This window comes from Salmo trutta, chromosome 27 (genome assembly GCF_901001165.1).
Source record: "Salmo trutta chromosome 27, fSalTru1.1, whole genome shotgun sequence".
NCBI lineage: Eukaryota > Metazoa > Chordata > Actinopteri > Salmoniformes > Salmonidae > Salmo > Salmo trutta.
In genome coordinates this window covers 8705498-8775604 of record NC_042983.1, presented here as the reverse complement: position 1 = coordinate 8775604, position 70107 = coordinate 8705498, and the positions used below count along the sequence as shown (strand labels likewise).

Below are 70107 nucleotides of genomic sequence, written 5' to 3'. Positions count from 1 at the left end.
AGCGCTTACGATTTCCTCATCTGATAAACCTCTACCACAACCTTCTGTCTCTAAGTGGTAGTATTCATTCCCAATACCTTGGGTGTCTGAGATTTGATTGGGCTGCACCACTGACAGTCCATCATATGAACTCATGGCTACATCAGGATGAAGATCAGTAGCAGGTTCTTTATCCTCAGAGGTGTGTACACTTTGCATATTAAGTTGGCAGTCTGAGGGTCTTCTCTGAGCAGTTGACATTCCCTCATTTAAACTCTCCACATGCAATAGATTTTGTACCTGAGCTTCAGTTACATTCTCTGTTTGTACCATTTTGTTTAATTTCACCTTGTTGTCACTAGCAATAGAATGTATAAATGTGTCACAGTCCACTTTAAGACTAAATCAAATCAAATTATATTTGTCACATGCTTTGTAGACAACAGGTCAAATACAGTGAGATGCTTACTTACGGGCCCTTCCCAACAATGCAAAGAGAAAGAAAATAGAGAAATAACAGAAAAGTAAAACAATGGCTGTAATTTGCAATAGCTGTACTTGAACTCAACATTATTCTGAGTTGCATAGAAAAGTAGCAGATTCTACATCCTTTTGGCTATCTAGAGATACGCCAACACAATCAGTGATACCAATTTGTACAGATATCACATGCTAGCATTGCTCGTTTACTGTTATTTGGTGATTTACAGAAACAAATTCCTCACCATATTTACATTTCACTGCATTTCGCTTCCCCACTGGTGTAAAGTACTTAAGATTAAATTCCTTTAAAGTACTATTGACTTTTTTTGGTGGGGGGGTATCTGTACTTTACTTTACTATTTATATTTTTGACTACTTTTACTTTTACTTCACTACATTCCTAAAGAAAATAATGTGCTTAGCAGGACAGGAAAATGGTGCAGTTCATGCACTTATCAAGAGAACATCCCTGGTCATCCCTACTGCCTCTGATTTGGTGGACTCACTGAAAACACATGCTTAGTCTGTACACTATGTCTGTGTTGGAATGTGCCCCTGGCGATCCATAAATTAAAAATTAAAAAACAATGTTGCCGTCTGGTTTGCCTAATATAAGGAATTTTCAATGATTTTTATTTTAGCAATTACATTTACTTTGATGATTAAGTACATTTTAAACCAAATACTTTTAGACTTTTACTCAAGTAGCATTTTACTGGGTGACTTTCACTTTTACTTGAGTCATTTTCTGTTAAGGTATCTTTACTTTTACTCAAGTATAACAATTGGTTACTTTTTTCCACCACTGCAATTAGTGTACTATCTTTGACTGTGTGGCACTGACTTAAGTTTGTGCTGTCATCCTCATCTCCTATCTCATTACATATGGGTGACGGGCTCAAAGGTTTGGTCAAAACAAGACTTTGAATGTTACCACTATTCTTGTCGCACATATTCCTAAGATTTTTGACACTACCTTTAGTGACAATGGGCTTTCCAATTGGCCATTACAAAGTTTTGCCAACTTCCTTTCATTGTGCTGCATAACAGAATGTATTGCCATTGAAATAGCATGATAATCTAAAAAAATGATTTTATATAACTTTCTGATCCTCCCCAACATCTCTGTCACCCCCATACAATTTAAGTTTCAGATTTGGTGCTTCAACAGCATTATTTTCATTTATCATCTGTGTCAAATTTTTGCAGATCTATGTACACTGCTCAAAAAAATAAAGGGAACACTTAAACAACACAAGGTAACTCCAAGTCAATCACACTCCTGTGAAATCAAACTGTCCACTTAGGAAGCAACACTGATTGACAATACATTTCACATGCTGTTGTGCAAATGGAATAGACAACAGGTGGAAATTATAGGCAATTAGTAAGACACCCCCAATAAAGGAGTTGTTCTGCAGGTGGGGACCACAGACCACTTCTCAGTTCCTATGCTTCCTGGCTGATGTTTTCGCTCTAGTGGTAGCATGAGACGGAGTCTATAACCCACACAAGTGGCTCAGGTAGTGCAGCTCATCCAGGATGGCACATCAATGCGAGCTGTGGCAAGAAGGTTTGCTGTGTCTGTCAGCGTAGTGTCCAGAGCATGCAGGCGCTACCAGGAGACAGGCCAGTACATCAGGAGACGTGGAGGAGGCCGTAGGAGGGCAACAACCCAGCAGCAGGACCGCTACCTCCGCCTTTGTGCAAGGAGGAGCAGGAGAAGCACTGCCAGAGCCCTGCAAAATGACCTCCAGCAGGCCACAGTGTCTGCTCAAACGGTCAGAAACAGACTCCATGAGGGTGGTATGAGGGCCCGACGTCCACAGGTGGGGGTTGTGCTTACAGCCCAACACTGTGCAGGACGTTTGGCATTTGCCAGAGAACACCAAGATTGGCAAATTCGCCACTGGCGCCCTGTGCTCTTCACAGATGAAAGCAGGTTCACACTGAGCACGTGACAGACGTGACAGAGTCTGGAGACGCCGTGGAGAACGTTCTGCTGCCTGCAACATCCTCCAGCATGACCGGTTTGGCGGTGGGTCAGTCATGGTGTGGGGTGGCATTTCTTTGGGGGGCCGCACAGCCCTCCATGTGCTCGCCAGAGGTAGCCTGACTGCCATTAGGTACCGAGATGAGATCCTCAGACCCCTTGTGAGACCATATGCTGGTGCGGTTGGCCCTGGGTTCCTCCTAATGCAAGACAATGCTAGACCTCATGTGGCTGGAGTGTGTCAGCAGTTCCTGCAAGAGGAAGGCATTGATGCTATGGACTGGCCCGCCCGTTCCCCAGACCTGAATCCAATTGAGCACATCTGGGACATCATGTCTCGCTCCATCCACCAACGCCACGTTGCACCACAGACTGTCCAGGAGTTGGCGGATGCTTTAGTCCAGGTCTAGGAGGAGATCCCTCAGGAGACCATCCGCCACCTCATCAGGAGCATGCCCAGGCGTTGTAGGGAGGTCATACAGGCACGTGGAGGCCACACACACTACTGATCCTCATTTTGACTTGTTTTAAGGACATTACATCAAAGTTGGATCAGCCTGTAGTGTGGTTTTCCACTTTAATTGTGAGTGTGACTCCAAATCCAGACCTCCATGGGTTGATAAATTGGATTTCCATTGATTCTTTTTGGGTGATTTTGTTGTCAGCACATTCAACTATGTAAAGAAAAAAGTATTTAATAAGATTATTTCTTTCATTCAGATCTAGGATGTGTTGTTTAAGTGTTCCCTTTATTTTTTTGAGCAGTATATTTATCAGTAGGTCACCACAGACAACAGCGTCACTGTCAGTACAGTCAACTCCTACTATAGGTCCACTCCTTACCAGTCCCTCCACCAACACCAGACATCTGCGACCAACTCCCTTATATAGGCTATAATGAAATAACAACATATATAGAGGTCTACAGTGTATTGCATTGGGACCAATGGAGTGTGTGGAGTAGAAGGTGTTGCTGAGCATATAGACCTCAGTCCACCATAAAATAACACCATACTATATAGAGATTCTACAGACCCTACTGAGTAATCCCCGCCACACTTTTACATTGGCACAAATTATATGTTTTTCTCTATAAGCCAATATGTAAATGCATATACATTGATTTGCATTGTGGCCAATGTAATTTGCGGAGTAAATGGCTAGCAACACTCTGTTTTACTCAGAGCCCCATAAATGACACCAGATTCTACAGACCCTACTGCAGGGATCATCAACTAGATTCAGCCACTGGCCGATTGTTTTCTTGAGTGGATGGTCGGGGGCCGGAACATAATTACAAATCATTTGTATGCTATTAAATTGACCGCAAGAAGCCTAAATATATAGAATGTTTGACTAAAACATAATAATTTCAAACCTTGCTTACACACTGCCCTATCCCATCTGGACAAGAGGAATACCTATCTAAGAATGCTGTTCATTGTCTACAGCTCAGCATTCAACACCATAGTACCCTCCAAGCTTATCATTAAGCTTGAGGCCCTGGGTCTCAACCCCACTCTGTGCAATTGGGTCCTGGACTTTCTGGCGGGCCGCCCCCACGTGGCGAAGGAAGGAAACAACATCTCCACTTCACTGATTCTCAACACTGGGGCCCCACAAGGGTGAGTGCTCAGCCCTCTCCTGTACTCCCTGTTCACCCATGATTGCGTGGCCATGCATGCCTCCAACTCGATCATCAAGTTTGCAGACGACACAACAGTAGTAGGCTTGATCACCAACAACGACGAGACAGCCTGTATGGAGGAGGTGAGGGCACTCGGAGTGTGGTGTCAGGAAAACAACCTCTCACTCAAGGTCAACAAAACAAAGGAGATGATCGTGGACTTCAGGAAACAGCAGAGGGAGCACCTCCCTATCCACATCGACAGGACAGCAGTGGAGAAGGTGCAAAGTTTAAAGTTTCTCGGCATAACCATCACGGACAAACTGAAATGGTCCACCCACACAGACAGTGTGATGAAGAAGGCGCAACAGCGCCTCTTCAACCTCAGGAGGCTGAAGAAATGTGGCTTGTCACCTAAAACCCTCACCAACTTTTACATATGCACAATTGAGAGCATCCTATTGGGCTGTATCACCGCCTGGTATGGCAACTGCACCGCCCATAACTGCAGGGCTCTCCAGAGGGTGGTGCGGTCTGCACAACGCATCACCGGGGGCAAACTACCTGCCCTCCAGGACACCTACAGCACCCGATGTCACAGGATGGCCAAAAAGATCATCAAGGACAACATCAAGGACAACAACCACCCGAGCCACTGCCTCTACCACCGCTACCATCCAGAAGGCGAGGTCAGTACAGGTGCATCAAAGCTGGGACCGAGAGACTGAAAAATAGCTTCTATCTCAAGGCCATCAGACTGTTAAACAGCCATTACTAACACACAGAGGCTGCTGCCTACATACAGACTTGAAATATTTGGCCATTCTAACAAATGGATCACTAGTCACTTTATTAATACCACTTTAATAATGATGTTTACATATCTTGCATTACTCATCCCATATGTATATACTGTATTTTATACCATCTATTGCATCTTGCCTACGCAGCTCAGTCATTAGTCATCCGTATATTTATATGTACATATTCTTATTCCATCCCTTTACTTAGATTTGTGTGTATTAGGTAGTTGTTGTGGAATTGTTATATTACTTGTTGATATTGCTGCACTGTCAGAACTAGAAGCACAAGCATTTCACTACACTCGCAATAACATCTGTATGTGACCAATAAAATTAGATTTTATCACCTATCTCTCTATTATATTGGGAATACTTGGGAACAGATTTGTTAAATTAAAATCACTTAGAGCGGATTTCCTGGTGTTTTTTTTACAGTATTTTATGTCCAACAATCAAAATATATATTTTTTATTTTTTTCTTTGCTCAGAAGACTTGGGGGCCAAATAAAACCAAAAAGCGGCCAGTTGAAGAACCCTGCCCTACTGAGTACTCCCCGCCCGCTTTTACATCTGCACAAATAATAGTTTTTTTTACTCTTGTTATTTGCATTGGGGGCATTTATTGACTTTGAAACATGTTTTAAACCCCACAATAAATGCAAATGTCACTTAAATATGAACAAATATGAATCATTGTTGATGTTTAGACAATTATTTTTCATGCATCATGAATAAATACAGGTTCATGACACTTTTCTACTATTACGAAATTCCGTGACCCGGAAGCACTTTTAGTGTTGTTGACGGGATGCTGTTCTCCACCATGAACAAGTCTAATCGCTTTCGGTTGAGCAGTTTTAAAATATTTGATTTAATGTTTAATCAGCGAAACATTCATAAATTAACATGTCGGTTTGCTGTTGTCCTTCTTTTAACCTGCCATTGTCTGGCAGACGATGGATACGAGATGGATGACTTTTTAAAAAGGGAGTACTCGCTTACCAAACCATACCAAGGTAGGCTATCCAAACGCTTTGCTGGCGTTGGTTTCACAATCAGTAACTATTATTTTTCTTTCCAGACAATGTTCACAAACATTTACATTTGTAGTGTACAACAACACTATTGAGGTATTCAGCAAATAAGTATAGAATTATTATCTGTACGATATGGGTATTGGCAGGATAGTGTTATCTCAAGTAGCGAACAGTACAGGGTTTGCAAATGTCGGTCTTGGGAATCCCAAGGGGTGCACGTTTTGTTTATTGCCATGCTAATTCAAATCATCAGCTCATCATTAAGCTTTTATTATTTGAATCAGCTATGTAGTGTTAGGGCAAAAACCACAAGTGACACCACGTCATGCAATTGCATTTGATTACACATTGATTCCCAAAACGGAAGCTGGTAGATTATTGACAGTAAAATAATAGGGTGTAGTTACGTAAATGTGGTTGACATTTTTGGAGCGTTGTGTAATCCAAAGTGGACCACCACATTAAACAACCATTTAGTACTGACATTATTGGTAGATAAGTACTTTACAAATTAGTCCCTAGTCTAAAAGGTCTTGACAAAAATCCATATTTGTTCTCAAAGGTGAGCAAAAGTACTTTTCACATTGTTGTGATCCAGTGGTGAGAACACTGGACGACGATGTCCCTTTTTAAACTGCCTATATCAAGCTATACATATTGATTGATTGTGTTTTGTGTAGGGTTGGGCTCCTCCAGTTCCTCTTATTGGGACCTGATGGGCAATGCCATGATCACCACTGAGCATGTGCGACTGACCCCCGACTTGCAGAGCAGACAAGGAGCAGTGTGGAGCCGCGTTGTGAGTTCAGCTCTTTCCATCCCGAAGTAAACACCAGCACACTACTGCTTATCCTTGAACAACCTGAAACCCCTACATCTCTGCACTTAAGAAAATACATTGTAGTCTATCTATAGGCCTAGCAGACATGCCACAACGTATGGCAAACGCATCACCTCATTTGTAGTGACAATACCATCAAGTAGGCCTATGCTTCCTGACTACATGTACAACTCTATAGCATTTCAATATACTACGACAGGTAACATGCCATGCCACAAGCGTCTTTCCCTCATTCCCTGTACTGTCTGTGTCTGTATGCGCTCGTACTGCAGCCCTGTTTCCTGCGGGACTGGGAGCTGCAGGTGCACTTTAAGATCCACGGCCACGGGAAGAAGAACCTGAATGGGGATGGAATGGCTCTGTGGTATACCAAAGAACGCATGCAGATCGGTACTGAGCTTGCACTGTCTAACACACAAACCAGGGTCACCCTATCCCCTATATAGTGCGCAACTTTTGTCCAGCGCCCATAGGGTACCATTTGGGACACACACCAAGGTTAAAAGATGGTCTCAAGTGTTGTGGTAATATTACAATAATCTCAGCATGGTCTTCCTAAAGTGTTGACTGCCAGGGTTTATCACCTGCAGGTCCTGTGTTTGGAAACATGAACCTCTTCACTGGCCTTGGAGTGTTTGTGGACACCTACCCCAATGAAAATAAGAACCATGAGGTATTACACTAACCCCCCCATACGCTCACTCATACACACATACTCAGGTGGACACCCCCAAAACGTATTAGTGATGGGGGTTTGTCTATTCCCAAACACTTATCATGTATAATTGGTTTGGGTGTGCAATGTTGTGTGTTTATGCTGCGTCCTGTGTTTCCTTGCATCCCTCTTGGGCACACAGAAGAAGTACAATCCATCGACTCAGGTAGCTACAGTAACCCATCAGCCAATCCCAGTCATCCTCTGGCTGAATTGAACAGTGCATGCTTATTTATTTCTATCCTCAACACTCCACCTATCTCATCATTGTTGACTAACCCACATCATGCATATCGCATGTCTCATCCCTTTTGTGTCATGCAATATGTGATGTATGAATGTACAGACTAGTGTCAGAGGTTGTTCCTGTTTACCTAAGACATTTGGATCTTGCAATGCTTAATGCATTTAGTCACTGATTGTCTCTCAAATGGCAACATATTTTCTAAATAGGGGTCATTTCAAAAAGGGGTCATTTCAAAAAGCCGTGACACCCACCATCTCCGATTGTTCAGAAATAATTTCTGTAGTTAGAAGTAGATAAGATTAGCATTCCTGCAACAATTTTTGGTTAAATATAATTAGATCTCTGTGAAATTAAGATAATTGATTGCACCCAATTTTCTTTTTTGTGGGAGGGGGGGTTTCATATAATAAATATAGTACCTAACATCTGATTTGGACCACACTTTTTTCTAACAATGAGTTAGACGAGGAATCCAAAGAAATGGTTAAAAGCCACCCACCCCCCCCCCCTCCCACGACAATCTCACCCCAACAATAAGTATACAGTATCAGTTATTTTTGTGTGATAAGTAGTATGGAGCAGCAACTCTGAGTATTGTTTCTTCATACTATGTAAAGTATTCCCAGTGAATTTTTCTCCCGTTCAAGGAAATTAATCATCGAATACATCCTGAAATGAACAGGTTCTGGCCACTAGATGGTGCTGTTTCTTCTTAATAATATTACAATCCCTCAATGTTAAAGGGATAGTTTACCCAAATTACAGTCATCCTCTGGCTTCAGCTTTTCATTTATTAATTTGTAAACATTTCTAAAAACATAATTCCACTTGATAATGAAAAGTGACACAATCTACATTTTATCAATTTTTAATTCAGGCTGTAACACAACAAAATGTGGAAAAACTCAAGGGGTGTGAATACTTTCTGAAGGTACAACTTCGATGATTCATTTCTCTGAACGGGAAAAAAGCCCATCACCAAATTCACTGGGAATACTTCACATAAGATGAAGAAAACAATCCAAGCCGCAGCTCCGTATTACTTGTCAGACATAGAGAACTGATACTATATACACGTTGTTTGGGTCGGAGTGTGTGGGGGGGGGGGTTCCATGAATGGATTTTGACAATTTCTTTGGATTCCTCGTCTAACTCATTTTTAGAAAAAAGTTTGGTCCAAATCAGATGTTGGGTACTATATTTATTGAATATTATATGAATCCTATGAATTGAAATGGCCACTTTGGGTGCAGTCAATTATCTTAATTTCTCAGAGACCAACTTAATCAAGAAAATGTTGCAGGAATGTTCAGGAACAATCAGAGATGGTGCTTGTCAATCCTCTTGCTTGTGCTTTTTGAGGTGGAATGACTCATAGTGAACTTCTTTTGACCAAAGTAGTGCACTATATAGTAAACAGGGTGCCATTTCAGATGCAACCAGTGTGTTTTAAAGGGATAGTTAGCATTGGCTCGCAAAACAACCCCTTCATACATAAAAATGGTATCCATGAGTTCACCTGACTCTGGGTAAGTAATCTCGCAGTATCCAGTCACTCGCATTATCCCTCTGGTCACTGATTGACATTATCAGCTGGCTAATCACCTTGCCTCTGCAGAGGGTCTTTCCATATGTGTCTGGGATGGTGGGGAACGGGACTCTGGCTTATGAGCACGATCGTGATGGCCAGTCCACAGAGCTTGGCGGGTGCACAGCCCTGGTGCGCAACATCCCCCATGACACCTTCCTCCTCATCAGATACACCAAAAACCGACTGACGGTGAGAGAAACGCACAAAGCACCATGTTCACTAACATTACATATTTATTGACCTATGTTTGACCTCCTGACCTACAGATACAGATAGACGTTGACGGTAAACAGGAGTGGCGGGACTGTCTGGACCTTCCAGGGGTACGTCTGCCTCAGGGCTACTTCTTTGGAGCCTCGTCTGTTACTGGAGACCTGTCAGGTACTGGGCCTCTCTATGAACATCTCAGAACAACACTGTTTTTGTGGTTCACCATTTGCATTCTTTTCACTGGTTTTTGAAATCCGTTCATAGCCATCAATCTGTCATTTCTGAATGGAGAATGGTGGAGAGCCTGTGGTCTAGCGGTAACGCTAGAGACCTGGGTTTGATCCCCACGTCCACCCTTCCTACTGTGCTTCCACTTTCCTGTCTCCTTCTCTGTTTCGAGCTGTCTGAATAAAGTGTGAAATGTTGGACTGTATTGATTTAGGTGCGGCAGACAGCCTAGCGGTTAAGGGCGTTGGGCCAGTAACCGAAAGGTTGCTGGTTCTAATCCCTGAGCCAACTAGGTGAAAAATCTGTCGACGTGCCCTTTAGCAAGGCAATTAACTCTAATTGCTCCTGTAAGTCACTCTGGCTAAGAGTGTCTGCTAAATGACTAAAATGTCAAATGTATTTCTTCCTTCCTCTCGTTTCCTAGACAACCATGATCTCATCTCTATGAAGCTGTACCAGCTGACTGTGGAGCGTACTCAGGAGGAAGAGGAGGAGGAAGAGCTCATCCCCAGTGTTGATAACTTTGAGCACTTGAACAAAGGTAAGATAATACAGGCCAACATTTGATTGTTTTTGTTTCAGAAAAGGTGTGATAATTGGTTTTGTCTGTCCAGTTTCAATTGAACTGTAGCATGAGGTCATTTTCTTTCTTCATGGTTGTTTGTCTCTCATTACAGTGGAGGTGCAAGAAGAGGGGATGAGTGGAGTCCAGCTCTTCTTCACCATAGTCTTCTCTGTCATTGGTATCTTTGTACTGGGGGTGGTGGCGGTGGTCATGTATGGGCGCTGGAAGGAGAACAGCCGCAAACGCTTCTACTGAGAGAGAGCTGGGAAGTCTAAGGCTCCGTCCCAAATGGCATCCTATTCTCTTTATACTGCACTACTTTTGACAAGGGCCTATAGGGGTCTAGTCAAAATTTGTGCTCTCTGTAGGGAATAGGGTGCCATTTGGGACGTAGTCTGAGGGATACTCTATGTGAAGGAGCACGAATGAGGATATAGATTTTTTGACATAAAACAAACATGCTGTCTGCCATACATACCTTTACTACATAACAATCCCCTTACCTCAATAATACTGCGACAAATGAACCGTTCTCGGACCATCTCGGCCAAAATAAATTAAATGTGCCCCTTTTTTTCTTTTTCTTTTACATATTTTTTTATACTGTGAGCCTAATTATTATTTTTTGCCTTTTGTTTCACCTTAGTGTTGAACGTTAACCCCGAAGCTAGCTAATGTAGGGAAGGAGACAGTGACCTGTGATTTGCTGACACTGTCATCAGCAGACAAAGATATCAAAAACGATCATCTCACCTGTGGCATATATATATCTCAAAAATATAAATGCAACTATTTTACTGAGGTACAGTTCATATAAGAAATCAGTCAATTTAAATATAATCATTAGGCCCAAATCTATGGATTTCACATGACTGCGCAGGACCAGCCAATCAGAATGTGTTTTTTTCCCCATAAAAGGGCTTTATTACAGACAGAAATACTCCTCAGTTTCATCAACTGTCCGGGTGGCTGGTCTCAAACGATCCTGCAGGTGAAGAAGGTGGGGGTCCTGGGCTGGTGTGATTACACGTGGTCTGGGGTTGTGAGTCGGGTTGGACATACTGCCAAATTCTCTAATATGATGTTGGAGGTGGCTTATGGTAGAGAATTGAACATTAAATTCTTTGGTAACAGCTCTGGTGGACATTCCTGCGGTCAGCATGCCTAATTCACGCTCCCTCAACTTGAGACATCTGTGCCATTGTGATGTGTGACAAAACTGCACATTTTAGAGTGGCCTTTTATTGTCCTCAGCACAAGGTGCTATGTAATGACGTGCCACAACTGTCAGGTGGATGGATTATCTTGGAAAAGGAGAAATGCTCACTAACAGGGATGTAAACACGTTTGTGCACAAAAGTTAAGAGAAGCTTTTTGTGCATGTGGAACATTTCTGGGATCCTTTTTCTGCTCATGAAACAACACTTTACATGTTGCGTTTTTATATTTTCGTTCAGTATATTTTTTTCTAATTAATAATGTCAACCTATATTTACCTTTATGATTGATCAAATGTCTGTTGTTCACCTGTGAAAGTTTGTTGGTTGTTTTCTATGTTGACTATGTTGACAATGTTTTTAAACCATATTATTGTTATGAAAAACTGTACATTGTCCATCCACGATGTCATTGAGCCTCGTGGCTAAACTGTAATTCAAAAATAAGATAAAGTAGCCTAATGGTTGGTTTGTAATCAGTTACATTACCAATCCTCTCCAGGCACTTATTTTTCTGGTGCCTTACCTGGGTCGTATTCATTAATGCAAACCGTAGTAAAACTGTTTTGCAATGGAAACCGCTCAGAGGTAATCGGTATACGGTTAACGTTGCAAAATGTTTTGCTACGATGTGCACAAATGAATGTCAGTCTCTAAAAGGTTAAAAGTCGTACGTGAGAGTCCAGGGCCGGCCCTGGGCATAAGCGACATAGGTGGTTGCCGGCTGCAAGGTGGTCCTCCGACCCAAAAAATCATTAAAATGGTGTATTTCTATTTTAAGGTCTCAACTTACTGTTGAACGCAATATCGAAATTTGGTTGCGCATCAGTAGTTTTACTCGTGTCATTCACTTAATTAGCCCATGTCAGCAAAAAAATGTATTGGTAAATTAATCTGTCAAGCTATCTATGTCCAAATTACTGACCGGGTTCAAAGGGCACGTGCCCAGGGGCCTCATTTAACAACCATGCGTACATTTCTTACTAAATTCTGGAATTTGTGGAAATCTAGGATTTGCAAGCGTAACAAATTGTTGGGGTTTATCACACTGTCGCAGGCAACATACTGTGCACGTTGTTTTGATAAATCAGAGCCATACTATGTTTGTTTGCGCGCTACAACCCCGCCTGGAAAACGTCCTCCTGGAACAAGAGTTTCTAAAAGAAAGCACAATGGCAAATTTGATCACATTTCTGTAGAGGTGTGGGCAGAATGTTTTAATATTTTTCAAAAAGAAAATGCATGCCACCTATAGCAAGTGCCAAACACTGGATATACTGTCCTTTTGCATAAAATAAGCATATTAGACATATTGGACTTCATGGTGATATGTGATCTCCTTACTAACTGCATCTGTTTTATCATTAGGGCTGCTTTTTAATGTTTTTATTAGCCTACCATTGTTATAATTCCCGTGCATCAAATACCTCCATTTTCCCAAAAATAGCAATAGTTGCTCACAATACAGTTGATCAACCACTAGTTGATGTGTGTGGTTTGTGTGAATGTAGGCACATTTTCCCATCATGTTCAAAATGGATAAATACCAACCTTTGCGGGAAAACTGAAGTATGCAGGTTTGGAGGCTTTTTTGTTGTCGTTGTGTGCACACACCTTGATAAATCAAGCCCCAGGCTCCCTGACCTCCAGGGAGCCCCCATTTGATTTTGCTAGTCACTCAGATATCATATTTACATGTCATGGAAAAATGTGTGGAATTTCAGGAAATTACTTTTAAAATGTCTCTCCGCCTCATGGCAAAATGTATAGAATTGCAAAAAACGTGTTTTAAATCCCCATGGCAAATCTCCCCTAGGGCCCCCAAAAGGGTAGGGCCGGCCCTGTGTGAAACTCCAGCGCTGTATTTCTGTCAGTTCATGTTGAAGCTCGAATAGATAGGGCCCGATGTGGTGTTTTAACCCAAAACGTTTACTTTAATGTTGACATCTATAGTTAATTATGTTGGGGACTGTGTGGTATGAGAGTAATATATTGTGTCATAAAACATCTTGAAGCGACACAAACTTGACTATTTCAATCTTTATGTTGGTGTAATGAAAATATGAATGCTGTTTGGCTTCTGTCAAAATGTTAAATTCTTGGAAATCTACTGTTGTGAAATATTATTTTTGGTCTAAATGAGGAGAATGTGCACTGTAGTGCTCTTGTGTCAAATCTTTTTGAATAAAAATGTCAATGACATTCTTTCTCATTTGGAAACGTCCTCCTTTGCCAAATGTCTATTTTACCCCTCTTAGTGTTCTTAGAGGGGTGTGACTAGGTAAAGAAGGAGGCATACTCAGGTTATGTATGGATAAAATATATATATTTTTTACGTTAGTAATTAATACTGTAAACTAAGTAATTACCTCTTTAGCCAAGGACGGGAGGTGACGATGACTGGTGTTTCTGTTAACAGTAGATCAAATCAAATTTTATTTGTCACATACACATGGTTAGTAGATGTTAATGCGAGTGTAGCGAAATGCTTGTGCTTCTAGTTCCGACAATGCAGTAATATCCAACGAGGAATCTAACCTAACAATTTCACAACAATTACCTTATACACACAAGTGTAAAGGAATGAATAAGAATATGTACATCAGAAAAATATATGAATGAGTGATGGCCGAACGGCATAGGCAAGATGCAGTGGATGGTATAGAGTACAGTATATACATATGAGATGAGTAATGTAGGATATGTAAACATATAAAAGTGGCATTGTTTAAAGTGGCTAGTGATACATTACATCAAGATGGCAAGATGCAGTAGATGGTATAGAGTACAGTATATACATATGAGATGAGTAATGTGGGGTATGTAAATATTATATAAAGTGGCATTGTTTATAGTGGCTAGTGATGATACATTTATTACATCAATTTTTCCATTATTAAAGTGGCTGGAGTTGAGTCAGTATGTTGGCAGCAGCCACTCAATGTTAGTGATGGCTGTTTAACAGTCTGATGGCCTTGAGATAGAAGCTGTTTTTCAGTCTCTCGGTCCCAGCTTTGATGCACATGTACTGACCTCGCCTTATGGATGATAGCGGGGTGAACAGACAGTGGCTCGGGTGGTTGTTGTCCTTGTTGATCTTTTTGGCCTTCCTGTGACATCAGGTGGTGTAGGTGTCCTGGAGGGCAGGTAGTTTGCCCCTGGTGATGCGTTGTGCAGACCTCACTACCCTCTGGAGAGCCTTGCGGTTCTGGGCGGAGCATTTGCCATACCAGGCGGTGATACAGCCCGACAGGATGCTCTCAATTGTGCATCTGTAAAAGTTTGTGAGTGTTTTTGGTGACAAGCCGAATTTCTTCAGCTTCCTGAGGTTGAAGAGGCGCTGCTGCGCCTTCTTCGCCATGCTGTCTGTGTGGTTGGACCATTTCAGTTTGTCCGTGATGTGTACGCCGAGGAACTTAAAACTTTCTACCCTCTCCACTACTGTCCCATCAATGTGGATAGGGGGGCGCTCCCTTTGCTGTTTCCTGAAGTCCACGATCATCTCCTTTGTTTTGTTGACGTTGAGTGTGAGGTTATTTTCCTGACACTACACTCCGAGGGCCCTCACCTCCTCCCTATAGGCCGTCTCGTCGTTGTTGGTAATCAAGCCTAGCACTGTAGTGTTGTCTGCAAACTTGATGATTGAGTTGGAGGTGTGCATAGCCACGCAGTCGTGGGTGAACAGGGAGTACAGGAGAGGGCTGAGAACGCACCCTTATGGGGCCCCAGTATTGAGGATCAGCGGGGTGGAGATGTTGTTACCTACCCTCACCACCTGGGGGCGGCCCGTCAGGAAGTCCAGGACCCAGTTGCACAGGGCGGGGTCGAGACCCAGGGTCTCGAGCTTAATGACGAGTTTGGAGGATACTAAGGTGTTAAATGCTGAGCTGTGGGCGATGAACAGCATTCTCACATAGGTATTCCTCTTGTCCAGATGGGTTAGGGCAGTGTGCAGTGTGATTGCGATTGCGTCGTCTGTGGACCTATTGGGGCGGTAAGCAAATTGGGGTGGATCTAGGATGTCAGGTAGGGTGGAGGTGATATGATCCTTGACTAGTCTCTCAAAGCACTTCATGATGACGGAAGTGAGTGCTACGGGGCGGTAGTCATTTAGCTCAGTTACCTTAGCTTTCTTGGGAACAGGAACAATTGTGGCCCTCTTGAAGCATGTGGGGACAGCAGACTGGGATAAGGATTGATTGAATATGTCCGTAAACACACCAGCCAGCTGGTCTGCGCATGCTCTGAGGAGGCGGCTGGGGATGCCGTCTGGGCCTGCAACCTTGCGAGGGTTGACACGTTTAAATGTTTTGCTCACGTCGGCTGCAGTGAAGGAGAGCCAGTAGGTTTTGGTAGCGGGCCGTGTCAGTGGCACTGTATTGTCCTCAAAGCGAGCAAAGAAGTTGTTTAGTCTGTCTGGGAGCAAGACATCCTGGTCCACGACGGGGCTGGTTTTCCTTTTATAGTCCGTGATTGACTGTAGACCCTGCCACATACCTCTCGTGTCTGAGCCGTTGAATTGCGACTCTACTTTGTCTCTACACTGACACTTAGCCTGTTTGATTGCCGTGCGGAGATCATCTGGCGTCCAATAGATGATCAGGTGAAAGGGACTCCTTCCAGTCCACTCAAACTCTGTAAATGTATAGAAAAGGCAGGTTCTTGCCATCTACAGTATTTGCATACAGTCTATTCATTTTTCATTGTTCTGGCATTTACTTGTTGTAACTTTAAACATTTTGACGCTGTGTATAGTGGGGCGGGCTCTACTGTCAGGTAGTACACTTCGGTGTCAGTCTGCTAACCGCAGTGTTCCCTTTTGATAATTTTTTTCACTCTTATGCCACCAGGCTCCAGCCCTTACCTGGCAACACCCAGAAGGTTCAGTGTAACACCAATGGTACACAGGTGTTATATCTGCTGTTTTAACTGAGGGATTATTGTGGATTACCTTTGATCACGTTGTTTGTAAGGTACTGTGTCCTCTTCGGTGATTTAAAAAAATCTATATATATTAACTGTAGAATTTACTGAGATGTTTAAAAGTTATGTTATTTAAAATTAGCACAATTATTTAGATTTGAAGTAGATGAAAAATATATTATTGTACAAAGTATATCTAGACTTTAAAATGAAGCTCTGTAATGGTAAATCCATCAATGAATTGGAAGTCTCAATGGCAATTTAAATGTTAAATGAAATAGAAAATGTGCTTGGAACAATACTTTGCATAGGAGTGGGGCTATAACATGTTTGAATAGGTCAGGCACCGTGCTCAGTGTAGTCATACCAAACAGTGCTGTCTTGTCAACACTTCAACCATCAGACATGAGGAGTAGCCATGGTCACTTGAATCAACTGCTTTCCTACTCTAAAGCAGGATTAGACATTTTGTATCCTGTTTCATTTATTTGCGCCGAAGAAAATAAGTCATAAACAACAATAATATAGATAAAACATTTTTTTTAAAGGTATGCAGGTGTGGTTGGAAGCCCAAGGGATTATATAAAAAACCACACTACAAAAAACCAGTATACAATACATAAGAACAAAAATTAAAAAAGCTTTAAAACAGATACCAAAACCCACTAATCATAAATGTACAAATTAACCGATCAGCAATCACAAAAAAAAGTATATGCTTTGTTTAAATGTGTATGTGAGAGTTGGGCTATATGGAGGAGATTACTGAGTAGTTTGGTTCATCAGGCTGACCCCCAGTGTTCGCTTGAAGTTATTGAGGGATGATGAGGTTTTGGCAATGTGAAGATAAGAATTCCAGAGTATGGTACCTATGTATCTGATAGAGAATTGACTATGTGAGGTGCGGCAGTGTGGAGGGTGAAGGTTATCACAAGACTGTGTTATATAGATGGATTTCAAAATAAACTTGGAAGAATCCTTTGAATGATTTAGGTAAACTGTCCTGGGAGGTACGAGTATTTGTAAATTAAAATTCATAATTGGCGTACATTAATGTCATCAAGTTATTGAGGGAGCTAAGGACCCTGGGATTGAACATCTCCCTCTGCAACTGGATCCTGGACTTCCTGACGGGCCGCCCTCCAGGTGGTAAGGGTAGGCAACAACACATCTGCCACGCTGATCCTTAACACTGGGGCCCCTCAGGGGCGTGTGCTTAGTCCCCTCCTGTAGTCCCTTTTCACCCATGACTGCGTGGCCAAGCACGACTCCATCATTAAGTTTGCTGACGACACAACAGTGGTAGGCCTGATCACCAACAACGATGAGACAGCCTATAGGGAGGAGGTCAGAGACCAGGCAAAGTGGTCCCAGGACAACAACCTGCACCATCGAGAGCATCCTAACCAGCTGCATCACCGCCTAGTATGGCAACTGTTCGGCATCTGACCTTAAAAGCACTACAGAGTCTAGTGCGTACGGCCCAGTACATCACTGGGGCGAAGCTTCCTGACATCCAGGACATATATACTAGGCGGTGTCCGAGGAAATCCCAGTCACCCAAGTTATAGACTGTTCTCTCTGCTAACGCACGGCAAGCGGTACCGGAGCGCCAAGTCTAGGACCAAAAGGCTTAACAGCTTCTACCCACAAGCCATAAGACTGTTGAACAACTAATCAAATGGCCACCCGGACTATTACATTAACCCCCCATTGTTGTTACACTGCTGCTACTCTCTGTTTATTATCTATGCATAGTCACTTTAAAAATTACTTCGACTAACCTGTACATTGACTCAGTACCGGTACCCCCTGTATATAACCTCGTTATTGTTATGTACATTTATTGTGTTACTTTTTGATTGATTCGATTTTTTACTTTAGTTCATTTAGTAAATATTTTATTAACTCTTATTTCTTGAACTGCATTGTTGGTTAAGGGCATGTGACAAATATGATTTGATTTACATAGACAAGATATTGAGTATCTTAAACAAAGGTGCAGATGGAGCTAAGTAATTAGAGGTGGCTAGTCTTGCAAATGTATTTTGTATGAGTAATTTGTGTAGGTAGGAGTTTTATGTACTGGCCCAGACAATATTACAGTAAATGAGATATGGGTCAATTAAGCTGTAGTATAGAGTTAGGAAGCAAGCCTTATGAACCAAACCACTAATCTTTCTGATGATACCAACAGATTATCACTTTGCTGGAGACATTTATTTATATGATCTTTCCAGGATAACTTTTCATCAATTAGAACTCCAAAGAATCTAGTGGATGTGACTTGTTCCATTTCATTCCCATCCGTTGAGATTCTGGCTCTCTTTTTACAATACTTTATTATTCTTACTATTGAATACAATAAAGTTGGATATTTTAAAGTTGAAAGGTAATTTGTTTTATCCTGAACCATTCAGAAAATTTGGCCATGCCAGAGTTGGCTTCATTATTTAGTGAATCAAAATTCTTGTGTGATAAAATCAAATTGGTATCATCAGGAAAGCGAATGGGAAGTACGGTAGAAGACAAAGCAGCAAGGTCATTGATATAGATTTGGAATAACAAAGGTCCAATTATTGAACCCTGTGGGACGCCACAGGATATCTTGGCCATGGTAGATGCACAGCCGTTTGCATAAACAAATTGTTCTCTATCATAAACATAACTATATAACCAATTATATGTATATTCATGAAAACCATAATAATGCAATTTAGAAAGTAATATTTCATGATCAATCGTGTCAAACGCTTTGGATACATCTAAAAAGATGCCAAGAATGTATCTGATTCAGGGGTTGGGTTAAATGTGGAAGACACATTTTCAGTTGAATGCATTCAGTTGTACAACTGACTAGGTATCCCCCATTCCTTTCCTTTTCCTTTCATTGTTGTTAAGGGCTGTAAATATTTTATCCACAAGTTGCAAAAGAGCCATATCTGTGGAGTAGTTTTTGCGAAAACCATATTGGTGCTCATATAGAATAGTGTTGATTTAAATGTTTCAACATTCTCTTATACACCATGTTTTTCTATGATTTAAAAAAAAACATGGTAGTACAGATATTGGGTGATAATTTGTCAAAGATCTTGGATCCACAGATTTATAAACCTTTGGCAATTTTCAAATCTGTAGGAACCGTACCAGTTTGCATAGATTTGGTGAAGGTATACGTTAGAGGCTCAGTGATCGAGGAAGACACTGATTTCACCAAAGAGGCAGCAATCTCATCATGACTTGCAGCTGATATCTTTAAGTTACCAATTACCTTTACACCTCCATTACATCAGGAGGATCAAATTGAAACAGAGAAGGGAAATGTAATCCAAGGGATTTCCATCAGTTTTCAATTTTCTTTGACAGAGGAACCCACATTCACAAAAAGCTTATTAAATTCACATGAAATAACATCAGGATCACCGTAGGTCTTATTCCAACAATACATTGAGATGGGATAGTTGCAGTTAATTAATGATTTTCCAAGTAGAATTTATATTATTTAAGGATTCTTGGAATTTGTTAGTAAAATATATTTTTGGGGATATCTGAAGTAGGTGTGTAAATTTGTCATTATACTTTTAGTAATTTGCAGAATTCAAGGGAGAGGGATTTGTGAGAAACCTTTTCTACAACTATTTTTTATTTTTTTACTGAGGATTCTTTGAGATCGGATGTAAATGTTTCCAGAACCCTTCTGCTCCTCTCTTACGTGGTTTAACTAAGGAAAAGCCTGAACAAATAATACAAATATTGTGGTTAAACTCAAATACACAAATTGATTAAATAAAAATGATTTTTTTGATTAATAAAAAAAAGGTATAATCTTTGTAAACAATATCATGAATAGGACTGGTGGAGTTATGTCACACATGCAGCTAACAAAAATATATGGAAATGTCTGCTCTATCCAAAATTATAACCAACTAATTGCAGCATTACCACAAAAATTGAGGCAAGTGGAAGGGGGGAAAAGTAAAGAATTTGTATGTCGGCCCTGCATTAAAGACCAAAATTGGTTAAAGAAAATTGTGATAAATAAATATATATACCAGTTTCATATAAGGACCCAAAAAATTGACAGCTGTGCTATATAGATTGAAAAATAGTTTCGATGTACCAATTCCATGGCACATGGTTTATGAACTGATATGCAAAACGACGCCAAATTCAAAATGTATAATTTTTCAATTTGAATTATTATACAAAATTCTAATAGAATGTTATATATATATGGGGGATACAATCTTCCCAGCTCTGCAGATTTTGCTATGAAGAGACATAGTCATTAGATTATTTATTTTGGTACTGTCCATATGTAGCTTGTTTTTGGTCACAGGTCCAGGAATGGCTGAAGAATTTCAACATTTACCTGGAACTAACGCTGCAGATAGCAATAGTGGGTGATTTGAAAAGTCATAGTCAATCGATCAATAATATAATAATACTTTTAGCAAAAAAATTTATCTTTACTTTACAATCTGTAGAAACTATGAGAATAGAAAGGTTCAGAACCTTTGTGAAGCATCACAGCACTGTTGAAAGATATATGGCAAAAATAAATCCAATATGGATGGTGTTAAGAGATAGATGGGAGGAGTTGAATGGAGTTGAAGGGTGGGACTAATAACAACAAGATAACAAATGTAAAATGTTCTGTGTCTGTGAAATGTATGTAGGTTCAGAACTTTTGTGAAACAGCACAGTTAAAAATATATGGCAAATAAAATAAAAGAAGGGCAGAGGAAGGACTAAAAACAAACAAAATATAACTATTGTAAAATACATTGTGTCTGTAAAATGTATATAGTGTGTATACGCCTAAGTGTTGTTGTTCATTAGTTTACTGTCACGTCCTGACCAGTAAAAGGGGTTATTTGTTATTGTAGTTTGGTCAGGGCGTGTCAGGGGGGTGTTTGTTTTGTGTGTTTCGGGGTTTTTGGTTTATGTTCTAGGTTATCTAGCTTTTCTATTTCTATGTTAGTTTTGTCAATGACCTCCAGTTAGAGGCAGCTGGTTGTTGTTGTCTCTAATTGGAGGCCCTATTTAGTTGTGTTTGATTTCACTTGTGTTGGTGGGTGGTTGTTTCCACTATAGTCTGTGCACCTTATTGGACTGTTTTCGTCGTTTGTTTTTGTTTAAGTGTTTTTCCTTCAATAAATAAGAAGATGATCAATATACCCGCTGCATTTTGGTCCACTCCTTACGACGAACGTGACAGAACCACCCACCAAAGAAGGACCAAGCAGCGGAGGAAGGAGCAGCAGGAGAGCTACTTGGAGTCGTGGACATGGAAGGAAATATTAGATGGAAAGGAACCTTGGAGGCAGGCTGGGGAGTACCGGCGACCGAAGGAGGAATTGGAAGCAGCAAAGGCAGAACGACGGAGGTATGAGCCATTATATCCTCTATTTCAGGAGGTGAGGAGGCAGCCCCAAAACATTTTTGGAGGGGGGCACACAGGGAGTTGGGGTAAGTCAGGCAATAGACCTGAGCCAACTCCTCGTGCTTATTATGGGGAGCGTTTGGCATGAAGAGCACCGTGCTATGCGGAAGTGCGCACGGTCTCGCCCATCCGCACGCACAGTCCGGTGCGGTCGATACCAGCCCCCCGCAAGTGCCGTGCTAGAGTGGGCATCCAGCCAGGAAGAAGAATGCCTGCTCAGCATATCTGGCCACCAGTGCGTCTCCTAGGCCCAGGCTACCCTGCGCCTGCTCTACGCATGGCAGCCATCATTCCTCAGCACAGCCCAGTTCGCCCTGTGCCAGCACTCCACCCGTGCAGGGCTACAGTGACAACTCAGCCAGGACGGGTTGTGCAGGCTGTGCGCTCCAGACCGCCAGTGTGTCTTCAAGACCCAGTGTATCCTGTTCCTGCTCCTTGCACTAGCTATGTAGTGCGTGTTACTGTTCTGGCGCCTCCAAAGCCAGCCCCACGCATCAGGCCTCTAGTGCGCCTGCCCAGTCCAGTACGTCCTGTTCCTGCTCCTCGCACTAGCCCTGAGGTGCGTGTCAATAGTCTGGCGCCTCCAAAGCCAGCCCCATGCATCAGGCCTCCAGTGCACCTGCCCAGCCCAGTATGTCCTGTTCCTGCTCCTCGCACTAGCCCTGTGGTGCGGGTTACTAGTCTGGCGCCTCCTAAGCCAGCCCCATGCATCAGGCCTTCAGTGCGCAGTCCCCGTCCAGAGCTTCCGGCGACAGTTCCCCGTCCAGAGCTTCCGGCGACAGTTCCCCGTCCAGAGCTTCCGGCGACAGTTCCCCGTCCAGAGCTTCCGGCGACAGTTCCCCGTCCAGAGCTTCCGGCGACAGTTCCCCATCCAGAGCTTCCGGCGACAGTTCCCCATCCAGAGCTTCCGGCGACAGTTCCCCGTCCAGAGCTTCCGGCGACAGTTCCCCGTCCAGAGCTTCCGGCGACAGTTCCCCGTCCAGAGCTTCCGGCGACAGTTCCCCGTCCAGAGCTTCCGGCGACAGTTCCCCGTCCAGAGCTTCCGGCGACAGTTCCCCATCCAGAGCTTCCGGCGACAGTTCCCCGTCCAGAGCTTCCAGCGACAGTTCCCCGTCCAGTGCTTCCGGCGATGTCCTACAGTCTGGAGCCTGCAGAGACGGCCCACAGTCCGGGGTTTTTGTGTTTGAGGTGCATTCGGGGTCTGCACCTTTGGGGGGGGCGGGGTACTGCCACGTCCTGACCAGTAAAAGGGGTTATTTGTTATTGTAGTTTGGGCAGGGGGTGTTTGTTTTGTGTGTTTCGGGGTATTGGTTTATGTTCTAGGTTATCTATTTCTATGTGTTTATCTTGCTTTTCTATTTCTATGTTAGTTTTGTCAATGACCTCCAGCTGGTTGTTGTTGTCTCTAATTGGAGGCCATATTTAGTTGTGTTTGTTTTCACTTGTGTTGGTGGGTGGTTGTTTCCACTATAGTCTGTGCACCTTATTGGACTGTTTTCGTCGTTTGTTTTTGTTTAAGTGTTTTTCCTTCAATAAATAAGAAGATGATCAATATACCCGCTGCATTTTGGTCCACTCCTTACGACGAACGTGACATTTACTCCAATTAGGGGAAGGGTTGTTGGGTTAGCGGAAAATAATAAAGGAAAATATATGTGTGTGTGTATATATATATACAGTACCAGTCAAAAGTTTGGACACACCTACTCATTCCAGGGTTTTTCTTTATTTTGACTATTTTCTACATTGTAGAATAATAGTGAAGACACCAAAACTATGAAATAACACATATAGAATCATGTAGTAACCAAAAAAGTGTTATGCGGTCCAACTCATCCCTTAACCATCTCAAATGGGTTGAGGTCGGGTGATTGTGGAGGCCAGCGTCATCTGATGCAGCACTCCATCACTCTCCTTGATCAAATAGCCCTTACACAGCCTGGAGGTGTGTTGGGTCATTGTCCTGTTGAAAAAAAAATAATAGTCCCGCTAAGCGCAAACCAGATGGGATGACGTATCGCTGCAGAATGCTGTGGTAGCCATGCTGGTTAAGTGTGCCTTGAATTCTAAATAAACCACCAACAATGTCACCAGTAAAGAACCATCACACCTCCTTCATGCATCACTGTGGGACTCAAATTTGGACTCATCCAACCAAAGGACAGATTTCCACCGGTCTAATGTCCATTGGTTGTGTTTCTTGGCCAAGCAAGTCTCTTCTTCTTATTAGTGTCCTTTAGTAGTGGTTTCTTTGCAGAATTTCAACCATGAAAGCTTGATTCACGCAGTCTCCTCTGAACAGATGATGTCGAGATGTGTCTGTTACCTGAACTCTGTGAAGCATTTATTTGGGCTGCAATTTCTGAGGCTGGTAACTCTAATGAACTTATCCTCTGCAGCAGAGGTAACTCTGGGTCTTCCTTTCCTGTGCCGGTCCTCATGAGAGCCAGTTTTATCATAGCGCTTGATGGTTTTTGCAACTGCACTTGAAGAAACTTTCAAAGTTCTTGAAATTTTCCGGATTGACTGACATTCATGTCTTAAAGTAATGATGGACTGTCATTTCTCTTTGCTTATTTGAGCTGTTCTTGCCATAATATGGACTTGGTCTTTTACCAAATAAGGCTATCTTCTGTATACCACCCCTACCTTGTCACAACACAACTGATTACCACAAACGCATTAAGAAGGAAGGAAATTCCCCAAATTAACTTTTAACAAGGCAGGCACATTTGTTAATTGAAATGCATTCCAGGTTACTACCTCATTAAGCTGGTTGAGAGAATGCCAAGAGTGTGCAAAGCTGTCATCAAGGCAAAGGGTGGCTACTTTGAAGAATCTCAAATCTAAAATATATTATGATTTGTTAACTTTTTTGGTTAATACATGATTCTATATGTGTTATTTCATAGTTTTAAAGTCTTCGCTATTATTCTACAATTTGGGAAATAGTAAAAATAAAGAAAAACCTTGAATGAGTAGGTGTGCCCAAACTTTTGACTGGTACTGTATATATTTAAAAACAAATATATATACTCTGCTCAAAAAATTAAAAGGGAACACTTAAACAACACAATGTAACTCCAAGTCAATGACACTTCTGTGAAATCAAACTGTCCACTTAGGAAGCAACACTGATTGACAATACATTTCACATGCTGTTGTGCAAATGGAATAGACAACAGGTGGAAATTATAGGCAATTAGCAAGACACCCCCAATAAAAGAGTGGTTATGCAGGTGGGGGCCACAGACCACTTCTCAGTTCCTATGCTTCCTGGCTGATGTTTTGGTCACTTTTGAATGCTGGCGGTGCTTTCACTCTAGTGGTAGCATGAGACGGAGTCTACAACCCACACAAGTGGCTCAGGTAGTGCAGCTCATCCAGGATGGCACATCAATGCGAGCTGTGGCAAGAAGGTCTGCTGTGTCTGTCAGCGTAGTGTCCAGAGCATGGAGGCGCTACCAGGAGACAGGCTAGTACATCAGGAGACGTGGAGGAGGCCGTAGGAGGGCAACAACCCAGCAGCAGGACCTCTACCTCCGCTTTTGTGCAAGAAGGAGCAGGAGGAGCACTGCCAGAGCCCTGCAAAATGACCTCCAGCAGGCCACAAATGTGCATGTGTCTGCTCAAACGGTCAGAAACAGACTCCATGAGGGTGGTATGAGGGCCCGACGTCCACAGGTGGGGGTTGTGCTTACAGCCCAACACCGTGCAGGACATTTGGCATTTGCCAGAGAACACCAAGATTGGCAAATTGTAGGGAGGTCATACAGGCACGTGGAGGCCACACACACTACTGAGCCTCATTTTGACTTGTTTTAAGGACATTACATCAAAGTTGGATCAGCCTGTAGTGTGGTTTTCCACTTTAATTTTGAGTGTGACTCCAAATCCAGACCTCCATTGGTTGATAAATTGGATTTCCATTGATTATTTCTGTGTGATTTTGTTGTCAGCACATTCAACTATGTAAAGAAAAAAGTATTTAATAAGATTATTTCATTCATTCAGATCCAGGATGTGTTATTTTAGTGTTCCCTTTATTTTTTTGAGCATTATATATATATATATATATATATATATATATATATATATATATATATATATATACATATATATAGGGGACTGGAAATTATGCAGACAATTACATTGATGGAAGCTACAATCTACCTGCAAAATGAAAGCTAATCTATCCCCCCCAAAAAGGGAAAAAATTTGTGAAATACAGAGTTGAATGACGTGTGAAAAGTCTGGTAAGCAGACTCTACATCGGCCTGATTATAAACATTTTCCCATGAAATATCATTAATCAACTTAAAGCACTTACAATTACTTTAGTTAAATATTCTACATTTAATGCTACCAATCATTCCTATCTGTTTATTTCAAGTTGCCAATGAGAAGTGGACAATTGGGAAGTGTTCAGAAAATGTCAGTATAAACTATACCTGTATAAAGTATACCACATTATTCGAAGACTTTATACAAATAGTATCAATAAGGCTGGCAGATGTACTGGTCCCTCTTGTGGGCTTATAGATGAGGGGATACAGATATCTGGAGTATAAAGTATTCAAACGGTCAGATGTCAGTGAGTGCTTCTCACTTTTAAATTCATTTATGTTGTAATAACCAAATAGAAAACACATTTTATCTTCATTATGAATCAAATCCAAGGTTCATGCAGGGATAACAATGAAACTACCAATGTCAGAATCGGGTGGCGGATAGAGGCATCCAATTACCACTTTTTTACCTATCTGACTCCGCTATGCCTCCTTGCCCGTCCAACATTTCCTCATCTCCCACCCATTCTAATGCAACTATCCCCGATGCTTCTCCCTCTTTTCCCCCTGCCCCGCTACAAAGTTTCTCCCTGCAGGCGATCACTGAGTCCGAGGTGCTAAAGGAGCTCCTTAAACTTGACCCCCAAAAAACATCTGGGTCAGATGGTTTAGACCCTTTCTTCATTAAGGTTGCTGCCCCTATCATCGCCATGCCTATCTCCAACATTTTTAACCTGTCTCTCCTTTCTGGGGAGGTTCCTATTGCTTGGAAGGCAGCCACGGTTAGTCCTTTATTTAACGGGGGAGATCGAGCTGATCCTAACTGTTATAGGCCTATTTCTATTTTGCTTTGTTTATCAAAAGTGTTGGAGAAACTTGTCAATAATCAACTGACTGGCTTTCTTGATGTCTATAGTATTCTCTTGGGTATGCAATCTGGTTTCCGCTCAGCTTATGGATGTGTCACTGCAACCTTAAAGGTCCTCAATGATGTCACCATTGACCTTGATTCTAAGCAATATTGTGCTGCTATTTTTATTGACTTAGCCAAAGCTTTTGATAGGGTAGACCATTCCATTCTTGTGGGCCAGCTAAGGAGTATTGGTGTCTCTGAGGGGTTGTTGGCCTGGTTTGCGAACTACCTCTCTCAAAGAGTGCAGTGTATAAAGTAAGAAAATTTGCTGTCTCAGCCACTGCCTGTCACCAAGGGAGTACCCCAAGGCTCAATCCTAGGCCCCATGCTCTTCTCAATTTACATCAACATAGCTCAGGCAGTAGGAAGCTCTCTCATCCATTTATATGCAGATGATACAGTCTTATACTCAGCTGGCTCCTCCCCGGATGTTGTGTTAAATGCTCTACAACAAAGCTTTCGTATTGTCCAACAAGCTTTCTCTACCCTTAACCTTGTTCTGAACACCTCCAAAACAAAGGTCATGTGGTTTGGTAAGAAGAATGCCCCTCTTCCCACAGTTGTTATTTCTACCTCTGATGGTTTAGAGCTTGAGGTAGTCACTTCATACAAGAACTTGGGAGTATGGCTAGATGGTGCACTGTCCTTCTCTCAGCACATATCAAAGATGAAGGCTAAAGTTAAATCAAGACTTTTCCTCTATTGTAATCGCTCCTCTTTCACCCCAGCTGCCAAACTAACCCTGATTCAGATGACCATCCTACCCATGCTAGATTACAGAGACATAATTTATAGATCGACAGGTAAGGGTGCTCTCGAGTGGCTAGATGTTCTTTACCATTCGGCCATCAGATTTGCCACCAATGATCCTTATAGGACACATCACTGTACTCTATACTCCTCTGTAAACTGGTCATCTCTGTATACCTGTCGCAAGACCCACTGGTTGATGCTTATTTATAAAACCCTCTTAGGCCTCACTCCCCCCTATCTGAGATATCTACTGCAGCCCTCATCCTCCACATACAACACCCGTTCTGCCAGTCACATTCTGTTAAAGGTCCCCAAAGCACACACATCCCTGGGTCGCTCCTCTTTTCATTTAGCTGCAGCTAGCGACTGGAACGAGTTTCCAAAAACCACTGAAACTGGACAGTTTCATCTCAATCTCTTCATTCAAAGACTCAATCATGGACACTCATACTGACAGTTGTGGCTGCTTTGCGTAATGTATTGTTGTCTCTACCTTCTTGCCCTTTGTGCTGTTGACTGTGCCCAATAACGTTTGTACCATGTTTTGTGCTGCCACTATGTTGTGTTGCTACCATGTTGTTGTTATGTTGTGTTGCTACCATGCTGTGTTGTCATGTGTTGCTGCCTTGCTATGTTGTTGTCTTAGGTCTCTCTTTATGTAGTGGTGTGTTATCTCTCTTGTTGTGATGTCTGTTTTGTCTTATATTTATATTGTATTTATTTTATTTTTTTAATCCCAGGCCCCCGTCCACGCAGGAGGTTTTCGCCTTTTGGTAGGCCGTCATTAGAAATAAGAATGTGTTCTTAACTGACTTGTCTAGTTAAATTAAGGTTAAATATAGTTCATGCCTTACATGTCCAATACAACCATACATTTGTGTTAGTTTTGTCAGTTGGGGTGCACTTCCTATGGAACGCACATTGACACAGTCCACATAACACCACTGAAGACTTCAGAGGGTTATGACATTTAAAGCAATGTGTTTTGTTTGGGTCATGTGGTTAGGTGAAACACATGAACAAAGTAGAGTAAATATGGGTGGGGTGTGTATGCGTGTGTGTCAAATCAGTGGACTATAGCTGAGTCACATAGGGGGGGGGGGTTCTGGGCCGTCCATCGGGGAAGAAATTCCCATTCATATGTGCCCTCTCCATCTCGATGGGTTTAGGGCCCAGTTTGAGTTGATCTGCCAGGGGTTTATTGGCCTTGAATTCTGTGTCATGCCAAGCTTCAGTCTTTACGTTCTCAATTCCATCGATTAAAAATGTTATTGAGCCTCGATTGATTTTCGAGGTAGTCTTCTTTGAAAGAGTGCTTGTCAGGTGTATCGTTTGGAAAATGGTGAAATCCTCAGACGTGGTTTTGAATGCGGTTTGGCTGGTGACGTTCACACCCTTTAGCTCCTCCCCCATCCTGTTATCAATCAAATGAACGGTAAGCATTAATGGTTCAACATGATATTGAATTGTGTGTTTCTCTTCAGGTTGATGGGATCATCGCCATAAGGAAATATGAATCGTCCCTGTGTGAACTGCTTGAAAGGTTTGGTCACCTTCCTCAACTTCATCTGCTGGGTAGGTTGTTATGAACTCTTTATGGTCTCTAAAACGTGGCGACCTCTGCAATATCAAACTCAGCCTGTAGAGGGGATAAAAGCATAAACATCACTTTATTCAAGATGCTTTCTATGCTTTCTTTATTCCGATACTATACTGTCGTCAAAACAAAGGATTTTCCTAAGTTATTTAAAAATTTTCCTCAAATTCATACATTTTCGTATCAACAATTTGAGAGATCTACAGGATCATGTATTCCCCATTTTTGACCCCAAAGTAAGCCTTTTACACTTGTGTCTTCCAGTTGTGTGGTGCCTTCATCGTGGGTTTTGGAGAGTTCCAGATGATGCACTCTAGATTTGGCTCCCTCACCACATCCTTCTGGCCCATCTACCCTGCCAACACCCTGATAGTCACAGGTACCATCGTGACGTGTGTCTGTTTCCTGGGAATCATGGGGGCCCTGAAGGAAAACCGCTGTATGCTCATCACTGTGAGTCTGCACACATGTTCTTTATTTATTTTTATTAGGTCATTCGTCAGGGACCACAATAGGTCTGTGTCCCAAATGGCGCTCTATAGCCCCCGGTCAAAAGTGGTGCACTCGAAAGGTGCCATTTGGGACGCGCCCGTGGTCTATGAGTAATCCGGGATCCGTTGTGATTGCAGTTTTTCCTCCTGCTGTTTATCTTGATGCTGGTGGAGCTGGCCATGGCCTGTGTGTTTCTGGTGTACGAGAGGGAGGTAAGAAACATCTCAAAGGGTTCTCTGCTGTCCGTTCTGACTTCTATTGACTAAATAAAGTGTAGTGGGGCTAGTAGATGTCATGTAAACATGTGGTCTGTTTGCAATACAGATTGACACTTTCTTTGAGAAAGACCTGATGCGTAGCTTGGAGACATACAGGAATTCTACGTCAGCGGGGAACTTAACCATTAAAGAGGACTTTGATGTTGTCCAGCATATTGTGAGTATTCAGTAGGTGTAACGGTAAATTCATACATATCGCACTGTATACATAATACAAGCTGTACCTAGACCTCAATAACATTCCAGCACATTTCTCCATTCTGCTTGCCTGGACAATGTTGTTACAGGGTGGTAACCCAGTGGCTTTGCTGTGTTCAGTTCAGGTGCTGTGGGGTCCACGGCGTGGCAGACTGGGAGGGTAACGTGCCCCTCTCCTGTTGTACCAAAAACCCCTGTAACATCATCCCCCAACCTAACTGGCAGGAGGTGTGCTTGTTTCTCTGTCAACATCCCAAAAGGTACCCTATTCCCTATATAGTGCACTGCTTTTGACCAGAGCCCTATGGGCCCTAGACATGTGTAGTGCACTATAAGAGGGAATAGGGTGTCATTTTGGATGCAGATTTTCATCAAAGAAGTATCAAGAACAACCACAGCCATATGACCTCTGTCTCTTTCAGGGCTGCCATTTGAAGCTCAGGAACTGGTTTGCGAGGAACTTTCTAAGCACTGGAGCAGGTGTCGTCTCCCTTTTCATTCTACAGGTACAGTAAACATCACCGACATCTTTTCTAAATTGGGTCAATGTGATTACCAGCATAGGAATAGAATTACTATAGAAATACAAGTAGTCACTCTTTTTATGATTACCACCAGCCTGTTTCCTCTTCCTTAGTCTGTATGTACTTTGGTCTGAGTTAGAATGTACTGACTATGTAGCCAAAACATGTTTTTGCTCTTGTTTGCAGTTCATTTGCATGTGTTTCACCGTCCCCATCTTCTGCCAGTTCAGTCATAATGGATATGGTTACAAGTGAAAGGAGAACCCATGACTTTCAACTGGCTTATTACGCAATACAGGATCTCATTAACTTGAGACAAAATAATAATAGATTTAATTTATGTAGAGCTTTTTAATACATGAAAAATCTCAAAGATGAATTGATGTCCTATGTGGCTCAGTTGGTAGAGCCCTTGCAAAGCCAGGATTGTGTGTTTGATTCCCACGGGGGACCATTGCGATGCACTCACTGTGAGTCGCTCTGGATAATAGCGTCAGCTAAATGACTAAAATGTAAGGATATAATTTTCCTTCACGTGTTTAGTTTTTGTTTGATTGTTTATTTTCAAGCAATAAGGCCCGAGGAGGTGTGATATATGGCTAAGGGCTTTCTATGCAGGACGCAACACGGAGTACCTTATTGCTTTCATTAACTGGTTACCAACGTAATTAGAACAGTAAAAATAAATGCTTTGTCATACCCGTGGTATACGATCTGATATTCAACGGCTGTCAGCCAATCAGCATTCAGGGCTCGAACCACCCTGTATATAATTAAGCAATAAGGCATGGGGGGGGGGGGGGGGGTGATATATGGCCAGTATACCACAGCTAAGGCCTGTTCTTATGCACGACTCAACACAGAGTAATTATAAACTGGGTGGTTCGAGCCCAGAGTGCTGATTGGCTGACAGCTGCGGTATATCAGACCGTATACCACGGGTATGACAAAACATTTATTTTTACTGCTCTAATTACGTTGGTAACCAATTTATAATAGCAATAAGGCAACTCGGGGGTTTATATTTGACCTTTCTGAGAGAAGTAATGTTATGAGTAGTAGTACTTAGCATATGACCAAGCATCTAACAAAATAGATTGGCAAGAACAGTTGCTATTGACACTGAGTAATTTGAGCACAGGAGGTTGGTGGCACCTTAATTTAGGAGGACAGGCTCATGGTAATGGCTGGAGCGGAATTAGTGGAATAGTATCAAATACATCAAACGCACGGTTTCCATGTGTTTGATGCCATTCCATTTGCTCCGTTTCGGCCATTATTATGAGCCGTCCTCCCCTCAGCAGCCTCCTGTGAATTTGAGCTGTCGTTCTGTATTTTTGTGTTTTAATTTCATTCTGGATAAATTGTACCTTAGAGACTAATATGTATGTATGTTATTGTGATTGTTCAAACCCACAGGAAAATAAACATTAATCAACTGGATTCTTGACTGCTCATACCTGTCTATTAAACCACAGATTCACAATAAAAATGTGGTTGCGAATAACACCTTTTTACTCTTACAGTGTCATTCTGGATATACAGTGCATTTGGAAAGTATTCAGACCGACCCCTTGACCTTTTCCCCCAAAAATGTACATTACAGCCTTAATCTAAAATTGATTTTTTTTTAAATTCCCCTCATCAATCTACACACAATACCCCATAATGACACAGCAAAAACAGGTTTTAAGAAATATCACATTTACATAAGTATTCAGACGCTTTACTCAGTACTTTGCTGAAGCACCTTTGACAGCGATTACAGACTTGAGTCTTCTTGGGTATGACGCTATAAGCTTGGCACACCTGTATTTGGGGAGTTTCTCCCATTCTTCTCTGCAGATCCTTTCAAGCTCTGTCAGGTTGGATGGGGAGCGTTGCTGCACAGCTATTTTCAGGTCTCACAAGAGATGTTCGATCGGGTTCAAGTCCGGGCTCTGGCTGGGCCACTCAAGGAGACTTGTCCCATAGCCACTCCTGTGATGTCTTGGCTGTGTGCTTAGGGTCATTGTCCTGTTGGAAGGTGAACCTTCGCCCCAGTCTGAGGTCCTGAGCGCTCTGGAGCAGGTGTTCATCAAGGATCGCTCTGTACTTTGCTCCGTTCATCTTTCCCTCGATCCTGACTAGTCCCCCAGTCCCTACCGCTAAAAAACATCCCCACAGCTTGATGCTGCCACAACCATGCTTCACTGTAGGGATGGTGCCAGGTTTCCTCCAGTCGTGACGCTTGGCATTCAGGCCAAAGAGTTCAATCTTGGTTTCATCAGACCAGATAATCTTTTTTCTCATGGTCTGAGAGTCTTTTGTCAAATTCAAAGCGGGCTGTCATGTGCCTTTTACTGAGGAGTGGCTTCCGTCTTGCCACTCTACCATAAAGGCCTGATTGATGGAGTGCTGCAGAGATGGCTGTCCTTCTGGAAGGTTCTCCCATCTCCACAGAGGAACTCTGGAGCTCTGTCAGAGAGACCATCGGGTTCTTTGTCACCTCCCTGAAGCAAGGCCCATCTCCCCCGATTGCTCAGTTTAGCCGAGCAGCCAGCTCTAGAAAGAGTCTGGGTGGTTCCAAACTGCTTCATTTAAGACTGATGGAGGCCTCTGGGCTCTTGTGGACCTTCAATGCTGCAGAAAATGTTTTGGTACCCTTCCCCAGATCTGTGCCTCGACACAATCCTGTCTCAGAGCTCTACGGACAATTCCTTCGACCTCATAGCTTGGTTTATATAGACAGGTGTGTGCCTTTCCAAATCATGTCCAATCAATTGAACTTACCACAGGTAAGTCATCTTAAGGATGATGAATGGAAACAGGATGCACCTGAGCTCAATTTCAAGTCTCAAAGCAAAGGGTCTGAATACTTATGTACATTTCAGTTTTGTATTTGTTATAGCAAACATTTCTAAAAACCTGTTTTCGCTTTGTCATTATGGGATATTGTGTGTAGATTAATGAGGAAACAATTATGTAATCAATTTTAGAATAAGGCTGTAACATAACAAAATGTGGAAAAAGTCAAGGGGTCTGAATACTTTCCGAATGCAGTGTGTACTGTATGATTGAAACAACAATGAGTAATCTTTTTCTTCATGAAGTACTTCGGAACATTGCTTTTTTATGGTAGAAAACATCAGGCCCAAATTTCCCTCAGCGTAAGGGAGAACAGGGTTCACGTCTTTGCTAAACGTGGCAGAGGAGGCTGGTAGGAGAAGCTATAGGAGGATGAGCTCATTGTAATGGCTGGAATGGAATAAATGGAATGGTACCAAACACATAAAGCACATGGAAACAACATTGATTTCATTCCAGCCTTTACCATGAGCCCCTCCTCCCAAAGCTCCTCCCACCAGCCTCCTCTGGAATGTAGGTAATGCGTCACAGAAGTTGTCATTTTGTCATTCCCCTCAGTGCTATTTTGAAATGCACGCCCCTCACAAGTTCTCAGTATAGATTTACCATAATGTACCCTAGAATAAGGAAGTAGAATGAATTCCCTTCAGTCTACTGAGAACGAGAAGTAACAGTACAGCTAAGTCAAAGGTGCAGTACATCCTCTAAACAACGGATTGTAAAGGATTTAAACTTGAATCACTATTTCAACTGACAAGGTAAGTACGGTCTCAAGGTCTCAATTGTATTCATTTAAATGGAAAGTTATCTTTTATTTTCTGTAAAAGAGTGAGGATTGTCTTTAGATTGTTATGAGTGATGTGTCTAGTCTAATAGACGTCCGGGGATAAGAGAAATTGGTCATGTGTATATGAAAAGCACAGGAGGTTGGTGTCACCTTAGTTGGGGAAGACGGGCTCGTCGTAATGGCTGAAGCGAAATAATATCAATGATGCCATTTCATTCTCTCCGTTCCAGCCATTATTATGAGCCGTCCTCCCCTCAGCAGCCTCCGCTAGATTATTCTCAAACCTATGAGAATAATCAAAAATTAAATGTTGGGAGTGTTATATATTGAAAACATGTATATTTAATATAAAAACAACATTTCTCCAGTATAATGATATAACAACAAAGATGAGGAAGTTTGGGGATTCTTAGGCTGTGTTTATACAGGCAGCCAAATAATTATATTTTTTCACTAATTAATCTTTTGACCAATCAGATCAGCTCTGAAAAAGATTTGATGTTAGAAGATCTCATGTTATTTGTCAAAAGACCAATTAGTGAAAAAAAGATCAGAATTGGGCTGCCTGTGCAAACTCAGCCTTAGAGGTTGTTTGGCTCAGTGAGTTACATTTAAATATGGCTAATAATGACAGTCACAGCATGGTGTCAGAGGATAAGTGTCATTTGGGTTAGACACAATGCACAGGAGGTTGGTGGCACCTTAATATGGGAGGTCGGGCTTATGGTAATGGCTGGAGTGGAATTAGTGGAAAGGTATCAAATACAGTACCAGTGAAAAGTTTGGACACACCTACTCATTCAAGGGTTTTTCTACATTGTAGAATAATAGTGAAGACAACACAGTGAAATAGCACATATGGAATCATGTAGTAACCAAAAAAGTGTTAAACAATTCAAAATATATTTTATTTTTGAGATTCTTTAAAGTAGCCAGCCTTGGCCTTGAAGACAGCTTTGCACACTCTTGGCATTCTCTCAACCAGTTTCACTTGGAATGCTTTTCCAACAGTCTTGAAGGAGTTCCCACAAATGCTGAGCACTTGTTGGCTGCTTTTCCATCACGCTGCGGTCCAACTCATCCCAAACCATCTCAAATGGGTTGAGGTTGGGGGATTGTGGAGGCCAGCTCATCTGATGTAGCACTCCATAACTCTCCTTCTTGGTCAACTAGCCCTTACACAGTCTGGAGGTGTGTTGGGTCATTGTCCTGTGGAAAAACAAATGATAGTCCCACTAAGTGCAAACCAGATAGGGTGGCGTCTTGTTGCAGAATGCTGTTGTAGCCATGCTGGTCAAGTGTGCCTTGAATTCTAAATAAATCAGACAGTCACCAGCAAAGCACTCCCACACCATCACACCTCCTCCTCCATGCTTCACGGTAGGAACCACACATGCAGAGATCATCCGTTCACCTACTCTGCGTCTTACAAAGACACAGCGGTTGGAACAAAAATCTCAAATTTGGACTCAGACCAACGGATAGATTTCCACCAGTCTAATGTCCATTGGTTGTCATTTGCTTGTGTTTCTTGGCCCAAGCAAGTGTCTTCTTATTATTGGTGTCCTTTAGCAGTGATTTCTTTGCAGCAATTCGAAGGCCTGATTCACGCAGTCTCTTCTGAACAGTTGATGTTGAGATGCGTCTGTTACCTGAACTCCGAAGCATTTATTTGGGCTGCAATTTCTGAGCCTGGTATCTCTAATGAACTTATCCTCTGCAGCAGAGGGATCTCTGGGTCTTCCTTTCCTGTGGCGGCCCTCATGAGAGCGCTTGATGGTTTGTCCAACTGCACTTGAAGAAACTTAAAAATGTCTTGACATTTTCCGAATTGACTGAACTTCGTGTCTTAAAGTAATGATGGACTGTCGTTTCTCTTTGCTTATTTGAGCTTTTCTTGCCATAATATGGGCTTGGTATTTTACCAAATAGGGCTATCTTCTGTTTACCACCTCCTACCTGGTCACAACACAACTGATTGGCTCAAATGCATTAAGAAGAAAAGAAATTCCACAAATTAACTTTTAACAAGGCACACCTGTTAGTTGACATGCATTCCACTACCTCATGAAGCTGGTTGAGAGAATGCCAAGAGTGTGCAAAGCTGTCATCAAGGCAAAGGGTGGCTACTTTAAATAATCTTGTTTTTGGTTACTACATGATTCCGTATGTGTTATTTCATAGTTTTGATGTCTTCACTTTCATTCTACAATGTAGAAAATAGTAAAAATAAAGAAAACCCTTGAAGGAGTAGGCGTGTCCAAACTTTTGACTGGTACTGTACATCAAGCACATGGTTTCCATGTGTCTGATTCCATTCCATTAGCTCTGTTCCGACCATTATTATGAGTCGTCCTCCACTCAGCAGCCTCCTGTGATTGAGTGGGTGTACAATTCCACCCACATTTTCATTCCGCAGTGGGATGAAACACTGTTATGTTGGTATACTTTCACAGATTTTTCCTCAAGGAATAAGGTCTCTATTCAATCTGTAAAGCTGAAGCGTTAGAGTTTGCCATATAAATCAAAACTGTATTGGTCTAAACATCATGTTCAAAACTATGATGAAAACCATTTCAAAATGTTCAGCCGAGTCCCATGGGTAAATTTAAAGGAAGTAAACCAGATACAGCAGGCTAATTTCCTCCGACTGTGACACTTGATGGCCTCGCTACTCACTCACAAACAGTACCCAGTTCCTTCTAATTTCTTCAGATGAAGGAGAAAAAAAATCTGACTCAGTATTGTTCTTACTATTTTTAACAATTGTTGCTGTGTATTTGTGTGGTATATGTTGCTGTTTGTGTACGCTGATGGTCTCTGTGTTAAAGAGACGCTTATCATTGATGTATTGGCACAATGTGTTTATCTGTCTCTTGTTTATTTTGCAGGTCTGGAAGCACTTCTGGGAAATGGCTCAAAATTGCCTCAAGTGTTTGAAATACACCATGTGTATGGTTAACTTCTTGTGCTTTGTACGTATCTCCAACATCCACCTATTAGCCTTCTACTCTTACTTCCTCAATGAGATTGAAAGCCATGTTCAGGGTTGGGGAGTAACTGTTTACATGTAATCAGTTACATGTAATCTGATTACAAAAAGCGTTAACTGTAATTGGTTACGTTAAAAGCAAAAATATTATAATCTGATAAACAGATACAGTACTTCTTAACTACATGATTACTTCTTGGATTACTTTTCAATTCAGAAAAAAATACATTATGACAGCTTTCTGTTTTCTCAATGACATTTAAATCAGCATTGAAAAAGGCACAAGTTGAAGTTTTTCCCACCTGAGCGAGTCTGACCACAAGTCAGAGACCACTATGATGACACATTAAATGTGTTTCACGGATACATTTTGTCTTCTTCTAATGCCTCTTAAGGTTAAGGGGAGAAGTAATCCAAAAGTAACAGCTACAATTTTGGACAGGTAACTAGTAACGAATTACATTTAGAAAGTTACCTACCCAACGCAACCCTGCCCATGTTCAATATTTCAATTTCCATTTATCCTGCATAAGGTACATTTTAGGACAGCCTCCTCCTGATAGGCCTGACAAGTCCTGATGAGACTGCCCTAATATGGACACCATAATTATGTCATATGACACCATATTCTGTATGATGTATGTTGACGCCATGTTGTTGTGTTCGGGTCAGATGTGTGGAACGGCAGTGTTTGGTTTTGGAGTGTTCCTGATGTTGAACACCAAGGTTTCTGCTCTCATCCCCACCCTGTCCTCCTTGAATCTGGCCAACACACTCTTCATCACTGGCATCATCATCACTTGCGTGTCCTTCCTGGGGTTCCTGGGGGCCCTTAAAGAGAACCGCTGCCTCCTCATCACTGTAGGTCTCACATGGAACTCATATTTGACATTATTTTGTATTCATCAGAGACATCGGTCTCTTCATTCACTGTCCTTGCTTTAAACTGACTTACAAAAACTTGTAAATATTTTTATTTATCAAGGTACAATCAATCATTAAAAGTGCAATGTGATAACATAAGGATTTTCCAGAAGGATGTGCATATACTCTGTTTTTCTTGGTTTGCAGTTTTTCATCCTGCTGTTCATTCTGATGTTGGTGGAACTGACTGTAGCCTGTCTACTGCTGGTATATGAGAGAGATGTAAGATAAAGCAGGTGCACCATCAGATGTTGGTAGGAGGTTAAGGGGTGAGAGAAAATGAAGTGAAGAAGAGATCATTAATACATTACTAATGAGGACTTATAACAGGAAAATCAGGAGTTGAGGGCCAGGGTTGTGAGGAAAGGTCAAAGATGATAGGTCGTGTTTTATGAGACGTTCATGCTGCTAAGAAATGAATGTGTGCGCTTAGATTGACAGATTCCTAAAGAAGGATCTCACAGAAAGTCTGGTGAAATCCAGGGAGTCAGTTAAAGGTGATAATTCCACAATGAACACGGACGACTGGGACATCATTCAGATCACGGTGAGTGTGAATTGAGAAACATTAAACTTCACAATGAAACATGGATGCCCCCTCTTTCGCCCTGCCGTAGTTCATAACAAAATTGAGTGGAAATATGTAGCCCATGTAATAACACTGCTTTTCTCATGCTGAATTCTATTACATTTAGTTTCAGTGCTGTGGGATCAGTAACACAAGTGACTGGAAGGACAAAGTGCCTAAGTCCTGCTGCCGCAAGAGCCAATGTGGCACCGAGCAGCCAGTATACTGGAAGGCCGTATGACATCACATATACAATATCCTCTCATGATTAATAAGCCTCAAATGAACTAGAATACTGCAGAAAAACATAGCTGATGTCACTCAATAAGGATATTTTCTCTTCTTCATCTCAGGGTTGTTACAATAAGCTGAAGGTGTGGTTTGAGGAGAACTTCCTAGTCACCGGTGTTGGTGTGATTGTGCTCTGCATTATCGAGGTATGATCAGCTTCCCTGCTAGTTAATACAGGGTGTCGGTGATAGGTTTATACTGACATTCACGTAAAAAATACCTTTTCCAGACCAGAAGCATCTTGTCACCTGGTCCATGGGTTCATCTGGTGAAAAGTAGTGCACTATATAGGGACTAGTGTGCCATTTGGGACGCACACCACATTCCCTAGACGCTATTCAAGATGAGTAACGTATAGGCGAGAGGCCTATACACTACTCATCTTGAATAGCGTCTAAGGAATATGGTGTGTCCCACAAATGGCACACTAGTCTCTATATAGTGCACTACTTTTCACCAGATGAATAGGGTGTCATTTGGGATGGTGTTGCATAACTATACCAGAACACCATGTAGGCTAACACATTCATTTTGTCTTTTCTATGTTGGTAGGTCCTGGGCATGTGTTTCTCCATGACTTTGTTCTGTCACATAAGCCGGTCCGGACTCGGCTACAAATTATGAAAATTCTGCTTACCTGGTTAGGACCTTTCTGTTCTCACTGAAAACATCTGTCTTCAACTGTTTTTCAGGGGATTTCCATATACAGAACTATACATTTACTTTCACAGGCACCTATGAGATTTTATACACTTAAATTCATGTTGTTTGTTTTCTGTAATATAATGCCGTCAGTTCATGCTCTCTATGAGGATTCATTCCATGCTAAAACGGCAGGCACTTTATAATGTAAACCCAAATAATGCAATAAACATTGAGCTTTTAATTCATTTTAACCCCACAAAGATTCTGACTAAAAGCACTTTTCCCTCCCGATCCGTAACTGTATAGATTTTTCTGCCATCAGCAGAAGACTTGGAAACAGATTTCCTAAATTCTAATCTCTTGGGAGTTAAAAAAAGAAAAAAAAAACTTTCCCATTACCATCTAACTACACAGTATCACAGCTGCTTGTCAATGTCACATGGTTTCCTGTTACTTTCAACCTGCATGGTGAAACTGAATTTAACCACTTCTTCTTTTAGCCTAACTGATGGTTTCACTTCACTAATATAACAACGAAGCAGTCAGTAAAAGGACCCTCCTTTCTGTGAGAAAACTTGGTTAAAACTCCTGTGTGAAGGTGTGAAAACACCATCTTGTTTGGACTGGGTTGTTTGTTGTGGGAGTTTACAAGAATCCTTTCTGTTTTGCATTTCTAACATCTACATTCAGGTCCCTTTCTATGTAGATTTGCAGTTTTTCACACCACCTTAATGTTTTCTCAAGCCTCGGGCAAGATATATTTCACTTCAGATTGAGATATGAAGTGGAATCAAAAGCAACACCTTGCAGGTACATTTACAAATATACTTAAGAATAAAAACACATTTAAGCATTCCACAGTTTTATTTAAAGAATAAAATCCTGCATCCTCAATATTTTAAGACAAAAACTAAAAAAATACTAAGATTTCCTTTACATTTTAAAATAATTGTTCTTTTTTGAAACCATCACAAAAAATAGAAACAAGTACAATTTTGTCATAAAAAAAAAAAAAATGTAACTGTACACAGCAGAATATACCATTTATTGCAAACTGAACACCCCTGATACCTCAGAAACTATACACACAATTATTGCAATTCACCTAAAGATATGCAAAACTACTCCGACACAGATCATTCATTCTCTTTACTGCTCTGAAATATGACAGCTGTTAAATGAGTCCGGTTTGTTTCCCCCAACGCTGCCCCTGTAAACCCGGTGTCTGAAGCACAGCAACTGCTATCTTCAATGTGATGTCATGCCTTTAGCGCAGTCGATTTCAGGGGGAGGTCAATTTCTTTATATTTAGCTTGTACAAAATTTCAGTAACTGTGGCACTTTTGTCCTCCTCTCTGAACACAACAGAAGAAGCAACATCCTCTTTGGAAGAGAGAGGGAGATGCATTTGACTAAACTGAAGTGTTGAGATATCTTCTCTAAGTGACATATCTTCCTTATTTAATGGGGAGGTCGTTAAAGAAACCAGAGTCCCTCTGAGTAACAAACGTACTCACTATCAATTCAGCAGAAACCGACTGCCGTTATGATAAAGCAATGCCGCCAAACATAAGATGCTAGACTATTCCTGCGTCATGGACACCTCTAAATGCACTGGATACTTTAACAGAAACTCAGGTCTATAAAAGGGATTTCATTTGGAAAGATATGTTTCATTCTAAAGCCTTTGGCCTATTCAATTATTTGTGTATGACCTACACCTGGGACAAATGAATGTTTGATGTGCAATGTCTTCAAAAACAGATCTTCCATGCCCTTTTCTTTCTTTTGCTGCATATTGCATTAATAGCAGTATAAATGCCACTTCAATGACATTCCATATTTCCTGGGTCTGACCAGAGGAGGGTAACGACAATGTAGCCCAAGTCTCAGGAGGATACTGTATCCGCAGTAGGGCGGGTATATACACCACCTCAGTGGGGTGTATACCACACCTCAGTGGGTTGTATACCACATTCCACCCCAGTAAATAATGCAGTGCTCACTACGGCCATGGGTGCAGTTAGAGTTGCAGAGGAAAATGTGATGCAGTCAAAAGCTAATTAAATGCACTAGCATGACACAGAGTATCAGAAATCTGAAGCTCAATTAGAGTAGTTTGAGACAGTACCACGTCTTGAAAGTACATTCCGTTAGGTTAGAGAACCCAAACCATCCATGATTTAAATGCTGCAGAGTGAGCTCTTATCACTCAGTAAACATTTAATCCACCAAAAAGGTCCATGACAGCAGATGTATCACACCGCTATCTGCAATGACAATAACATCAATAAATAAGATGAGAAATGTAGTCTTTCCCAACCCTTGTCTACCAAAATCTCCAAGTCAAACCTATTCACACAACCCAACATAATTGGAATGAGTAAATAACAATAGGGTACCCAGCCCCTCTTTAAAACATTTAAACATCTAGGCTAAAAACCTGCATATCATCTGCTTTTTATATATTAAAAAAAAAACTGTCAGTTATTGTTTGTTCAGTAACCATCACCCCACAATAGACTCTGTACTAGTTTAAATTGATCATGTCAAATACAGTATTACGAAATCACGCCCTCTACTGTCCAAGCCATTTCCAGCATATATAAGACCAAAAACAATAGACCCCTTATGGGTTAAAATCACAGTTAGGTTTAGTTCAAATTAAGCATGACAAAAATAAGAACAAGTTACCATTGATGATTCAAATCGGCCCCTCGTTGTAACCAGTACGCAGCAAAAATAACAGTCATCCCATCCCAGTTGCACCATGGAGCAATCTACTTAGCATCAATTGAGAAAGCCTCACTCAAAACAACCATCAATGCACTTTCACTGAAATGAGGAAACCAATAGGCCGGGGTATTCAACTCTTCCCCTACGACGTCTGGAGCCTGCTGGTTCTCTGTTCTACCTTAATTACACCCACCTGGTGTCCCAGGTCTAAAATCAGTCCCTGATTAGAGGGGAACAATGGAACAAAACCCAGTGGAACTGGCTTCAAGGTCCAGAGTTGAGTCTGAGGGCAATAGGCTAATCACTGTTAATACCAAGCAAGCAACCAACCATCTTTCACTAGGTACAACACTCAATTGAAGTAGCAACCCGCAATCAACAGCAATAGGAAGTAGGAAGAGGAGAAGTCATTCATTTAAGTTAAAGGCTACCATTTCCTAAAGGCCAGTCAAAGTGTAAAAGCTACTGCAATCAGGAATTAAGAAAACAAACAAGGTTCCAAACATTGACATTTTCAAGTTATTATACCCCCATAAAAGTTATATTGAAAGCAGGATTCAGATAAACTCGGTGTCACGTGATTGATAATGAGTAAGCTTCATGTGTCACAATGAGCAAAAAGCAATTACATATAAGTAAGGCAGCTTGTTTTAACGAGATTTGCTAGCACATGTGCTTGTCCATGGTGCAATGTAGAGTCAAGCTGACTTTAAGCATGTAAAGCATTGAGAATACTCTTTACTTGTTAAGACTACAGGTTTCAGGCCATACAGAAGGCCTCTGGGCTAAACTAGCCTATGTATTCACTGGAAACAAATGCAAAGGTTTATACAGGTCTGGGTCATATTAACTAGGCACCAAATGAAAGAAAATGGACTGAAACAGGGAGGGACTACCTAACCATGTCCAATAAGAAGCTCTTGTTTTCGTATTTCCGTTGCAAAAAGTTTTGCTTTGGTGTGCACTAATAAATACGACCCGGCTGTGTCTATTAAAATGGTGCCGTACACATTTCATGCCGCAGTTAACTTGAGTCCCAAACTGCTCGTCTTCGACAGTGGCATTTCAAATCCATGTTGTATAGCAGCTTATTCATGGTCATATCCTAAGGCTGCACGACGACGCTATGATTTACCAAAACCATTATGGGACCAAAAGGACCAATAACTTAAAATATGGTCACAACAACCAAGTGAAAGTCATCTTCTGTGCATGCCATTGTTGTTCTGTAAGCATTTCTCTTTCATCGCTTGCACTCAAAAACGCAAAACGCTGACGTCATTATGATACGACTACAAAGTCTGGCGTCCCACTTAAAAGCAGCCTTGAGGAATCCATAGCCAGGCCAGTAAAGGAATGTAGCGTTTCTGACCTGGCCAGGCCAGTAGAGTGACAGTATAGGAATGTAGGGGTTCTGACATGGCCTGGCCAGTAGAGTGACAGTATAGGAATGTAGGGGTTCTGACATGGCCAGGCCAGTAGAGTGACAGTATAGGAATGTAGGGGTTCTGACATGGCCTGGCCAGTAGAGTGACAGTATAGGAATGTAGGGGTTCTGACATGGCCTGGCCAGTAGAGTGACAGTATAGGAATGTAAGGGTTCTGACCTGGCCTGGCCAGTAGAGTGACAGTATAGGAATGTAAGGGTTCTGACATGGCCAGGCCAGTAGAGTGACAGTATAGGAATGTAGGGGTTCTGACATGGCCTGGCCAGTAGAGTGACAGTATAGGAATGTAGGGGTTCTGACATGGCCTGGCCAGTAGAGTGACAGTATAGGAATGTAGGGGTTCTGACATGGCCAGGCCAGTAGAGTGACAGTATAGGGATGTAAGGGTTCTGACATGGCCTGGCCAGTAGAGTGACAGTATAAGAATGTAAGGGTTCTGACATGGCCTGGCCAGTAGAGTGACAGTATAGGAATGTAAGGGTTCTGACATGGCCTGGCCAGTAGAGTGACAGTATAGGAATGTAGGGGTTCTGACCTGGCCTGGCCAGTAGAGTGACAGTATAGGAATGTAAGGGTTCTGACATGGCCAGGCCAGTAGAGTGACAGTATAGGAATGTAGGGGTTCTGACATGGCCTGGCCAGTAGAGTGACAGTATAGGAATGTAGGGGTTCTGACCTGGCCAGGCCAGTAGAGTGACAGTATAGGAATGTAAGGGTTCTGACATGGCCTGGCCAGTAGAGTGACAGTATAGGAATGTAGGGGTTCTGACCTGGCCAGGCCAGTAGAGTGACAGTATAGGAATGTAAGGGTTCTGACATGGCCTGGCCAGTAGAGTGACAGTATAGGAATGTAGGGGTTCTGACATGGCCTGGCCAGTAGAGTGACAGTATAGGAATGTAAGGGTTCTGACATGGCCTGGCCAGTAGAGTGACAGTATAGGAATGTAGGGGTTCTGACCTGGCCAGGCCAGCATGTGTTCCAGTGTGTCTAGGCCTGTGAGCAGAGGGAGGGGAGCTGTGTGGTTCTGATGTGTAGTAGGGAGAGTGAGGGCTCAGGGGGTTGTGATGTGCTGTGGAGTGTCGGCGTGAGGAGGGGTTACATTTGGTGATGGTGGTGTTGTCTGTAGGAGCCCCAACCAGTGCCAGAGGAAGCGGAATGCTGGGTTGCGTCCCAAACAGCAGCCGATTCACCTTATACTGCATTACCTTGACTGGGGCCCATAGAGCTCGGGTCAAAAGTAGTGCACTATGGAGGGAAGAGAGTGTCATTTGGGACACAGCCCTGGGGGTGTTTGGATGGGCAGCTGTCTGTGGACTCGCTCTCATGGGAGTAATGCAGCCAGCGTTGGCGTCAGTGGTGATGGTCTCTTCCCTCAGACAGAAGGACAGACAACTCCTGGGCCTGGCTTGGCAGAGCTCACAGGGGCATCAGCCGAGTGGTGTGGAACAGGAGTGGGTTCAGTTCCTCCGCATGGACAGCCCGGTGGAGGGAGGGCTCCGAGGCACTCCGCTCGATTTTTGGCAACAGGTCCTGGACCTGCTCAATGCCTAACATGATCTGGGGCGAAACAAAACAAACATTGTATAAGTGGGAAATGTACTCCTGCTCATAAACAGCAAAAACCAAGGATGCCGACACGCATAAAATAAGACAATAAGAGAACAGTAAATAATGAGAGGAATAAGTAAAAGACCCTCGTTGCTGACTATGATAAACGAAGCACACAAATGCTTTAGCATTGCTCTCTCTCACCTGTGGAAAGAGGGGCCTCTCATCACGTTTGAACTTTAGGCAGTCAATGATGAGCCTCTTCATGGACTTGGGTGAGCTACTGGACAGCAAACTGAGGTCTGGAGACAAGTAGCCGCGCCCAACCATAAAGAGTATCTGAGAGGAAAGACGGGTTGGTAAACACGATATACAGTACAGCAGTATCGTGTTTTTTATGCATGAGAGGTTTTAATGTGAACTATCTTACATGGCATGCATGTTAGCTGCACCCTTCAGATACACTACCGTTCAAAAGTTTGACGTCACAAAGAAATGACCTTGTTTTTGAAAGAAAAGCACATGTTTTGTCCATTAAAATAACATCAAATTGATCTGAAATACAGTGTAGACATGGTTAATGTTGTAAAGGACTATTGTAGCTGGAAAAAGCTGATTTTGAATGGAATATCTACATAGGCGTACAGAGGCCCATTATCAGCAACCATCACTCCTGTGTTCGTTAATCCAAGTTTATCATTTTAAAAGCTAATTGATCATTAGAAAACCCTTTTGCAATTATGTTAGCACAGCTGAAAACTATAGTTCTGATTAAAGAAGCAATAAAACTGGCCTTTAGACTAGTTGAGTATCTGGAGCATCAGTATTTGTGGGTTCGATTACAGGCTCAAAATGACCAGAAACAAAGATGCTGGCCTTCTAGGCAGAGATGCAAAGAAAAAGCCACATCTCAGACTGGCCAATAAAAAGAAGATGGGCAAAAGATGGGCAAAAGAACACAGACACTGGACAGAGGAACTCTGCCTAGAATGCCAGCATCCCGGGGTCGCTTCTTCACTGTTGACATTGAGACTGGTGTTTTGCGGGTACTATTTCATGAAGCTGCCAGTGGAGAACTTGTGAGGCACCTGTTTCTCAAACTAGATACTGTAATGTACTTGTCCTCTTGCTCAGTTGTGCACCGGGGCCTCCCACTCCTTTCTATTCTGGTTAGAGCCAGTTTGCGCTGTTCTGTGAAGGGAGTAGTACACAGCGTTGTACCAGATCTTCAGTTTCTTGGCAATTTCTCACATAGAATAGCCTTTATTTCTCAGAACAAGAATAGACTGACAAGTTTCAGAAGAAAGTTCTTTGTTTCTGGCCATTTTGAACCTGTAATCGAACCCAGAAATGCTGATGCTCCAGATACTCAACTAGTCTAAAGGAGGACAGTTGTATTGCTTCTTTTAAAATCGGCACAACAGTTTTCAGCTGTGCTAACATAATTGCAAAAGTGTTTTCTAATGAAAGAATTTGCCTTTTAAAATGATAAAACTTGGATCAGCTAACACAACGTGCCATTGGAACACAGGAGTGATGGTTGCTGATAAATGTAGATATTCCATTCAAAAACAGCCGTTTCCAGCTACAATAGTCATTTACAACATTAACAATGTCTACACTGTATTTCTGATCAATTTGATGTTATTTTAAAAACTTTTGAACGGTAGTCAAACAGTTCCTATCCTCCTCTCAGCCATCAAGTGTTATATTTATGGTGGTTTGTAAACTTGTAATACTTACATATTTAACCATTTCATTGTAAGTATGAGTGCTTGAAGTTGCAACTTGTAAAAAAAACATTATCTCACCTGGTCTCGGTTGTTAATCTGGGAATAAGGCAGAGTCCCCGACATCAGCTCAAACAGCACCACCCCATAGCCATACACGTCTGACTGGAACGTGTAAGGGTTGGCGTCCTGCATCCGGATCACCTCAGGAGCCTACAACGGAAACACACATCATTGGACAGCTGACGCAAGCAGATATTTTCTTTTAGAAAATGTCCCTTTTCTTGCTGATGTTACAACTGTTGTCTTTATACCAAAATAATATAAATCACACAAGAGAAATGCTACCCCTTGAAAGTCTAGAACACTCACAAGACATTAAAAATCACATGGCTAAATGTAGATTGACAGTTGATGTGAAATGACGCTACACGCAATACCAGACAGTGATATCTAGGTTGTACTCCCTAGACACCAAATGTAAGACAATGGACCGAAACAGGTAGGGACTACCTGAATTTGCTGCAAAACGTTTCCCATTGCAAAATGGTTTGCTACAGTGTGCTGTAATGAATACGACCCAGGAGTGCCAGTAACTTACCATCCACAGAATGGAGCCGCTGGGCTGTTCTACCTGCTCAGAGCCACTCCAACGAGACTTCACCGTTGCCAGCCCAAAGTCCCCGATCTTCACAGTCCAGCCCTCATGGAGGAAGATGTCTGACAACAGAGCTCAGGAACATGCCAGCAAGTAGGTTGGTAGGTGTATACATTTGGAAAAGCCAATCAATCACACATCTAAATAGACGTGAAATTGATAACATTCTACAAAGGTGATCTAGACTTGGACAAAATATCTTTCTCTGATGGGGCTGACAAACATTTGATCCATTTTATGTTGAAGTGTGACAAATACGAGAGTTAGATCAATTTGTTCTAATACATCTCCATGGATCTGCTAGAAAGCCTGATGCAACACATTCTACTTAGCCATTAAAGAGGAAGAAGGGATGCTGTGACACAGTTCGAAGCCAAACAGGCTCACACCAAGCAACATAAAAAACACTAAAATCATGATGCATAGATTTCACAACTGCCACACAGTGACACACTATTAAAACATGAATATTAGTGGTGAGCACAGCTCTGAACTAAAAAATAAATAAAAAAAGGGGTGTTTAAAAATACTTCTGTTGTTATTCGTTATTGGCTGCCAACTAAGTTTCTGGTCCACCACAAAGGCCTACACTAGGTAAAGGAAGCTCTGACAGATCCTCACCACTGACAATATTCATAAAGCGTCGTAAGAGTATGACTGCTGATCTAGGATCAGGGCCTTCTTAGCCATATAATGGTATTAACCTTCAGAGAGAAAAGCCCAGCTCAAGAAAGGATACTGTTTGATTTCAGGTCTCTATGAATTATATTCTTGGCATGAAGATAACTGGGGAAAAAAATAGAAAAATACTAATGTTATTGAAAATTGAATATACCAAAGCAGTCAAACTACAGATCTTACTTTTCAGGTGCGACTAAAAAGCAACACGTGTTGTGATGAAATAAGACAGTTGAGCCCAGCTCATGAGGCATTTATAAGTTATATTCAAGAATCCATTGCTACAAATCAAGAATTTAAAAGTTCAAAAATAGATGTACAAATTCCAGATTTCCCCTTTAATAACGGTGTGCAAAGAGCTGCAGCCTTACTCCATGCCCTGTGCTGTCTGCCTGGCCACGTCGATGCGACGCATGGTCTCAAACTTGGTCTCAGAGACGTGCAGATGGCGGTACAGGCTGCTGCCCTCACACCACTGTGTGATGATGGCAAAGTTAGGCTTAGTCATGAAGCCCATGAACAGCAGAATGTTGACGTGGCGTGTCTTTCTGCAGGGGAGGGGAGGGAACCCACCAGGGAGCAACATTAGTCACAACACACACTGCATAACTCAATATCACACCTAAAACGGCATGTTTCCTCAATTCACCGTGTTCGATCTATAACGTTTGAATAATGTACATTCCGGTACAGCACCGTCATTGAGTAATGTACATACCGGTATACCAGGACCTGATAAAAAAATGCATTCATTAATTTGTCAATGTAACTGTAACAAGAAGAGGGCAGCTACTCACCGTAGCACTTGCATTTCATTTTTAAAGGCTTGCAACTGCTCAGGTGTTGGCTCTGTCACTTTGAGGATCTTGATGGCCACGTCTCCATGCCACTTGCCCTTGAAGACAGTCCCGAAGGAGCCTGCACCTATCCTTTTCTGGATGTTGACTTCTCGCGAGTGGACCTCCCAGTAGTAACTTGAGTCTCTATAGCCGCCACGGTGCTAAAACACAAACCTATACTCAACACTATTTTCAACAACATCCCCATCACTAATTAACAGCAAACATCAATGGTTCAGAGTCCCGGACATCGCTTTCTAAAAAAGGTGATGGCATCTCCAAAAATAAGACTGCAACAACCGTTGATGCCGTTACCTTTACATTTTTGGGACTTCCCAGATGAGAATCTCATCCCATAGAAGCATTTTAGTACCGCCGGCATATCTAATTTCTACTTACCACTTTCTTTTTGTCGTCAGATGAGGAGGGCTTGCGCTCCTTGTGCTCTGAGGGGGATTTGGGGGGTCTCCTGCCAGGGGAGCCCAGGGAGGGCGGGCTGGTAGAGGGTTTGGGTGATGGTTCAGGAACTGTATATAATACAATACAGTACTAAATGAGCAAGTTGTAAAACACTTGCAAGGGGCAAATAATCTCAATAATAGTAATCTCAAATAAATAAATAAATCTGATCATTTTAAAATCTCACCCATTGTATTGTTTTGTATTTTTAACGCATCCTAAAAAGAGAACAAAAACACTTAGCATAACCACTAACATCCGAATATCATTTAAACATTCAGACTCAGAGTGATGCCCGCTATAGGTGTGATGTATGCTATTGTAGGGGATGAGAAATGAGCACAAGACATATTTCCATTGTTCTCTGTAATAAACGGACTGCTGAAATTGCATTGTATAGTAAATCCTGGTGTTTAATACCAGGCCCTGCATTGTGGGTGTGACTGTCTCACCTCTATGATGCTGAAACCGGCAGGGCCCACGGTGCTGACCATGTGGACGTTGGGGGTGGAGGTGGACCGATGCCTCTGTAGGGACTGACCATCTCCACCTGGCAGGGGGAACCGGAAGGCCGAGGTTGGGGACAGTAGTCCGTGCCTATATGAAAACATAGGAGCACAACAGTACAGGTTAAGGTTCATTTTTGAAGAGTTACCGTTCTCCATTTGAGGGGCACCAATACCATATGGTTTCTAGACTGGGACTTGCATCCCACACGGCACCCTATTCCCTTTATAGCGCACTACTACTGACCAGAGCCCTATGGGACTAGTAGTGCACTATATAAGGAATAGGGTACCATTTGGGATGCATTTGACTAGGGTTCAGATCCACTTACCCAGAAGGATCCGGGGTTAAGGCTATGTCGCTCTGGGATATGGAGTTGTCTGGCAACAGTATGGATATCTGAGGGTACTCATCTGGGCAAGGATTAGGTGTGCACCTAGAAACAAGATACAGTACACACACAGAGGGTAAACAAGGAGTAAGGAGCGCTGTTCCAGTCACACAATGCTAACAGTACAACAAATATGAAGCGACATGAGTGACCTTGTGAAAACAGGGTATCTGCAGTTTCCATGAAGTTGAATTCAAGACTTTTTAAAAGACCTTAGTGCCACTTGGAATTCAATTTAATGCCAATTTTGAGGTCTGCATGCAACACACATGCTAATATTCCCCTCCAGAAATTAGCCCATGTTGGCAAAAAAGTACTATTTTTAGGGCTGGCCCATTCACCAAAGGCTATAGCCTACATGGCTCATATTATCAGGCAGGTGTGAATTCTTAGCAATGAGCCTGACAGATGTAGTAGCATAGTGGCTACTGGCTAGGCTATAGATGGCTGAAGCACGGGGTTGCCCATCTGCATTTGCTTAGGCTACCCTAGTGGGCTAATCATTAGCTAGATCACAAACTCTAGGTTAAGAAATTTGGCTTCGATATCCATACTAGCTTAGTATAATGATACTCAATACCATAACTGCGGGGGAAAAAATGCCTTAAAGTCAAACATACAGCACTGTTACTGTATAAAACATATGTGCTCTCCATCTTTAGAGCTTGGCCACTGGATATTCAGGCTTTTGATCACACCTGGACCAGCATAACAAGGTCCTGTTGAGCAGTGGATTTGTAGAATCTTGTGTGTTATAGAGGGCTGGAAGAAAAGTCTACACACACAGTAGCTCTCCTGGAGGTATTATTCTATAACAGAGCATAAGCCTACAACCAAAAAGTCAAATCAAAAAAATAACCTCATTCAGTGAATCATGTATCAAATGTCTATACTTTGAGGCAAGGTAGCTAAGCAGGATGGCTTTAGACCTACTTTTTCCAGTGCCAAGTAAGACCTGAAAGAAGTTAGATGAAATAGCTAACATGCTCAGGGAATGCATGATGGCTATTCAAAATAATCAGATATATTTTCAGCTCTTTAGAGATTCATTTGCCTGCATGTGTTTATGTATATTGTCCTAGGCTATATCCTATGCTACATAATTTACAACCTGATCATTTACAACCTGAGGAAGTGGGAACTCGAAACACATTAGCTAGATTGCTAACTCTAAATATGAAAAGGTTGCTTCAGTCATGCAATTAATCTAACGGTAAATGTAAATATCCTAACAAAACGTTTTATTGGTAGGCCTATATACAGTGCATTCGGAAAGTATTCAGGCCCCTTGACTTTTTCTACATTTTGTTACATTACAGGCTTATTTTAGAAACCTGTTTTTGCTTTGTCATTATGGGGTATTGTGTGTAGATTGATGAGGAAAAAAACAATTAAATCCATCTTAGAATAAGCCTGTAATGTAACAAAATGTGGAAAAAGTTAATGGGTCTGAATACTTTCCGAATGCACTGTCGGCTACTTGATGTAATTCACCGGATAGCCTACTCTTTTCAAAGTGGTGTTATTTCCACTATATAAACCACGTTTCCATCCAGTTTTTATGCGAGTAAAATCACACCGAATAAAAATAAATCATGACAGGTTTGATGGAAATGGGTAGGTTCGGTACAAATTTATAAATGCCGACAGATAATTTGTTCGTTCGACACGGTGGGATCTTTTGGTATCTGTAAAATGTATTATGCGGCAAATTGTGATGTAAGCACAAATACTGATGTAATAACCATCATATCGCATGAAACAAGGAGTGAGGTGATGATGTGGTGTGTGTGGTCCTCCCACTATGACTCGGGAAACTATGCAATTTATTAGGCTACAGATTAAACTTCACAGGGTGGTGAAAGTGCACGCTGAGCTTGATGCCCCTTTCCAATAAATATCAAAGGTGTTATTCCGGTGATATGATTGATGTTTGACTGCAGTTTGACAAATAAATATATTCTCGCTCTTATCCATAATTATCTCATCATGTAGACTAGCCTACCCACACTATCCGCAAGCTGTTGGCTAGAGCGCACGTGCCAAGACCAGAGTAGGCACATTTAACACAACAGTTTGTGACAAAACTAATCGCTAGAGTTGAAAGTACGATGGAAACACATTGAACGGAAAATCTAATTTATCGTGCACTACATCACGCTTATCAGAATTAATCTCTCTTCACCAGAAAAACTGGGATAGGGCAGATGCTATAACTCTACCTACATGTACAGATTACCTCCATTACTACGACTAACCGGTACCCCCGCACATCGACTCTGTACCGGTACCCCCCTGTACATAGCCTCGCTATTGTTATTTTACTGCTGCTCTTTAATTATTTGTTACTTTTATTTGTAATTTATTATATATATTTTTTAAACTGCATTGTTGGTTAAGGGCTTGTAAGTAAGCATTTCACTGTAAGGTCTACATCTGTTGTATTCGGTGCATGTGACAAATAAAATTTGATTTGCCTTCATTGCAGGAAGCAGGCTAATGCACATTACTGTTCTCCAAAAATGGTCTTAGAACCCAAAAATCACCAGGAACATTGTGTAGCCTAATCACCGACATAGGAAAAAATTGCATTGGTAAGAGGAGGGATTATCAACCCAGCTTTAGTTAATGTTGTCTATCAAACTGTATAGGCTACCTTGCTCTGCTCTGGCCCGACTCACACTGGCACACACGTGACGTGCACACACACAGGCGCACATGTGGATAGCTCTTGAACATCTTGAAATTGCACTTAAGAGTATTATTTGATGATTTATTTTGTTTATTTTTCGTGGTGGCAACAATTAAGCAGCGGCACAATATAACGGAAACACTGTAATCGTCTCCTTCGCATTTTTTAAGACCTTTGACAATGGGATTTAAGACATGAAGACTTAAGACCTCTAAATCAGATAAATGAATACAAGACTTCTTAAGAACCCATGGACACCCTGTGAAAAGCACAACAAAATTAATCAAGAACATTGTGGGATTTTAAACCTTATCACAATGTACTGGAGACTCACCAGGCTATTGACTCATACAATCTAGGACAGTATCCCTGTTCCGTCTCCATGTCCTCGACAGACTCACCGTTTTGTTATAGTGTCCATGTCCACACACACAGTGGGGACTTTGCTGCTGCAATGCTGGTGAAACTTGTAGCCGCATGTCTGACATCTGAAGCCGTTGAACAGAAACTTGTGACAGAAGTCACAATAGGCCAACTTAAAGAAGGTTTTTCGTACCTGGAATACAAATGACTTTAAGTATGTTGTGTATTTTTCAGACATTTCAATTGAAGCAATAGGGCAGTGTTTAGGAAGGAAAGTGAGGCGAGGGTTTGTGACAAAGTAGTGATAGGTCCAGTATTCTAACAAGCACATTTATTAAACTTGGTGGTGGTAACCACTACTGGAAAAAATAGGTGTTGCCATACAATACACAAATGCAGAGTGAAACAATTACAAGAGCTACTTACAAAGTTATGCATGGTGAGGGGGACATCATCCAACACCTCTACCAGCAGCTCTTCTCCTACCAGCGGGGTGATGTCAGTGTTCCAATCAGTTAGTCTCTTGCGACTGCAGGAGGGGGTGGTAGATAAAAAGACAAAGGAAATGGGAGAACAAAACTGAATCAGGAAACTGTATTGCCATGAAAGACAAAGTTGCAAAAAATGTATTCTGGGGTTGTACATAGAAAGTTACGAAATATTGTTTGAGCAAAAAAATACATAAAAATGGTGTTATAAAATCAGGTTAAAGGTGGAGTGACCCAAAAGGAATCAAATCAGTCTGCCAGTTTAGTTAACCGTTCAGAAAGTATGACACTGACAAGATGCCTGAGTCCCAAATGGCACCCTGTTCCTTATATAGCGCACTACTTTTGACCAGAGCCATATGGGCTACGACAGATACTTACCCTTCTAGGAGTCGAAACACAGCGCAACAGTCCTGGCTCAGGCCCCTTACTTTAAGGGCTTTATCCAAACTGTCATAAACAGTCTGCCCAGGGCGAACATTCACCTACAGACACAAATAGTAGATGTTTGAACAAAATACAGTTGTATGAAAGGTAGTTCAGCAATGACAACTAGGGTGTGAATGTGGCTACTTGTATCAGAGAAATAACTACTTTCACGTGATAAAATACAACACTAAAAACAATTTAGAGTTATGAAATTTTGTAAGTCACGTAGACAGTTGGTTGTTATGCAACAAAACCGACACGTGCGCAACTATGCGTCTAAACAGACGGGGTTGGCTTAGATTGTTGACAACATGTAAATGATATTTCGTCTGCAATGTTTATCGAAAACAAATACATTTGAACAATGAGCACTTGTCTCTAAAATACACATACATACATAGACACACACACAAACGTATGTGGACACCCCTTCAAATTAGTGGATTCTGCTATTTTAGCCACATCCTTTGCTGACAGGTGTATAAAATCGAGCACACAGCCATGCAATCTCCATAGACACACATTGGCAATAGAATGGCCTTACTGAAGAGCTCAGTGACTGTCAACGTGGCACCGTCATAGAATGCCACCTTTCCAACAAGTCAGTTTGTCAAATTTCTGCCCTGCTAGAGCTGTACTGTTATTGTAAAGAGGAAACTTCTAGAAGCAACAACGGCTCAGCCGGGAAGTGGTAGGCCACACAAGCTCACAGAACAGGACTGCAGAGAGGGGAAGCGCTACACACTACCAAGTTCCAAACTGCCTCCGGAAGCAATATCAGCACAAGAACTGTTCGTCGGGAGCTTTATGAAATGGGTTTCCATGGCCGAGCAGCCACACACACAAGCCTAAGATCACCATGCACAATGCCAAGCGTCGGCTGGGGTGATGTAAAGCTCACCACCATTGGACTCTGGAGAAGTGGAAACGCGTTCTCTGGAGTGATAGTCACGCTTCACCATCTGGCAGTCCGACTAATCTGGGTTTGGCGGATACCAGGACAACGCTACCTGCTCAAATGCATAGTGCAGACTGTAAAGGAATAATGGTGTGTGGCTGTTTTTCATGGTTAGGGCTAGGCCCCTTAGTTCCAGTGAAGGGAAATCTTAATGTTACAGCATACAATGACATTCTATACTATTCTGAGCTTCCAACTTCATGGCAACAGTTTGGAGAAGGCACTTTCCTGTTTCAACATGACAATGTCCCCGTGGACAAAGTGAGGTCCATACAGAAATGGTTTGTCAAGATCGGTGTGAAAGAACTTGACTGGCCTGCACAGAGCCCTGACCTCAACCCCATCGAACACCTTCGGGATGAATTGGAATGCCGACTGCAAGCCAGGCCTAATCGCCCAACATCAGTGTCCAACCTCACTAATGCTCGTAGCTGAATGGAAGAAAATCCCCGAAGTAATGTTCCAACATCTAGTGGAAAGCCTTACCTGTTATTGCAACAATGGGGGACTGACTCCATATTAATGCCCATGATTTTGAAATGAGATGTTCGACGTGTAAGACTTTTGGTAATGTAGTGTACATCGTTACAGTTGTTGGTTAGCTAGCAAGCGAATTTTAGCATTGACATGAAATCAGTCAAAACAAGACATGGTATCAAGAGCCACTCAATTCCCCACATGACAGTTTCTGGTCATTGTTGCTAGCCATCTGGCCATCCAGATTAAAAACAACTCACGGCTTCTGCCCAAATAGGTTCTAGGGTTGGTCGGTATGCAGATTTCCATTCCTTCATAATGTGCCATCCCGGGATATACAGTATTACAGGTAGTGCACACAAGGGGAGCAATTCTTTTCAAACGTAAACTGGCTGTGTTCACTTAACAGAATACTAACAAAATTCTTACAAATACCAATGAATCCCCATAACGGATTCTAGGTTAATGATAAGTGCATGCAAACATTTACTACTAAAGACACTTTCTCACCAAGTCTCAATATATACCAGCATATGTCTTGTTTATGACACTGTTCATTGCCAATTGAGAAATATCGTACTGCCGCAATCTGCCAATTATTTATGTGGAACATGTTTGATTTTTGAGTATTTTCACATGCGAAGATAAACTTTTGACCAATAGAGATTGCTATCTGGGACACTGCCACTGACAGGTCTGTGGGTTTGTTGTGTGATTTACTGAATTTCTCTGCCTGTTTTTTACATTTGCAATGCATCAGTACAGCAATGTATCAATTTAGCTAATGTGATCACATCACACCAGAGCTACACGTTGCTCTTGCCAATGTCAACGCTGTAGCCCATCATATAATGGTGTTTGTTGCATGGTATCTGGAAACGTCGGTACTTTTTCAATTCAACCCCCCCCCCCCCTCCCAAAAAAAACAAACAGTTGGTACTAGAATTTTGATATGTTCAGTAATTGTCAAATGTGTCTCACGTGATTGAGAGGATCAAGTCTATCAGCGCAGCCCCTTTCTAGCGCGATGAGCAAAGTACCTGCTCCACTTATTCATTGCTAGGGCTGTCTGGGCAGCATTAGGTCCCTGTCCCCACTCATGCTGCACAGAAGTTAACACACTTGAGTAATGCAACACAGTATGCAAACATTGAAACTGTTCATTACTGTTCGCAAAAAAATAAATATCCACACAGGCTAAAACACTTTTACAGTGCAACACGATACAGGTAGCTTCCAGCTTGAATTATAAGCTACCTTTCCTTGTTAGCTTACAACGGAATATGCTGATTTCAAAGCAGACGGTCACCAAAAACTTAAATAATTCACTACGTCTCCCTCGCTAACAAAAACTCATTCACTTCATCTTCTTTTGCCTCTCTTCTGGTTTTCACTGGATTCCATAGACACATTATGCCTGCAAATGTCAATTAACGTCTTAAAAAGACAGCGCACACTTTTAGAAAAGATATTGCTTCTTCCATGCAAATGCTGTTAATCAGTACAATAAAAATAATGTACTCTTAGCAGTTGCCAATAAAATAAGTCCTAAATAGAAAGGATTGTTTGTCATCTGTAGCATAAAAATGTTCAAATGTCATGATTGTGAATGCCCATAGCGGAGTCTGTCTGGATCAAGTGCCATTCTACGACTTTGGCTAATACGTATTTTTTTGTGGTATTGAGTATTGTGATGCTAAACCTGGCAATGAAGTAAACATTCTGGTATTGTGACAACACCATTTTATAGCCATTCAGCAAGCAAGAGGGTCGATAGCCGTTTCTCTCCTCGAATATGCCTACTAGTTTTTTTTCTTTTTCTAGAAATAAGTTGAACTATATTGCTGTTCATTATCTATATATAGGCTACTCGTTCAAGAGCTAGATCGAGGGGGAATGAGATAGGCCAGTGGAGTAGCCAGCAGAGATGCGTGAATTGCGCAAGAAAGGAACAGTGAAGACAGATGTGTAAGTTGGAAGTTAATATATTATAGGCCTGCTAAAGTGAATCTTTGCAACCACCTGTGCTACAGGCAACCCAAAGAGGCAAAAAATATATACCTTTATCAATAAGTGGTTTCACAGATTTAGATAAATCACGAGCTAAAATTAAAATCTCAAAATAACCACCCACTGCTTCACTAAAATTGATCAATGGCTGATCATTAGGCTATGGACTGCTTGCGTGCATGAGTTTCTATTGTCACTTTCATCTTCATAGCTGTCTATCTCCCCCTTAAACGTTTCTTCATCAATTTAAATGATAGGATAATGCTAAATCAATGTAGCCTATAAATGTAGACTAGTTTTGGATATCATACAGAAATTATTTTACTTGCTGTGAGAAAAAAGTTAATAAAAATGGGCATCTGTATTTTTCGAAAAGATCGCAACGCAGTTGGTGAGAAAAGGCCTTAAGACAAACACAGCTCATACAGTTATGCAAGTATATCAAAATGCAGTTTGCAGAACGCACAAAACAAATATTAGACAGCAGGGACCTTAATCCAGGAGGGGATTGTCTCTGCTGCTGTTACAAAGAGGCTTGATCTTGCAAGCATTAGCCACTTATCTAATATTAGCAAAACCCAGCTGGAGATAACTATCTAGAGTAGCAAAATAACTTAATAGTGATAAGAAATATCTCTCAAATAGTAGTGAATTTCATACAAGTGTAACCTGATCACCTCACTTAAATTGTGCTGCAGGAGTGACTCACCTCAGAAGCTGCTGTTTTTGCTCTTTGTGTTTCTTTGTAAACAAACATGTGAATGGCTCAAACAGCTGTTTTGGGAAACTAGTACCAGTAACCTTCATAATAAAACATAATCTAACAGGCAAAATTATGAACATGATCTGCTTTATCTACACTACATGACCAGAAGTGTGGACACCTGCTCATTCCAAAACCATTAGCATTATTATGGAGTTGGTCCCCCCTTTGCAGCTATAACGGCCTCCAATCTTCTGGGAAGGCTTTCCACTATATGTTGGAAGATGGCTGAATGGAAGCAAGTCCCCGCAGCAACAAGACCATTAGTGAGGTCGGGCACTGATGTTGGGCGATTAGGCCTGGCTCGCAGTCAGCGTTTCAATTAATCCCAAGGGTGTTCAATTGGGTTGAGGTCAGGTTTCTGTGCAGGCCAGTCAAGTTCTTCCACACCGATCTCGACAAACCATTTCTGTATGGACCCCACTTTGTCATGCTGAAACAGGAATGGGCCTTCCCCACACTATTGCCACAAAGTTGGAAGCACAGAATCATCTAGAAAGTAATTGTATGCTGTAGTGTTAAAATTGCACTTCACTGGAACTAAGGGGCCTAGACCAAACCATGAAAAACAGCCCCAGACCATTATTCATCATCCACCAAACTTTACAGTTGGCACTATGCATTTGGGCAGGTAGCGTTCTCCTGGCATCCGCCAAACCCAGATTCGTCCTTCAGACTGCCAAATGGTGAAGCATGATTCATCACTCCAGAGTACGCATTTCCACTGCTCCAGAGTCCAATGGTGGCGAGCTTTACACCACTCCAGCCGACGCTTGGCATTGCACATGGTGATCTTAGGCTTGTGTGCGGCTGGTCAGCCATGGAAACCCATTTCAAAAAGCTCTCGACTAATAGACGATTTTTACGCGAAACGCGCTTCAGCAGTCGGCGGTCCCATTCTGTGAGCTTGTGTGGCCACCACTTCCTGGCTGAGCTGTTGTTGCTGCTAGACGTTTCCTCTTCACAATAACAGTCTTACAGTTGACCCGGGCAGATCTAGCAGGGCAGACGTTTGACATACTGACTTGTTGGAAAGGTGGCATCCTATGACGGTGCCACGTTGAAAGTCACTGCGCTCTTCAGTGAGGCCATTCTATTGCCAATGTTCTTCTTTGGAGATTGCATGGCTGTGTGCTCGATTTTATACACCTGTCAGCAATGGGTGTGGCTGAAATAGCCGTATCCACTAATTTGAAGGGGTGTCCTCTTTCTTTTGCATATATAGTGTATTACCAAGTGCACAAGTTGACTGCAGGTAATTATTTAAAACATACAAATATTGAAATGTATTTAAAAATAGTTTTCGAAAATCATAGAGGCCATTTCAAAATACCCCGGGATACTGTATATACGGTACACCGCTCAACCCTAATGGGTTCTCATGTTAGAGAGACAAGATGAGAAATTGGAACTGGGCCTTAGGCACCAGCTGGTGCACAACACTAACTGTCTGCTGCGTAGGGGTTGGGCCTAGTCATTAAAAAGTCGTGAAATATTACTGTTGAAAATAATTCAAATGTACTTGTATGTGAGGCCCCCAAGAAATTATTCTGAATGTCTTACCACGGTCCTCTGTTGATTGGGGAGGAAGACACGGATGGTGCCCCCACCTCGGGGCACGTCCTCTGGACTAGTCTCTCCCGAGGAGGAGCAGGAGGAAGAGTTTGAGGACATAATGACAGGCAGGAAGAGCAAGGGAGGCAGCACTGAGATCCTTCAACAACAGGAGAACTTCATGCACTGGGGATCCGGGGGAGTGAGCCCTTACCTGGAACCTGAGACAAACAGTGCTACTAATTGGCAACAATCCATCTGAAGCCAATGACCGAGTGAAACAAATATGCTCATAATCATGATCTTATTTCGACAGAGTATGTTGCAACTAGTTAGGATGATACCACACTGGTGTGTGTACAGAACTGGTAAATAAACAGAATAGGCCTCATTTTGACATTCCAAAATCCAGCTGCTCACAATAAAATCATTGACTGATAGGGTTGTTTGCACCACATAAGTGAGTTGGTGTAAATTGTCAATGACTCGAGCAAACGTTATTTCTCATATGAAAATATTACTATTTTGACACGTCAACTAAATGTACTAGCTAACCAGCTTTATAGGCAACTTTTCATAGCCTAGACATCTAGCTAACATTAGCTACACTATGTCTTGCTACTTTTACTCTGAGCTGGAAACATTTCATGTGTATGCGAAATGGCATTAACCAGTAACGTTATTGTAAGAGATCTGTTGTTGGCTCATCATAGCCCAAAGTAATTAGCTATCTACAAATGCTATAGCTAGCAGAAGTCTGGCAAATAAGATAACTAGTTACGTATCCTAGTTTAGCATAGTGGGATTTGACTGCTTAGCAATATGACATTTCGAACATTTGGAAGCCATGTTTGTCTCAGTAAACCACTTTAGATTACTATTAATTTATAATTATTTTGATGAAATGACAATACCGCTTCGACGAGGCTAAATTATAAATAGTTTCTTAATTCCTGTCAGGTGTTTTTTCACGTTCGAGTGAGCGCTTTCATGAGGCGGAAAGGGATTAGTTAGCTAGATGGCAAGCTAGCTAGTAAAGCCAGAGCTAACGTAGCGCGTTAGCTTGCTACTTTTGCTGTCTGACATTATCAAGTAATGAAAAGCTTATTTACGAATTAGCATAAGCAACTGTTTTATTCATAATGGGCAATTAAAGACCACTGCAAAACGAGTCATTCATAAACAACTAATTGCATATTTGGTTTTGGAATAAAGGCTTACCTGAAGCAGCCATCTTGAATTCTCTCACTCTGAAGTAGAATCTGTCAAGTATTTCTGGGAAAGCGGAACACCTCCGTGATACACGCTCTGTATTGGTCCATTCTCACATTTACACTCGCTTATTGGATGACAGAATCGATACATAAAGGGGCGGGTGTTACAAGCAACAACAAAAAATTACATTGTATAAATTCATGTCACAGTATGCTACACAGACAAATTACGTGGATGATTCAGTTTACCATTCATGGTTCAGGGGAACCATTATTACATCAGAATGTATAAAATTAAACGACAAAAATAAGAAGCAAAAAGCAAAACAGCTGCATACCATAAATGGAGTTAGGGCCTCAATGGCAGTGGAGGCTCCTCAGAGGAGGAAGGGGAGGACCATCCTCCTCAGTGAATTACATTTTTTAAAATAGTTAAACATTTAAAAAGTTATAATTTTTAGATCAAACTATACAAAATATTTTCATGTCGCCAAATAATTGATTAAAACACACTGTTTTGCAATGAAGGTCAACAGTAGCTTCAATAGCACTCTGTAGGGTAGCAGCATGGCGTAGCCGGAGGACAGCTAGCTTCCTTCCTCCTCTGGGTGCATTGACTTCAATACAAAACCTAGGAGACTCATTGTTCTCACCCCCTTCCATCACCCCATACAGAACCAATCAGTCGATATAATTGAGAACAATCATCAGAAATTACGTGATATGAATCAGACAGTGGGCCGCCGCCTGATCCACTAGTTGGTCAGAAGGTTCAAATCAACGTTTCATATCGTAATTTCCGAGTAGGCGGTAAAGATAATTTTTATTGTGCTGTAACTGAAACTAGAAGATCTTCTGATGTCCTTTCCCTTCGTCAAAGGTACGTAATGGATTTTTAAAGTGTTTTTACCCTGGGATAGCCCACTATTATGACCCATAGTAGGGAAGAACATTTATTGAGTGCAATTCGATCTACAGTACATCTACACCATGATATGAAACATTGATTTGAATCTTCTGACCAACTAGTGGGTCAGGCGGCGCCCCACTGTCTGATTCATATTGTTTGATTTCTGATGATAGTTGTCGATTATATCGACTGATTGCAATTGTATCGGGTGCCTCCATAGACTTACACAGTAATTATGACAACTTCCAGAGGATATCCTCCAACCTATCAGAGCTCTTGCAGCATGAACTGACATGTTGTCCAACCCAATCAAAGGATCAGAATGAATCTAGCATAAGCATAAGCTACAGCTAGCTAGCACTGCAGTGCATAACATGTGGTGAGTAGCTGACTCAAAGACAGCGTCAATAGTTTAACCGTTTTGAACAAATGAATAACTTCAAAAATGAAGGAGCAAGAGAGATAGCTATATTTCAAAATGTTTTTCACTTACTTAGCTGGATAATTTAGCCTACTCAAACACCCGGCTCAAACAGAGGGACGCTATGTTAGCTAGCTGGCTATGACTATCCAACACTGGAACTCTTCCAAGGTAAGCTTTTGGTTTTACTAATGTATTGCCACCGGTGTTCCTGCTAAACTGCTTACTGTCTGTACATTGTGCTGCATGATGGTAGCGGATTTACTAACACCCTATATCTATTAACTTTGACGTTACTTTAGCTAATATGGTGACAACGATGTAGGCTGTGTGTAGCGTTTATGATATGAAGGTTTGGCTTGGAAAGTTTTTTTTGCCTGGTTATGGACAGCTGATGTGTTGTGCACTTTAGTCCACAAGTGAAGGGAAAAGGTAAGAGGAGAGTGCGTAGACGCGAGAAGGTATACAACGAGGTGTTTATATGTGGCTATGAGAGTTAACGGTTTGTGTTTGATCAGGGGTGTATTCATTCCACCGATTATGTTGAAAAACATTTCTTAAACAGAAGCAAATGGAACGGGGATAATCATACCTGAATTTCTCCAATAAAAACTCTCGTTTGCAACTGTTGGACTAATGATTACACCCTAGATCGGTGTGTACCGACGTTGCAAACTTTCATTCATAGGCTAGGTTTAAGCAACCGCAAGATGGGTATAGGGAAAAATCTAGTATCATGTAGTAGCCTAAACCTGTTATATTGAAGTAGGTGAATGGAATATGAATGACAGACATCCAACATGCCGTGATAGAAATAAGGCCATGCTCATAAAAAATAAACATCCTCAAACGACACCGACCACCATCCATCCTGTGATAAGGCAAATGTTCAGATTGTATGTATGATTCAGATTAACAGTAATGTGGAAAGGTGGTATGTATCATAAGAGCAAGGAAAAACATGGTTAAAACCAGGAACTGTTTTTATTTTGACATATTGTTCATCTCTGGGCAAGTCACTACCTCAGAGTGCAAATGTAGTACAAAATTATACGTCTATAATATTGTGAGGCTGATAAAGGAAAAATGTACATTTTAGCCATCTGAAAAAAAAGTATTGAGTATTTTTGTCACCCACTGGAAAATAAGTAAATAACTAAAACATCTGGACATATAGCAAAGCCAACAATAGCCTTGTTTTGAAGAATATTTTTTTTCTTTAGTTCTGTTAATTTCATGGAAAATAGTCACATTTGGAGTTAGGCCAATCGTAGTATACATAACTTATCTGATAGAGTCTGTTTCAATGAAATTATTCAATGTCTGATGCCATATTTCCATTAAATACAAATCTGAGGTATGGTGTGTAAAACTGAAAACACAACATTAGACTACTGCTAATGCTTTGGCCATGGCCTGTCAATGAGAGGGGCACACTGAGATGAATGTTACTCCATGCTGAGAAACTTCCTCTTTTTGGCAGTGTGTGTATATGAGTGGTGGCGCCATTCAACGTCCGCAGTAGCCTCATTTTCCAGGGTACCAAGCTTGATCATGTACACTACAGACAGAAAAACAGTTATCACTAGATTATAATATACTGCTCAAAAAAATAAAGGGAACACTAAAATAACACATCCTAGATCTGAATGAATGAAATAATCTTATTAAATACTTTTTTCTTTACATAGTTGAATGTGCTGACAACAAAATCACACAAAAATAATCAATGGAAATCCAATTTATCAACCCATGGAGGTCTGGATTTGGAGTCACACTCAAAATTAAAGTGGAAAACCACACTAAAGGCTGATCCAACTTTGATGTAATGTCCTTAAAACAAGTCAAAATGAGGCTCAGTAGTGTGTGTGGCCTCCACGTGCCTGTATGACCTCCCTACAATGCCTGGGCATGCTCCTGATGAGGTGGCGGATGGTCTCCTGAGGGATCTCCTCCCAGACCTGGACTAAAGCATCCGCCAACTTTTGGACAGTCTGTGGTGCAACGTGGCGTTGCTGGATGGAGCGAGACATGATGTCCCAGATGTGCTCAATTGGATTCAGGTCTGGGGAACGGGCGGGCCAGTCCATAGCATCAATGCCTTCCTCTTGCAGGAACTGCTGACAAACTCCAGCCACATGAGGTCTAGCATTGTCTTGCATTAGGAGGAACCCTGGGCCAACCGCACCAGCATATGGTCTCACAAGGGGTCTGAGGATCTCATCTCGGTACCTAATGGCAGTCAGGCTACCTCTGGCGAGCACATGGAGGGCTGTGCAGGCCCCCAAAGAAATGCCACCCCACACCATGACTGACCCACCGCCAAACCGGTCATGCTGGAGGATGTTGCAGGCAGCAGAACGTTCTCCACGGCGTCTCCAGACTCTGTCACGTCTGTCATGTGCTCAGTGTGAACCTGCTTTCATCTGTGAAGAGCACAGGGCGCCAGTGGCGAATTTGCCAATCTTGGTGTTCTCTGGCAAATGCCAAACGTCCTGCACGGTGTTGGGCTGTAAGCACAACCCCCACCTGTGGACGTCGGGCCCTCATTCCACCCTCATGGAGTCTGTTTCTGACCGTTTGAGCAGACACATGCACATTTGTGGCCTGCTGGAGGTCATTTTGCAGGGCTCTGGCAGTGCTCCTCCTGCTTCTCCTTGCACAAAGGCGGAGGTAGCGGTCCTGCTGCTGGGTTGTTGCCCTCCTACGGCCTCCTCCACGTCTCCTGATGTACTGGTCTGTCTCCTGGTAGCGCCTCCATGCTCTGGACACTACGCTGACAGACACAGCAGACCTTCTTGCCACAGCTCGCATTGATGTGCCATCCTGGATGAGCTGCACTACCTGAACCACTTGTGTGGGTTGTAGACTCCGTCTCATGCTACCACTAGAGTGAAAGCACCGCCAGCATTCAAGTGACCAAAACATCAGCCAGGAAGCATAGGAACTGAGAAGTGGTCTGTGGTCCCCACCTGCAGAACCACTCCTTTATTGGGGGTGTCTTGCTAATTGCCTATAATTTCCACCTGTTGTCTATTCCATTTGCACAACAGCATGTGAAATGTATTGTCAATCAGTGTTGCTTACTAAGTGGACAGTTTGATTTCACAGAAGTGTGATTGACTTGGAGTTACATTGTGTTGTTTAAGTGTTCCCTTTATTTTTTTGAGCAGTGTATAACAATTACAATTTTGCGTATGTAAAAATACACACAAGAGAAAAAAATACACTAAATGTATAGAGGGAGCAGTGCAGGAAAGGGTAAAACTGCAATTAATCCAAAATTACACATTGTTCAAAAACATGGTGTTGCTTACGATGAGAAAGGTAAAACATTGTACTTACATTTGATTTCAAATCTGGGCCCAACTTCTGACAACTCAACGTTCCTGTGGTCTGTTTTCTTGTAAGTGTGATGTCTGCAATAAAAATAGGTCCTTAAGTAAATAAGAATGTATGTAACTATGTTCCCCTACCTGAAGGAGTCTACAGTCAACCTGTCTGCCCAAGATTAGGTACATGTTCGCAAATAGCTCTTTCAAAGCATCCCTCTACTCACCTGAAAGATATAAAATCCTCCTGGTTGGCAAACGTGATAACTCGTCTGCTGTCCTCTTTAGGCACTGGGAACAAATACTTCAGGATATTGGAAACCTGATTAAGAGAGGTTTACTTACAGTCAGTGTCAGAAACTTTTGGATGCACTAACAGTATTAGGGTAAACATTTTATTGAGAATTGTGAAGTGCCAAGTCTCTCACCCTCTGGCCAAGTCGTGAGGAGAAGTTGTGAAAGATGAGGTGGGGGTAGGCTTCAGACATGGTTCCAATATCTGGCACATCATGTCTCATTACCACATTGTAAAGAGTGAAGTACGCAGTTGGTCCAAAAGGTAGGTGGCACACAACCAGCCCATCTATACAGTTCACACAGGCAATATACAAGTAGTTATTTTAAAGTTCCCTCGATGCAGTGTTTTTACTTGGAATGATGCATTCCAGCCTGTAAAAAAAATCAATAATATACACTACAGGTCAAAAGTTTTAGAACACCTACTCATTCAAGGGTTTTTCTTTATTTTTACTATTTTCTACATTGTAGAATAATAGTGAAGACATCAAAACTATGAAATAACACATATGGAATCATGTAGTAACCAAAAAGGTGTGAAACAAAATCAAAATATATTTTATATTTGAGATTCTTCAAATAGCCACCCTTTGCCTTGATGACAGCTTTGTACACTCTTGGCATATGTGTTATTTCATAGCTTATCTCTTCACTATTATTCTACAATGTAGAAAATAGTAAAAAATAATATAAAAAAACTTGAATGAGTAGGTGTTCTAAAACTTCTGACCAGTAATGTGTATATGTGTATATATAACGTGCATGGATATGATAACCTGGGTGCCAGTCTCTGTTTCTGCTCTCTTATCAAGTCCTTATAGAATTGTCATGCCAAACATGTTGACAATGACAGCAATGGAGTTGGAAAGAGAATAAACAGACCTGGAACCAGGCTATGGCTATAATCATTTGGTGTTGGTAATAGATGGTTCTAGATGATTATAGTTGGCTAATTAAACATTTGAAATTGAGAGGTGCTATGCAAGCCCCTCAGTTAATAGTATTATTGAATTTTAAAACATAAAATCCACCTGCTGTGAAGCCCCTCAACATATACATTACATTTTCGTAATTTAGCAAACACTCCCACCCAGAGTAACCCACGGGAACAATCATGGTCAAGCACCCAGCTCAAGGGCACATCGACAGATCGCCCACCCAGTCGACGCAGGGACCCGAACCAGCGACTGCTTGGCCTCTGGGCCAACACTTCCAACCATCCAAGACCCCTCTGAAAACCTTTTTTTTTTAACCACTTCTGCGCAGGCACGTTTCACTTGCCTTTTAAACTCTGATCATATTGTTTTGTATTTTCTTGTGTGGAAATAAATACAAATATATTTTAAAAAAGATTGTTATACGCCTAGATGGGATTACCTGGTTGTCCTCTAGTCTCATGAACGATGACCAGGTCTGTAACATTGTTCGCTTTACAGGCTTGTACCAGAGCTTTAATTTCATGACCTCCCCTGTTCATACGCTGAGCCCCAGGGAAGATCAGCTTCACCTCCTGTCAATAGCAAAAATTGCACGTCAGCAAAAATTGAGGGCGAGTCATTATTACTATAAAACTTAATCTATTATATTGTCTGTTAGCTCCTTCTTGGGAAATATTTTCCTGGTTACAATATGCTCTGTAATAGAGGTGGAGCAGAGGATAGACATTGAATAAGAATTGAGACATAAATGAACATACCTTGACAAACATCTTGAGTCGAGAGCTGGGGTCTCTTGATGTTGTGACCATGACCTTTGGATCCTCCACTCCAGCCCATTTATACTCATCATCCATGTGAGAGCTGACACCTGCACACACAGAGTATCTCTCAGTCACTGTTTGCACATTTTATGGGAAACTGTGGTAAGGCTGCTTTTCCATGAGATGTGTTGTCAACATCATAAACAAGACAACACTGAGCATGCATCCCAAAGGGTACCCTATACAATATACAGTGCAATACTTTTGACCAGCGCCTAGTGTCTTGGTGGTCAACAGTTGTGCACTATATAAGGAATAGGGTGTCGTTTAAATGTTGATCTGCAGAAACAAACCTTCTGCTCCCTCATCATCATACTCCAGCAATTTCTGTAACTGTACAGCTTCTCTGCGAACCTCAGTAGGGATGAGACGATTGTCTGTAGGGAAAAACAGAAATCAATTACTTTTACAGGTACCCAAATTGTAATTTGTTAGCGCTGCCACGCCATTTTAAAAAGTCTCAAGGTATTTTAGATTGTTCATCCATCCACCAATCTCCTCCATTGCATACAGTCCTCACCGTCAAGAGCTGATTTCAGCTTTTGTTTCTTCTCCTCAATCGTCCGCACCCTGTCCTCTTGGGACTTCCTATACAGGTACTCCCGTCTCAGTCTCGTCTCTCGACGAAGCTACAATCATTAGAGACAAACACACAATGATGAACAGTAGAAAGCTGACTATCAGCATTGTACTGTTCATTCTGCCTCAGAAATGATACAGATTAGTAATAACACACTGCGGACACACAATAATTGCAGGGGGGGGGGGGGAAGAGAAGACGATAATAATCAAACACGAGAATTGCTCAGAAAGACCACTCTATAATCCAAGATAAGTACTAGTGAAATCGGAATTACATCAAGCCAACATGCCCATCTGGCAGTGTTTAGTTAGCAAACTAGCTAATAATCTAGCATGGTAACCTGGATCAACAACGACCAGACAATATATGTTTCTTTACAACAGTGGAGCTAAGTAATCAGATGCTTCAAGATGATATGAAGTTTTAAAAAGCTAAACAAATACTCCATGGAGTTACCATTTTGTTGATTTGATCGCAAGCACTCACAAACACGCACACCGACTACTACGAGGAAGTCACCAACACTCTTTTTCATTGGATAAGCCAACATCCAATGGGAGTGTGCGAAACTGGCAAGAAGAATGGACGATAGACGTTTCAAAATAAAAGCCCCAAATACGAGCTATCAAAGTAAAAGTCCCAAGTACAAGCCATAAACAACGTTGAACATACACGGGAAATGCATTTCACATTTGCATGTTCGATTCATTAGCTCTTTTTATTTTCCCAGATCTCAGAAAAAAGGTTTAAATAAGCCATATGTTTCTAATTGTGTGGCTACGTACTGAACCAGTATCTGGGCAAAGGAGACGACGAATATGAATTTATCTCCTCTCTGCCCAGAAAACGACCATTTAAC

At 41.8% G+C, this 70107-nt stretch overlaps 6 protein-coding genes across 8 annotated transcripts; 3 read left to right on the top strand and 3 right to left on the bottom strand.

The window, feature by feature from the left end:
- Nucleotides 1–5673: 5673 nt before the first annotated feature.
- lman2lb (lectin, mannose-binding 2-like b) lies at nucleotides 5674–10896 on the top strand. 2 transcript variants are annotated; one of them, XM_029716550.1, is made up of 9 exons: nucleotides 5674–5901; nucleotides 6603–6721; nucleotides 7036–7153; nucleotides 7354–7436; nucleotides 7621–7644; nucleotides 9344–9505; nucleotides 9583–9697; nucleotides 10179–10295; nucleotides 10432–10896. In XM_029716550.1, the coding sequence occupies exons 1-9, from the start codon at nucleotides 5694–5696 to the stop codon at nucleotides 10572–10574; spliced, it is 1089 nt and encodes a 362-aa protein (XP_029572410.1). In that variant the 5' UTR covers nucleotides 5674–5693; the 3' UTR covers nucleotides 10575–10896. The 2 variants fall into 2 exon arrangements, with proteins under 2 accessions (XP_029572410.1, XP_029572411.1); XM_029716551.1 differs by lacking the exon at nucleotides 7621–7644.
- Nucleotides 10897–16340: 5444 nt separating this feature from the next.
- Nucleotides 16341–31622, top strand: LOC115164259 (leukocyte surface antigen CD53-like). Its single transcript, XM_029716549.1, has 8 exons — nucleotides 16341–16509; nucleotides 29345–29435; nucleotides 29722–29910; nucleotides 30087–30161; nucleotides 30274–30384; nucleotides 30546–30653; nucleotides 30848–30931; nucleotides 31136–31622. Exons 2-8 carry the CDS (start codon nucleotides 29373–29375, stop codon nucleotides 31202–31204), a joined length of 699 nt encoding a protein of 232 aa, XP_029572409.1. The 5' UTR covers nucleotides 16341–16509; nucleotides 29345–29372; the 3' UTR covers nucleotides 31205–31622.
- Nucleotides 31623–34411: 2789 nt separating this feature from the next.
- LOC115164258 (leukocyte surface antigen CD53) lies at nucleotides 34412–40265 on the top strand. Its single transcript, XM_029716548.1, has 8 exons — nucleotides 34412–34554; nucleotides 37475–37558; nucleotides 38248–38436; nucleotides 38647–38721; nucleotides 38933–39046; nucleotides 39195–39302; nucleotides 39421–39504; nucleotides 39911–40265. Exons 2-8 carry the CDS (start codon nucleotides 37496–37498, stop codon nucleotides 39980–39982), a joined length of 705 nt encoding a protein of 234 aa, XP_029572408.1. The 5' UTR covers nucleotides 34412–34554; nucleotides 37475–37495; the 3' UTR covers nucleotides 39983–40265.
- A 587-nt stretch (nucleotides 40266–40852) lies between these two features.
- LOC115164257 (uncharacterized) lies at nucleotides 40853–45590 on the bottom strand. Its single transcript, XM_029716546.1, has 2 exons — nucleotides 45132–45590; nucleotides 40853–45037 (listed from the first exon to the last, which is right to left on the bottom strand). The coding sequence occupies exons 1-2, from the start codon at nucleotides 45511–45513 to the stop codon at nucleotides 43983–43985; spliced, it is 1437 nt and encodes a 478-aa protein (XP_029572406.1). The 5' UTR covers nucleotides 45514–45590; the 3' UTR covers nucleotides 40853–43982.
- araf (A-Raf proto-oncogene, serine/threonine kinase) lies at nucleotides 40853–62010 on the bottom strand. Of its 2 annotated transcripts, XR_003869894.1 has the most exons (17): nucleotides 61954–62010; nucleotides 60742–60953; nucleotides 54923–55026; nucleotides 54480–54582; nucleotides 54092–54246; nucleotides 50939–51043; nucleotides 50553–50697; nucleotides 50288–50318; nucleotides 50041–50168; nucleotides 49600–49802; nucleotides 49174–49350; nucleotides 48864–48910; nucleotides 48068–48186; nucleotides 47548–47679; nucleotides 45941–46075; nucleotides 45146–45745; nucleotides 40853–44957 (listed from the first exon to the last, which is right to left on the bottom strand). XR_003869894.1 is itself a non-coding variant. In XM_029716545.1 (16 exons), the coding sequence occupies exons 2-16, from the start codon at nucleotides 60850–60852 to the stop codon at nucleotides 45605–45607; spliced, it is 1836 nt and encodes a 611-aa protein (XP_029572405.1). In that variant the 5' UTR covers nucleotides 60853–60953; nucleotides 61954–62010; the 3' UTR covers nucleotides 40853–45604. The 2 variants fall into 2 exon arrangements, 1 of the variants encoding a protein (XP_029572405.1); XM_029716545.1 differs by having other exon boundaries at nucleotides 40853–45745.
- A 2232-nt stretch (nucleotides 62011–64242) lies between these two features.
- imp4 (IMP U3 small nucleolar ribonucleoprotein 4) lies at nucleotides 64243–69777 on the bottom strand. Its single transcript, XM_029716544.1, has 9 exons — nucleotides 69705–69777; nucleotides 69186–69294; nucleotides 68959–69042; nucleotides 68603–68712; nucleotides 68284–68416; nucleotides 67038–67192; nucleotides 66837–66931; nucleotides 66623–66696; nucleotides 64243–64838 (listed from the first exon to the last, which is right to left on the bottom strand). Exons 1-9 carry the CDS (start codon nucleotides 69705–69707, stop codon nucleotides 64726–64728), a joined length of 876 nt encoding a protein of 291 aa, XP_029572404.1. The 5' UTR covers nucleotides 69708–69777; the 3' UTR covers nucleotides 64243–64725.
- Nucleotides 69778–70107: the final 330 nt, after the last annotated feature.

What these genes read in the sequence shown, in the direction of transcription:
- lman2lb (XM_029716550.1), top strand. Translation starts at nt 5,694, where the DNA reads ATGCTGTTCTCCACCATGAACAAGTCTAATCGCTTTCGGTTGAGCAGT. An exon ending in GAGCAGTGTGGAGCCGCGTT is followed by an intron (nt 6,722 to 7,035) that starts GTGAGTTCAGCT and finishes CTCGTACTGCAG; the next exon opens with CCCTGTTTCCTGCGGGACTG. An exon ending in ATGAAAATAAGAACCATGAG is followed by an intron (nt 7,437 to 7,620) that starts GTATTACACTAA and finishes TTGGGCACACAG; the next exon opens with AAGAAGTACAATCCATCGAC.
- LOC115164259 (XM_029716549.1), top strand. Translation starts at nt 29,373, where the DNA reads ATGAATCGTCCCTGTGTGAACTGCTTGAAAGGTTTGGTCACCTTCCTC. An exon ending in ACCGCTGTATGCTCATCACT is followed by an intron (nt 29,911 to 30,086) that starts GTGAGTCTGCAC and finishes TTGTGATTGCAG; the next exon opens with TTTTTCCTCCTGCTGTTTAT. An exon ending in TTGATGTTGTCCAGCATATT is followed by an intron (nt 30,385 to 30,545) that starts GTGAGTATTCAG and finishes TGCTGTGTTCAG; the next exon opens with TTCAGGTGCTGTGGGGTCCA.
- LOC115164258 (XM_029716548.1), top strand. Translation starts at nt 37,496, where the DNA reads ATGGCTCAAAATTGCCTCAAGTGTTTGAAATACACCATGTGTATGGTT. An exon ending in TGGTTAACTTCTTGTGCTTT is followed by an intron (nt 37,559 to 38,247) that starts GTACGTATCTCC and finishes TGTTCGGGTCAG; the next exon opens with ATGTGTGGAACGGCAGTGTT. An exon ending in ACCGCTGCCTCCTCATCACT is followed by an intron (nt 38,437 to 38,646) that starts GTAGGTCTCACA and finishes CTTGGTTTGCAG; the next exon opens with TTTTTCATCCTGCTGTTCAT.
- LOC115164257 (XM_029716546.1), bottom strand. Translation starts at nt 45,513, where the DNA reads ATGAGAGCGAGTCCACAGACAGCTGCCCATCCAAACACCCCCAGGGCT. An exon ending in GGCCAGGTCAGAACCCCTAC is followed by an intron (nt 45,038 to 45,131) that starts ATTCCTATACTG and finishes CAGAACCCCTAC; the next exon opens with ATTCCTATACTGTCACTCTA.
- araf (XM_029716545.1), bottom strand. Translation starts at nt 60,852, where the DNA reads ATGTCCTCAAACTCTTCCTCCTGCTCCTCCTCGGGAGAGACTAGTCCA. An exon ending in ATGGACACTATAACAAAACG is followed by an intron (nt 51,044 to 54,091) that starts GTGAGTCTGTCG and finishes TCTTGTTTCTAG; the next exon opens with GTGCACACCTAATCCTTGCC. An exon ending in CTGACGACAAAAAGAAAGTG is followed by an intron (nt 49,803 to 50,040) that starts GTAAGTAGAAAT and finishes TTTGTGTTTTAG; the next exon opens with CACCGTGGCGGCTATAGAGA.
- imp4 (XM_029716544.1), bottom strand. An exon ending in CCTCACGACTTGGCCAGAGG is followed by an intron (nt 66,932 to 67,037) that starts GTGAGAGACTTG and finishes TCTCTTAATCAG; the next exon opens with GTTTCCAATATCCTGAAGTA. An exon ending in GCCCAGATTTGAAATCAAAT is followed by an intron (nt 64,839 to 66,622) that starts GTAAGTACAATG and finishes TTCTGTCTGTAG; the next exon opens with TGTACATGATCAAGCTTGGT.